At 36.7% G+C, this 59,587-nt stretch overlaps 1 protein-coding gene across 1 annotated transcript; it reads right to left on the bottom strand.

The window, feature by feature from the left end:
- Positions 1-6,059: 6,059 nt before the first annotated feature.
- LOC308702143 (NACHT, LRR and PYD domains-containing protein 3-like) lies at positions 6,060-41,977 on the bottom strand (the record flags this gene model as incomplete). Its single annotated transcript, XM_081384810.1, has 13 exons — positions 41,892-41,977; positions 41,603-41,687; positions 40,995-41,190; positions 39,071-40,901; positions 37,636-37,806; positions 17,481-17,654; positions 17,098-17,268; positions 14,877-15,050; positions 13,359-13,532; positions 12,707-12,880; positions 8,103-8,276; positions 7,419-7,592; positions 6,060-6,222 (listed from the first exon to the last, which is right to left on the bottom strand). Exons 1-13 carry the CDS (start codon positions 41,960-41,962, stop codon positions 6,060-6,062), a joined length of 3,732 nt encoding a protein of 1,243 aa, XP_081240936.1. The 5' UTR covers positions 41,963-41,977.
- Between the last annotated feature and the right edge of the window lie 17,610 nt (positions 41,978-59,587).

Below are 59,587 nucleotides of genomic sequence, written 5' to 3'. Positions count from 1 at the left end.
AAGTCAATGACATTTGGTTACCGACTTTCTTCAAAATATCTTCTGTGTTCAGCAGAAGAAAGACAGTCATACAGGTTTGGAACAACTTGAGGGAGAGTAAATGATCACAGAATTTTCATTTTTGGGTGAACTATCCCTTTAACCTTCTATTGCTTCAGATGGGGTTTTTGGTGACATCACTGTTTCCCATATATGGGCATTCTCTTGCGTCCTTTCCGTCCTCTGCACTTTGGACTTCTATTTATGTGTGTGCGTGCATATGTATCTGGATTGGAAGTGTATTTGTAGGTTCAAAATAACTATTAAAATTCACAAATCATCCTATAAAACACACACACACACACACACACACACACACACACACACAAAAACACAGTTCTCCTCCCACAGACTTGCGAGACACAACTTTATCTAGGCTCTATATATAGCAATTTAAGGATATATCCTGAATATTCCTTTAACCAAGCAAGTCTCTTTGAAAAATAACAAGTGACTTTGCCTAAAGTCACTGTCATGTTTAATTTCCACTGCCAATTCATCAATTTTATTCCTCAGTATAGCCTACATTAGGCAAGGTATTTACAGGGAGTTTTAACGCCTCTTTGTTTGAGCCTTTGCTGACCCCACCTCTCGATCTTTGTTTCATCTTAGATGGGTGCTTGCATTCTTTTGTCGTGGGATACCTAATCAATCCATTACAAGATTATGGTAAATTTACCTGGCTGTAGACGTCAGGGTCGAGACCGTTATGGCCATTTTTAGTATTCGCTCCTGAGCCGGTCATGATTAAGAATGTTGTTAGACAAAAGCCATCCAAACCATAAAACAATAGCTTACCGTTCATAACCCTAGTTACGGCCAGACAACTAAAAGAAGAAGAAGAAGAAGAAGAAGTAACCCTAGTTCTCTGAAATATGAAACGCGTACCTGACTGTGGCGAGGGGGGCGTGGTTTTGCTGAGTCTGTAGCGGGAGAGAGAGGACGGAGCGGAGCGGAGCGTAAGTAGGTCAAGTGCAGATGATGAACACCTGTGTCTGATTTCAGTAATTGGCGTGGAGAGACCGGATATAAGCCGGAGAGTGACAGAGAGAGAGAGAGAGAGAGAGAGAGAGAGAGAGACGAGCTGGGACCTCGTGAGACGCTGATCCTGCAAGAGACGACTAAACGAGGTCCCAGCTCGTCTCTCTCTCTCTCTCTCTGTCACTCTCCGGCTTATATCCGGTCTCTCCACGCCAATTACTGAAATCAGACACAGGTGTTCATCATCTGCACTTGACCTACTTACGCTCCGCTCCGCTCCGTCCTCTCTCTCCCGCTACAGACTCAGCAAAACCACGCCCCCCTCGCCACACTGACCTCTGCAGAAGCATCCAAATGCATCAAGTCTGGCTCGACAGAGTGAATGTCCAATGTCATGGACTTAGAGCCCCCTGTGGCCGTGCATCGGGCCGGCTGCTTGCGTTTGGGGTCAGAGGGATTGGTGTTTGGGGGTTTCTTGGCCACAGCCTCAGCGAAATATATTTTCTCCAGGGCTTAGTAGGAGAGGGGTTACTCTGCTGGGCCGGTGGCTTGCTATGGTATTTATTAGCTCTGTCTGCATTATGGACATGCCGTCCAGTGGCAGGGGAGTTAGGCTTTCTTGGAAAGCAAAGTTTGCTTACCACTTTTAAGCTTTTTCATACCACTTTTCAGTATTGGGGAGACCAGATAGATTAAGCCACAGTGGACGTTCTTCGACCACCGAGAGAGCCATTGAACACCTGCTAGCTTGGACTACTTGACGGGCATTATAGAGAAAAAGGTCATAACAGCGACAATCTCCTTCCAGAGAGCAGGTGAGGGCGTTTCTTTCTCCACTTGTTCCCCCATGTCAACCAGGAGCACGGTAAGCATAAGCAGGGAGATGTACAGCCAAGGCCGAGGCTTTATCAGAGGCCTGGTGGATGGACGTGTAAAAGCAATTCATTTTGCCAGGGAGAACAGGTTAAGGAGGTGTGAGGAGCCCGCCTTAGCATGGGTTAAGGTGCCTTAAAGGAAAAGTTCACTTAAAAATGAAAATTCTGTCATCATTTACTCACCCTCAAGTTGTTTCAAACCTGTATTAATTTCTTTCTTCTGCTGAACACAAAGGAAGATATTTTGAAGAATGTTGGTATACCTAACAGTTGATTAACCCCATTGACTTCCATAGTATTACTATGCAGTTGGCTCAAAAATCTGAGGGGGCACAACAGGTGCTGTCTGAATTGACATGAGCATCTTTTGTTTAATTTAATCCCGAATAATTCCAGTTGATGATTTAGCCTAAGATGTGTCATTAATCAGTATCTAAGAGCCGCATCTTTGAAATATGTGTTATATTTTTAAGCATTCGAACTGTCACATGTTGTGCATGCAAAATTAGGAAATGCGAATGGAAACTGAATTTGCAGTCGTGGTTCAAACGCACTGATCAATTTGCTTGCGTAGACTTCAGTGAAATGTACTCTGGTTTCTCTGAGCTGGTGTGCGAGTCTCATCGACAATAAAAGCAAACTCTTATCAGCCTCATCCAGTGTACATAAAATGTGATTAATACTGTATCATTTCACATGTACGTGCTTCGTGTAAAAGTGTCTGTTATCAGATCTGTTGAAGATGCGGCTTCTGTTTATGTGTGCCAAGACATTTTAAAAATCCCGACCGGATGATTTTATTATGGCCATGTCCAGGATAAAGAGTATTTATGATCACCCAATATAGCATGCAGTTAGGGTGCTATTAAATGACTTAGAGATGGGAAATACGGCCAAAATCTTTTATCATGTTTTAAGTCATTAATTTTTCTGTGTGACTTGCAAAGGGCATTTCTCTCATTTCGTTTGTTCACACCACAAAGTGTCACTGTGGCCTCAAAGCTTCAGCACTGCCACTCTGAGCTCTGTCTGAGGTAAAACATGCCCACCTTACATGATGAGGACAAAGAAATGTAGAAACAAATAAATGAGAACAAAATAAAATTAAGACATAAATACATAAATAAATGATAAATAAATAAATGAAAAAATAAATAAATGCGGAAAAATACAATTATACATAAATAAGGAAATAAATGTATAAATACTATATATTTTTTTAATTATTTATTCTTCATATGTTTTTATATGTAGGCTATTTATTTTGGCAGCTTTGGAATTCCAAAGGAAAAGCAATCCCAAACAGAGCTGTAAAATACTAGTTCTGCTGAAGATATGTGCTAAAATGTGTTGGTTGTTGACCTCTCGTGGTCAGCTTGAGAACTGCAGATGTGACATTTTATTTCTGTCTAAATGAACACTTGAACACAAATCAACACTTCAAACAAAATAATATTATACAATTTTATTTTACAATATGCCAACATTACAATACCATGGAAGCCCTGAACCGCAACGTGAAAAATAAAATAAAAAAATAATACAAGGTGGGGGAAAAAAATAGGCACGGTTTCACAGACAGGGCTTAGATTAAGCCAGGATTTGGCCTTAGTTCAATAAGATTTTTTTAAGTAGCTTTTATAAACTTTAAAAAAAAAAAGATAAATAATTCCTGGTGTGCATCTTGAGACAAATCAATGGCACTGATATAATTTAAGATATGCCAAGGTCTCTAGAAAGAGGTTTGGTAAAGTACAGCATTGTTTATATAGATACTTGGATTTTAATCTAAACAATCGTGATATTTGAATCAGGATAATAAGGCATAATGAAGAAGTTTTGTATGTATATGTTTCTCAGAGTTTTCTGTACAGGTTATGTTTATTAAAAGCTACATGTAATTGGCAAAGTTAATTTGTTTCAGCTCATTGGATGATTGACAGGCAAGTAGGCGGAACTTCACTTCAGTCTGGGATGCATTGAATGCTACTGTTAAACACACCTACTGTAGCTGAACAATACTGTATATACATTTGTATATTATGTTGTCTATACATATAATGTGAATCGTTGTTCTTATTTTTTAATAAAGAAAATAATGACTTTGCCACTTTGGCTTAATGTCTGCCATTCTTTTTTATTTTATATATTTATTTTATATTTTGTTTCCTTGTAAGGCTTTGTTTTTTGAAATAGAGGAATTAGTTTGGCTGTAATGGTCACTTGCAAAATGGTAAGATCAACATGAAAAAGAATCGTGATAAAATCGTGATTTTCCTAAAAAAAACATAATATATTTTTGTATAATTAATGTATAATTTGCTTGTGTTTTGCGGTCCGTTTCGGAGCACACACACACACACACACACAGCACCTTGAAGTTGAAAACAGTGCGTTATTAGTTTCCAGCAATCACAGATTGTGCTGATTCTGAAGTGAAGTTTGGGTTTTAGAGAGGAATGAATGATCACCGCTGTGAAGGGAAGGAAGTTGTGCTAGACAGAACGTGGCTAGTTTTTAAAAGATTTACCTCAAATATCTTCTTTTTATAATCCTTGGAAGCCAAAATCAATAATAAAATTAGGTTAATATCACAGCCCTAAAGTGTGTAACCAGACTAAACTTTTGCTTAGTTCTCTCGGCATTACTATCACTAGTGGGGACTCACTCTCTCTCTCACTCTTTCAAATAGCAAAAAAAAAAACATAACAGACAAATGGTTTAATATTATCCCATATCGCATAGCGTGATTAAGATGAGAGGGAAGTGATCAACACACCAAACCCCCCACCCAAACTAATTATTATAGGCCAACAATTATTCTGGAAGAATCTCATCCCTGAAAATGTCCACAAATGGAAAATGACAGTAAGGCATGAAGAAATCATGTAGCCCCCAATAAATTGAACGTTTAATATCACTTGATGCATCTGAGTGCTGAATTTGGCAATGACAGTTATGATTAGCAATATTTTAATTGCTTCAATATGAATGAGTTTAATTCCAATATCATCATGATTGAAGGCCTTATACTAAAAACTTCTTTATTCTTGCTTCATCTCAGCTCTGACCAAGATCTTCTCAATCCATTTCACCTGTAAATAAAATAAAACTATCAGAGTCCTAAACCCACAATAATCATTCAATATTACTTATGTGTACATGTATATTTCTAATTATTCTGTTTACATTTCTAGTATAGTAATACATAAGAGCTAGTATGATAAACATTTGTCGAAGCAGTGTGGTTTGAAGCAGTTTAAATCTGCTATTAAATACATGCATTTCTGTATAATCACTCTGAATTCATTAGATGTAGGTTTTAAATGTTCTCACCAAATCTCACCAAAATCCTCGATCATTTTAAAGATATAAAACTGATCTTGTCAGTTGAGAACAGAGTTTATATTTGAATATAGAATGCAAATTTTAGATTAAGTTGTACAGACATCAGATCCTCACTCGCTTCTTAGAGTTTATAAAGTAAAGAAACCCTAAAGCAATGTGACGTGATGCTTTTGAAAGTAGAAACACACACAAGAGACAGAGACATTGATCATGTGAGGCTGGACAGCTGATTTTATGTGTTTTACAATCTGTGTACAACTATCAGTCTAATTTTGTTAGTCTATTGATTTTCTACTGATGAGCTATATACTATATTAAATAATTATAACATAAAGCTATTGTTCATTAAAGTTGTATGTTCCTTCGTTTTTTTCTCCAGAAACCACTAAAGTACAAACCCCGCCCCCCGGCTGATTCTAGAGTTTTCATTGGTCATGTCAAGCCCAGTCACCTTTATTTATATAGCGCTTTTTACAATACAGATTTTTACAGAGCAGCTTTAAAGTGATAATAATTATTTTATTTTTTTTGGCTGTACAGCAGCTCTAGAAGAAAGTCATTGTCCAGTTTAAGTATGTTCAGGGTTGATTCATTTCCATTGTAAAAATAATTTATAGGGCCATTTACACGATAGTTTTCAACAGAAAACATTGAATGCATTCTGGCTGTTCATTTACACGACACAGCATGTTGATGGCCTGAGAACGCAAACTTTGAAACAGGTTTCAATAAAACTTAATTATATTTTCCTTGCACAAATACTGAAAGACTGTCAGAGATAAAAGAAAGTATCTTTAACATCACAGTGATGTTTACTCACCTCAGTGTACAGTTTGAGTCTCGTATCACATCTCTGAGCTGCTTTGAGTCTCCTATGCTATTTTCACTCAGATCAAGCACTTTTAAAAACTGCAGTGCTTTTGAGTTTGTCAAAGACTGAGTTAAAGCAGAAACATCTGTAATGCCACAGTTATATAGGCTAGAAAGAGACAAACAGACAGAGATCATCTTACTTTCACCAGATCACAAAACACATGACTAAGGTGAATTATTTTTCACTTTAAACAGTCTTTTCAGGAGAGACAGAGTATAAAGTGTCTTGGTTTAAACTGTTGAAGTGTTTGTTAAAGAGATCATCCACACAATGTTACAGTTGGTTTATAGATATGATGGTCTATGGTTTAAAAAGTTTTGTGGTTTATTTTTCTTACAAACACCTATCGTTTATTTATTTTTATTAACTGAGGTCATATGGATAACCGTTGTGTGGTTTATGAAGCGTCACCTTTGGAGGTCCAGTACACCAGTTCATAGAGACAGATTATTTATCTAAAAATAAACTTGTATACATCTGAGATGGCATTAAGGAATGTAAATGATGAAACTTTCAGTTTTGGGTTGAGTATCTCTTTATCGCTACACTACACTACACTACACTTTTGTCCCTTTATTGGTGAAAAATAAAACTAACTACTGGAGTTACTTTTCTCTGTGTAAGTGTGTATGATGCAAGTAATTTCCAATGATACAAACAGCTCTAAAACACAGTTCAATATTACAGGTTTATAAAAGTGTATTAGGGTAAGCCACAGTTTGGAAGACTGATCTTTTTGCACTCTCAGAATAATAACGTGCTATTTTTAAAATTAATTAAAAGAAAATGGATAGAGTAGCTTTACAAATTTGGATTATTTTAGTCGTTTTCATCTCAGGTGGTACAAAGCACAACCAGGCCCGGATATACGGGGTGTTGAGCACCTATTGATCTTTAAACCAGACAGAGCACTTCAAGTGTGTGTGTGTGTGTGTGTGTGTGTGTGTGTGTGTGTGTGTGTGTGTGTGTGTGTGTGTGTGTGTGTGTGTGTGTGTGTGTGTGTGTGTGTGTGTGTGTGTGTGTCAAAGAACTAATGTGGGTCTCATAAGCATGTGATTCTGAACTACAGGAATATTAATATTAAACACATATCCAAAATGTGGTTTATGTCCATAAGAGAAGTTTGAGAACATATATAGCAGTGTTCTAAGATTTATTACTAGTTAAAAGACATTTAAAATAAAAAACAAATAGAAGCTGCAGAGCTATAAACACTATTACTTGAGTCCTGTTGTCTTAAAATAAAATAAACAGTAAACCGTAATCTCACAGTAACTGCTGTACAGTATAATATTACTTACTCTAGTTTCTCCAGTTTGCATTGTGGGTTCATCAGTAGATCACTGAGGTTTTTCACTCCAGAGTCTCCTAGTTTATTCCCGCTCAGGTTCAGCTCTCTCAGGTGTGATGGGTTTGATTTCAGAGCTGAAGTCAGGATGAGACACTGTTTCTCTGTAATACTGCATCCCCACAGACTGAAGACAGAAAGAGAAAAGACAATGACTCAGATCAATGTGAACCACCAAACTGAAGTTCTACATCAGGCACTAGTTTAATTCCCATACTCTGTTTTCAACTTTCACAATAGTTCTGTGTCCTGGAAGATGTTGTTTATTATCTTTCATTTTTCTTTTATTTCTTTTATGTCTCTTTTCTTTATTCTTTATTCTAGCAGCAGATTTCTTTTCCATTCTTTTCCATTTACACAATCAGTATATTGTATTAAATTCTTCAAATTTAACACAATAGACCTTAGTCAGGTTAGACAACATATTGAATTTTATGTGTATGAAAATGAGGCTGTGAGAAAAAAACATATATAGCAGTGTACTAAGATTTATTACTAGTTAAAAGACATTTAAAATAAAAAACAAACAGAAGCTGCAGAGCTATAAACACTTTTACTTGAGTCCTGTTGTCTTAAAATAAAATAAACAGTGAACTGTAATCTCACAGTAACTGCTGCACAGAATAATGTTACTTACTCTAGTTTCTCCAGTTTGCACTGTGGGTTCATCAGTAGATCACTGAGGTTTTTCACTCCTGAGTCTCCTAGTTCATTCCCGCTCAGGTCCAGCTCTCTCAGGTGTGATGGGTTTGATTTCAGAGCTGAAGTCAGGATGAGACACTGTTTCTCTGTAATACTGCATCCCCACAGACTGAAGACAGAAAGAGAAAAGACAATGACTCAGATCAATGTGAACCACCTAACTGAAGTTCTACATCAGACACTAGTTTAAGTCGCTCAGATTAATGCTGGAATGACAAGAACTATTGTTTTGGTTCCGCACTGCTGGGCACGTGACGAAGGGCGAATACGCTGTTGATTTGGTGAGTGCGTCATATGACAATATCTGGAACAGCCTATTGGAGGATTGGCGGACCCTTGTAAATTGTATTATGAAAATATATAGGGAACGTATTGGATGCTGATAATAATGGACTAAGATATGTACTTTTTCACAGCAGGACAATAAGGAGAAGATTATTGCACAAGTTATAAAAAAAAAAGTTATACAATGATCACAGATTTAGGGGGTGTGAATAAGTGTGAGTATGGGTGTGTGAGTGTTTGTTTTTGTTATATTGTATATAAATTGGGATCTAATAACGATAAAATTATGTGCAGAGATTATATGAGTGGTTCAATGGAAAATCTTAACTGATAGATGGCTAATTTTACTAAATTAAATAGAAAGGGACTAAAATTGGCACATTTAAATATACGTAGTCTTAGAAATAAGGTGACTGACATTACAGATATTCTATTAAAAGGTAATTTACATATATTAGGAATCACAGAGACTCATTTGGACTCCACATTTGAAGACTCCTCACTTCATATCCAAGGATATAGTATTTATGAAAGACAGAAATGCAAGGGGTGGTGGAGTTGCTATCTTTATACAGGACCATATACCGGTAAAAATGAGAACAGACTTAATGTTGTATGAGATTGAAACATTATGGCTTCAAGTCCATATTCCACATTTAAAGCCGTTACTGGTTTGCTGCTGTTACCGTCCTCCTAATGCAAACTCAGCTTATTTAGATAAATTATGTACTATGATAGACAATGTGTGTGATAATCAAAACGAAATCTATATTATGGGAGACTTTAATATAGACTGGAACTCACTACAATGTCCTTCAAGGAATAAGCTTCATTCTATCACTGAGGCATGTGGCTTGATACAAGTTGTGTCCAAGCCAACTAGGATTTGCAGTTCGAGTAATGGATCTAGAACATCGACTTTGATTGACCATATTTTTACAAACTCTGGTGATCTTTGTACTGAAGCAATATCAATCCCAATCGGCTGCAGCGATTATAATAGCAATGGTAAGAAAAACCAGGGCTCCTAAAGGAGGGCACAAAATAATAGTTAAAAGATCATATAAACACTTTACTGAAGATGGTTTTATTGAGGATGTCAGAAATATTTGTTGGAATGATGTCTTGAGGAGTAATAATCCAGATCATGCAGTTGAAACATTTAACAAGAAGTTTTTAGAAGTAAGTGATAAACATGCCCCTCTGAAAAAGAGAACAGTAAGGAACATAAGAGCTGGCTGGATTGATACTGAACCTAAGGACTGTATGGAACAAAGAGATGAGGCTAAGAAAGTGGCAAATATTTCTAATTATGAATCAGATTGGCAGGTATACCGAAAGATAAGGAATTATGTATCCAAATTAAAGAAAAAGAAAAAGAAGTGGCATTATAAAAATCTGATTATAGATGAGAGGCATGACAGCAAGAAATTATGGAGTATCCTAAATAATATGTTGGGAAGGAATGCTAGATCTACTCCATCATTTCTGGAATCTTGTGGTCATTTTATTACAAAGCCAGTGGACATAGCCAATCACTTAAATAACTATTTTTGTTATTAAATTAAAAAACTACGAGGTGATATGGAACAAACAAATAATACAAAAGCAGAAATTTTAATTACAAATAACATTATGGCAGGAAAGACTTGCAGGTTTGAGTTTATGAACGTCACTGTGAACCAGGTTGAAAAGTTACTAAGAGAATGTAAAGAAAAACCATCAGGTGTAGATAATATTGATGCAAGATTATATAACCTTGTTGCAAGGTTAATTGCGGTTCCAGTTGCTCATATCCTAAATTTGAGTTTTGATAAGGGTATTTATCCACTGGCTTGGAAAATGGCTAAAATTGTACCTTTACCAAAAAGCAGCACTGTACCATTCTGCGGTTCTAACAGTAGACCAATCAGTCTGTTGCCTGCTCTGAGCAAAATTTTGGAAAGGATTGTTTTTGAACAAATTCAAGAATATTCTTCTGATAATGACTTAAATACAGATTTCCAACATGCATACAGAGCAGGTCACTCAACTACTACTACTACTATGGCTCAGATGAGAACTGATTGGTTGACAGCAATAGATAACAGAAGGTTTGCCAGCAGCTGTACTGTTAGATTTTAGCTCAGCTTTTGATCTCATTGATCACAACCTTCTGTTAAGAAAGATGCAATGTTATGGGTTTAGTTCAGCAGCATCAATTTGGCTTCAGAATTATTTAATAAACAGGAGACAAACTGTTTTTTTTTAATGGAAGTTTTTCAGGTGAAAAAAACTGTTTGCTGTGGTATACCACAGGGAAGCTGCCTAGGACCACTCCTGTTTTCTATATGAAGAGTTCAGATGCAAAAGCCTCTAAGTGCCATCTGACATTTTCTTCTAAAATGATACATTTTATCAAGCTTGTATATTTAAGTTCAATAATTTCACTTAAATGGCAATGAAAATTACCTATTAATTGTCATTTAAGTGAAATTGCTGAACTTAAATATACAAGCTTGATAAAAATGATCATTCTAGAAGAAAATTTCAGATGACACTTAGAGGCTTTTGCATCTGAACTCTTCATATATATAAATGACTTGCCATTGGCCTTAAGAAAGGCAAAGATCGCAATGTATGCTGATGACTCAACTATTTATTCTTCACAAAGTACAGTGCAAGAATTGGAAATTGTTTTAATGGAGGAATTAAAATCTGTATTTGAGTGGGTCACAAATAATAAGTTAGTTCTAAATATTAGGAAAACAAAAAGTATAATTTTTGGAACCAGATATATGCTGTTGAATGAACCCAAACTGAATATTGTGGTCAAGGATATAAATGTTGCACAAGTACAAGAGACCAAACTACTTGGTATAGAAGTGGACAATAAATTATCATGGTCTAGTCATATAAACGCAGTAGTACGCAGGATGGGTAGAGGTCTCTCGATGGTTAGAAGGTGTTCCAACATGTTGCCTTTTAACATGACTGCAGATGTTATAAAAACTGTTGTACTGTCACAGTTAGATTACTGTTCTGAGATTTGGTCCTGTGCTGCAGCAGCACATATAAAGGCCATACAAACAGTCCAAAACAGAGCAGCTCGGTGTGCACTTCGATGCCCACTAAGAACTAATGTGAACATGATGCATAATGTCTTGCCATGGTTAAAAGTAAAGGAGAGATTATTAGCCTCATTGCTAAATTTGACAAGAAGCATTGTCATTACCAAAATTCCTAATGTACTACAGCAAAAGCTATGCTTCAGCTCTGATGAACACAGCTATGAAACCAGGCATGCCACGGAGGGTAGATTCAAACTACCCAAAGTGAAAACCAACTGTGGAAAAAGTACAGCAATGTATAACTGGTATTACTGTAACTCATTACAGCAAACAGCAAATACCAATTTAAAGTCCTTTTGAAAAAGCATCTTTCGTGTTAGTTGACTGTAAACTTAAGGTTGCAGTCAGTCACAATGATGTCTACTGTCTAATGTCTAAGTCTAATGATGATTTTTTGTTATTGTAAGAGCTATGATATGATAGTACTAACTAATTATGAGTCAAGTAATCTCTCTTTTACTGCTGAAATAATTGTAGAAACCAGGTCCTATGTACTGTATATACTGTGTGTATGTGTGTGTGTGAGTGCATGAGTGTGCGGGTGGGTGGGGGGGGGGTTTGTGGTGTTTAGACATGTCTATGTTTTTAAATATTGTTTAGGTGTGTGGTGTTGGAAAAACTGGTGTAAAATTGTTTGAAGAGAAGCATGTTGGTTTGACTCCAGGAAGAATAGCTATACTCGTTGCAGCTAATGGAGATCAAAATAAATACAAATACAAATAATTCCCATACTCCTTTTTCAACTTTCACAATAGTTCTGTGTGCTGGAAGATGTTGTTTATTCGCTTTCATTTTTCTTCTATTTCTTTTATGTCTCTTTTCTTTATTCTTTATTCTAGCAGCAGATTTCTTTTCCATTCTTTTCCATTTACACAATCAGTACATTGCATTAAATTCTTCAAATTTAACACAATAGACCTTAGTCAGGTTAGACAACATATTGAGTTTTATGTGTATGAAAAAAAAACATATATAGCAGTGTACTAAGATTTATTACTAGTTAAAATACATTTAAAATAAAAAACAAACAGAAGCTGCAGAGCTATAAACACTTGAGACTTTACTTGAGTCCTGTTGTCTTAAAATAAAATAAACAGTAAACTGTAATCACACAGTAACTGCTGCACAGAATAATGTTACTTACTCTAGTTTTTCCAGCTTGCATTGTGGGTTCATCAGTAGATCACTGAGGTTTTTCACTCCAGAGTCTCCTAGTTTATTCCACCTCAGGTCCAGCTTTCTCAGGTGTGATGGGTTTGATTTCAGAGCTGAAGTCAGGATGAGACACTGTTTCTCTGTAATACTGCATCCCCACAGACTGAAGACAGAAAGAGAAAAGACTAACTGAAGCGCTACATCAGGCACTAGTTTAATTTCTAATTTCTCTCTGTTTTTAAGACTGTCACACTAGTTCTGTGTGCTGGAACATGTCGATTCTTCTCTATCATTTTTCAACAATATCTTTTGTCTGTTTTCTTTACTCTTTATCATAGCAGATTTCTGCAGAATTACATTTACACAATCAGTACATTGTATCACATTCTTAAAAATTTACACAATAGACCTTAGTCAGGTTAGACGCCAAATTGAATTTTATGTGTATGAAAATGAGGCTGTGAGAATTTTTTTTATATATACTAAGATTTATTACTTACTAGTTAAAATACATTTAAAATAAAGTGTAACAGAAGGTGCAGACTCAGAGCTATAAACACTATTACTTCAGTCCTGTTGTCTTAAAATAAACTGTAAACTGTAATCTCACAGTAACTGCTGTACAGTATAATGTTACTAACTGTAGTTTCTCCAGCTTCCACTGTGGATTCATCAGTAGATCACTGAGGTTTTTCACTCCAGAGTCTCCTAGTTCATTCCTGTTCAGGTTCAGTTCTCTCAGGTGTGATGGGTTTGATTTCAGAGCTGAAGTCACAGCAGAACAACCTTCATCTGTCAAATCACAGCAGCTTAATCTACATTTGGAGAAATGAGAAAAAGAAAATCTTCATTCTGCAAAGTTATAGCATCTTCAAAACAAACAAAGGACAAATTCCACACTAATTTTTTTGCGCCCTTCAATGGCAGAGGAGACACGATCTGTAGGGACGCTCAAAACGAAAGTGAATAACTAAATCAAATCATAAAGGGCCTTTCCACAAGTCTGTTAGTGATGGATTGCAGAGTTCACATTGCATGATTTTTAAAGTGGTCAGATCACTGTTCTTTCCACACTGCAGGACTATCTGGGGTAACATTCAGTTGCTGCTGTGTTCACCGCACGATGGATCGGTTTGGTTACACGTTGCATGACTTTACAATAGGAAGAATCGCTGACAACTCTGTCTGGTCCGCAAACAACATTTCACAACCAAACACACGAGAAGCGATAAGGAAATAATGCAAGATTACGCGTGACACCGGAGTTCTCATGCACGACTGGAATTGTTATTAAAAATGGTAGCCCGTAAGAAGCTTGGGATCCGATGAAACATCAAATAGACATGGATGCTCCTGTCTAGGCTTGACTAAACTTTCCTCCATTTCTTGGGTCCAAATAGACAGAAGAGGAGACTTTTTCAGAACCGAAGCCATGCTTGCTGATATCCTGGTCTATAACTCCTCCCTGAACTTCCCGCTGCCCTGTATCTTGCTCTTTCATTGGCTGTCGGTCATCGCAGATGTAGTTTTCAGTCAGAACACATTTCTCACAGCACGATGCAGAGTGACGAGGCCTCGTGATTCATTTTAAAGACAGATGACGGGAGAGTTTGAGAAAACATATGATCAGAATAATTCAAGTTGTTTTGTTTTGTTTGTGACATAGGACTATTACACACATTTTCATCTTGAATTTCATATGAAGTTTAAATAAGGTATTAGGTAAAAAAAAGTTTTTAATAGTAGATATGTAAGGTAAATGTGACTTTACCAGTGTCCCGCACGCACGCACGCACGCACGCACACAGCATATTTTAAAAGCTTCATTACAAAATGTATATTTATTTGCAACAATCATATTATTGTAAGAATATTAATGTAAGAAAAGCTAATGGGCTGCTGGACGCCATACTGCGTTGTCATGGTAACATTCCAAGTGAAGATAATGAGGAAATGACATGCACCTTCCAAACAGCTTCATTATGAAACACAAAAGCCCTGATGCCCTTAAAGTCCCATTGCAAGGACTATCAGAATGAGAAGGGCATAAGGATGCTCACTTACAATTGGATTTCACCAAAACTGTGAACTCTGTGTCTTGATTTAAACTGTAGAAGTGATTTTAAGAATTATGATTGATGTATGTGAATGTTACTGACCTCAATATCTCCAGTTTACAGTGTGAATCCTTCAGTACGTCACATAAGTGCTTCACTCCTGTGTTTCTTATTTCATTTCCACTCAGGTCTAGATCTCTCAGGTGTGATGGGTTTGATTTCAGAGCTGAAGTCAGGATGAGACACTGTTCCTCTGTAATACTGCAACTCCACAGCCTGAAGACAGAAAGAGAAAAGAAAGTGACTCAGATCTATGATGGCCCACTCATTTTGTTTATTTTTATTTATTTATTGGTGGTCATGTCCAAGGGCGTAGTTTTGGTTTGAACATTGGGGGGAGTTGAAGTGTCAACTGTTTAGCGGGGTCCCGGGACATGCTCTCTCATGAGATTTATTTATTTATTTGATTGTTTGTATTACGTACGTGTATGTATTTAGAGTGTTGCAATAGGGATATGTGGAATATATTTGTTGTTGTTGTTGTGTGTGTGTTTCAGATGTTCATTGGATCAATCTACAGCCTGTCAGTTTTCCTAAAGGATGATGACGTCCCGGTTCACCCATCCAATCACATTACACCACCTTCCTCAAATTCCCGTATCTCTTCCACGTCCCCAGCTTTTTGCTCACTTTGGCATTTGTCTTTGTTTGGCTCGCTGTTGCTGATTTCTGTGTGTCTATCGTGTGAATTAATCAGTTGTCGTATAGTGGTTGCGAAGTGTTTTTGTTTGTTATACTGTTCATCCTTGTTCAGTCATCATGTGAGGCTGGGAAGGAGGGAGCAGGTTAGTAAGTCGCACGACATACATTGCGTGTATTGAGTGTATACCCTGTGTATATTTGAGTGTATACCCTGTGTATATTTGAGTGTATACCCTGCCTGTCTGTACCTTTAGAAGTATCTCTGTGATTAAACTCTTATATTGGAGCCTTCAGCCTTGTTACAACCCGCAACAGTAGGACATTTTGAATTGTATTAGACACACTAGGTTTAGGAGAGTGCCACACCCTGTAATGTTTGTTATATTGTAGTTAGTGTAGTTTGGTTAGGGTGTCTTGACGCCGAAGACTTTTATTTTCTACATTTTTCGTTTGGTAGTTAGTTTAGTTGCATTAATCTTATAGCTAGTTTGTTCTGTTTTATTTATTTATTTTATTTGGCATTTCTTGAGCTCGCCTTCCCAACTTTGTTTGTTTTTGTTTAGTATTGTTATTTGTCTTGTTGTTCTCCTCATTGTTTGTAAATATTGTTTCACTTTTGGGTTCTGTAAAAATAAATACTTTTGAGTGGAGTTTTTGAGTTGATCTTTTTCCTTTTATTGCCCGGTCCTTCATATTAAGTGTTAAGTGTCATATTTAAATGTTATACTCCCTTACCCCTATCTAAATTAAAAAGGGACGTAACAGTTTTTTTTGTGTGGTATCATCCACACATGCATTGATAACATAACTGCAATAAAGTAATAGCCTAGTTAACAATTATTTGTTTACATAGGATAATAATGTATTTTATTTTATTTAAGCTAAAACTTATCAGTTTGACATAATTTTTACATTTTTACAAACTAACTTTACATTTTATTATATTGAAAATGTTAATTTCCTGTCATCTCTTGGCATATCTGAAAGCCAGGGTTTTCCTAATATCTGTCATTATTAGCAGAAAACACAAATTGTTTAGACAATAATTCAAGAAGGTCCTCTTGATTCTAACTTGTACTTGGCCTAAAAAGTAGTTCTTGTAATTGTTTAAAGGTATAGTGGAGGATTTTTTACTTCCGGGTGGATCCCCTATACTATTGGTCCTCCTAATTGTCAATCATTCTGGTGAATCAATCAAACTTATTCAAAAAGTGGAGAGGGCGGGTCTTATCTAAAATTCGGAAAGATCCTCCACTATACCTTTAACTATAGTATTTATTACAATAAGGACATAATCACAGGTAAGATCATTGATGTCACCAATGTTAACTTTTTTCTTTCTTTTTTATCTAAAGCATTTGCAATAAAAAAATAGCAACCTACACATTCAGAAACTAGACACATACCACAGTTGTAATATAAAACTTAAGTGAAAAATCTATTCGCTTAATAGACCTCCCCCCATCCCCCCCATCCCCTCCACAAACTAAGCCCCTGGTCATGTCTGATAGTAGTTTGTCATTTGGAAATCACTACACATATTGACTGGAGGATTTACCAACTACTGTAACATTACTATTAAAGGTTCTAAAATACTATTTTAACCATGTGAAATACTCACATCAGTGTGTTGAGTTTACAGTGTTTATCCTGCAGTAGAGCAGCGATCTGATTCACTCGTGTGTCTCCTAGTTCATGTCCACTCAGATTCAGCTCTCTCAGGAGTAACGGGTTTTTACCCACAATTCCTCTCACATACTGACAGGCTTCATCTGCAGCAGGACCCAAAAACCTGCAGAAGAGAAGATGAAGCAGGATTCAATTCAATTCTGAACTAAACTTGGTGTAATGACAAAATCCATTTTACATGATATTAGTCTTGAAATCACTCTGATTTATTTGATGTAACAACATATTATGTAGCTTATTGTATTATTGAGATAATATTCCTATAAATAATTTGGTTGCATATAATATAATTTCTATTATTTCATCACGTCTCACCTCAGTGTCTTCAGTTGACAGTTCTTATCCTGTAGTACATCATCGAGCTCCTTCACTCCTGATTGTCCAGGATCATTTCCTGTGAGATCCAGCTCTATCAGGTGTGAAGGGTTTGATCTCAGAGCTGAAGCCAGAGCTTTATAACCTTCTTCTGTGATACTGCAGTCTGAAAGTCTAGAAGAAAAGACAATGTAACATTCAGCTATTAATCAGTTATTCTAGAAAGTACCTGAACAAAATAAATTATATTAAAAAAACTGAATTATATTTTGTTCCTTGTACAACAAATTATAGTCAGTTTCAAAACAAAAAGTGAAAACTGGAAATGCAGTCAAGCAAAAGGTCCCAAAGAAGATATCAACACCACTTTCAAAGTTTCAATTATATCAAATTATATTTCAACTATATTTCACAGGTGTGAAAGTTTTTGATCTGAATGATCCACAATGTACAAGCAACATGTTTTGAAATGACCTAAATGTTCACATATACTGTAAACCCCATTGAAATGTTATGGCAAGACCTGAAATGTCCAGTTCATGCTGGAAAGCCTACATATTTCACTCTAGCCGAAGAAGTTTTGTAAGGAGGAAGGAGGGGGTTAACAACTACAGGAAGGGTTTGGATGGGACAAAGTTGGCAAGGTGAAAGCAGAATCAACAATAAGTAGATATCTTAAAGCACTAAGAAATCTTAAAATTATATGTAATAAAAAATAATCTTAGTGATAAATATCAGATCTCACCCTTCTTTCTCAAGTTAACAGACAGATATAAATCAATATACACAACATCACTAAGCTCATGGCTTTTTCTCTGTTATCTTTAAATGTTCGAGGTATTATGTGTAATGTTAAACCTAAGGCACTTTTTCTAAAAGCAAGTGAAATGAATTGTTTCTTTCTTCAAGAGACTCATTCAACTGATGTAGATGTGAGATTCTGGCAGTCACAATGGGGTGGAGAGGCTTTATTCTCTCTTTATTCTGTAACTTCTCACTCAGCAGAAGTCTTCTTTTGTTTAAACGGATGGACAGCAAAATTGTTGCAAGTTCAGGCGATAACGAGGGTCACTGGATTATCGTGGTTCTTGAATCAAATGGATGTAATTACATCTTGATTAATGTTTATGGTTACACTAACAAGGCTGACAGGCTGCTAATAAATATATATATACAGTGCTATGCATAAGTTTAGACACCCATGCTAAAGTTGACTAAAAAGAGGAATAAAAAATCATCTTTTGGAAATTGAACTTAATGCCTTAATTTAAAAAAATTAGGAAAAATCCAACCTTTAAGGACACCAGTTTTCTTTGTGAATGAATAATGTATCGTAAATAAATAAATGTTCTTCCTTAAAATACAGGGTGCATAAGTTTGGACACCCCTATGTTAAATTCCCATAGAGGCAGGCAGATTTTTATTTTTAAGTATTTTTTTTTATTTTTTGTTTAGGATACTATGCATCCTGATAAAGTTCCCTTGGCCTTTGGAATTAAAATAGCCCCACATCATCACATAGCCTTCACCATACCTAGAGATTGGCATGGGGTACTTTCCATAAGATCATCTCTCAATGCAAATCAAACTAGCTATTAGGCTAACTGAAATAAAACCATGCCAATCTCTAGGTATGGTGAAGGCTATGTGATGATGTGGGGCTATTTTAATTCCAAAGGCCAAGGGAACTTTATCAGGATGCATAGTATCCTGGATCCATGAAGTAACTGGCCTTTAAAAATAAAAATCTGCCTGCCTCTATGGGAATTTAACATAGGGGTGTCCAAACTTATGCACCCTGTATTTTAAGGAAGAACATTTATTTATTTACGATGCATTATTCATTCACAAAGAAAATTGGTGTCCTTAAAGGTTGGATTTTTCCTAATTTTTTTAATTAAGGCATTAAGTTCAGTTTCCAAAAGATGATTTTTTATTCCTCTTTTTAGTCAACTTTAGTATGGGTGTCTAAACTTATGCATAGCACTGTATATATATATATATATATATATATATATATATTTTTTTTTTTTTCAGAATATGGCTACCTAAAGTGATGACTGGAAGAACACATATTTTACAGACACAAATATTATGGGAGGGGATTTTAATGCCGCTCCAGATGAATGTCAGGATTCCCTGATTTCAGTTTCTTGATCTGATGATGTTTGACGTGTAAAGAACCCACATAAAAGCCTATTTGCATGGGGGTCTGTTTCAGGGCTTATTAAATGTTCTAGATTGAATTTTTGGTTGATAACTAATCTTCTTTCTTCCTCATTTGACTGTAACACTTCTCATTCAGTTTTAAAGGGTACCAATTATACCACTTTTTTTTTTTTTACAAAATGTAATATAAATCTTAGATGTCCCCAGAATGTGTTTGTGAAGTTTTAGCTCAAAATACCCCACCGATTATTTATTATAGGATGTTTTAAAAGCCCTTATTTGCCTATCTGCCAACACACATTTATGTTCAAACACCATGTAAAAGAGAATTTTGCATAATCAAAAGTCAAACAGTCAAAAACTTAAATAAATATTAAAATCAATTTATTGTGGTGTTGTGTCTGTCAATCGCCCCTGGCTCAATCAAATGAGGAAATAATATTACCAACTACTGTAACATTACTATTAAAGGTACTAAAAATACTATTTTTAACCATGTGAAATACTCACTTCAGTGTGTTGAGTTTACAGTGTTTATCCTGCAGTAGAGCAGTGATCTGATTCACTCGTGTGTCTCCTAGTTCATGTCCACTCAGATTCAGCTCTCTCAGGAGTAATGGGCTTTTACCCACAATTCCTGTCACATACTGACAGGCTTCATCTGCAGCAGGACCCAAAAACCTGCAGAAGAGAAGATGAAGCAGGATTCAGTTAAATTCTCAACTAAACTTGGTGTAATGACAAAATCCATTTTACATGATATTAGTCTTGGAATCATGCAGTCAACTTTGATGTAACAACATATTATGTAGCTTATTGTATTATTGAAATAATATTTCTATAAATAATTTGGCTGCATATAATGTTTGTTGTATCTTTTCATCACGTCTCACCTCAGTGCCTTCAGTTGACAGTTCTGATCCTGTAGTACATCATCGAGCTCCTTCACTCCTGATTGTCCAGGATCATTTCCTGTGAGATCCAGCTCTATCAGGTGTGAAGGGTTTGATCTCAGAGCTGAAGCCAGAGCTTTATAACCTTCTTCACTGATACTGCAGTCTGAGAGTCTACACACACACACAAAAATTGAAATAAAATGAACATTGGGGATCCAATTTATTAATTAGCTGAATCGCTTATCAGATACACGGTAAACCACATTCGGTCATTAATGTCGAAGTTGATTAATGAATTACAATTAAATAATGGTGACCAGGAGTCTGTGATAGTGTTTTAAACTTCATCCTAAATGTAGAAAGTATAATTATGCCCTTTTTTGTTGTGTTTATTAGTATTGTATTTAGTTAGTGATATCACTGTTGTGAGGTCAAAGACTCGATGAACTGCTGCCATGTCAAATCTGAAACAATCTATGCCAACCACAAACCTCAAAGACACTTGTTTGTTATAATTTGTTAAGTTGACATTGTTTTAATTGTTACACCAGAGGAGAAGTGGCTCCCCCGGTGCAGCCTGGTTTCTTTCAAAGTATTTTTCTGCTGCTACAACCATATTTAATGCTTTTCATTCCTTGCCACTGTGACCTCTGGCTCGATCACTGGGGGATTAATGCAACATGTGGTGACTTTCTAGCAGCTCCTTTTAAACTACTTAGAGGTTGGGACATTTTATGACCAAAATCTTGTCAACAACAGCAATAATACATGTAACAATCCACATGTCACAATCTGTTTAAAATTACAAATGTTATAAACTGATATTAAATCCATCCTGTATTTTCTCTTAAATTACTGCCAATTTGAAAAATGTTAAACTCGCATCAGACTAAGAGAGACACTTATTTTCATCATAAGACAATCGATCATACCTTTGTATGCTTTTGTAATGGTATCCACTGGAGGCAAGTTGTAATTGAGAACCCAAGTGCAGTTTATAATAAATAAAAACAAACATGAAACAAAAACATGGCGTGGCATGAAAACAAAAACCAAGGCATGAACATGAACTTACACATGACAGAACTACAGGAAACAATACTTGACAAAGACACATGGCAAACATGAGGGCTTAAATACACAGACTAAATGACAAGACAAGGGACACCTGTGAACAATGAACAGACGATTAACCAATGAAAAAAACACATGGCAGGATCACATGACAAACAGGGAATCACATGACAGACATGAAGCATGACAAGACACAGGCCCTGTCCCAAATGGCGCACTTCACGTGGACTTTCGGTCTCGTGGACTTATATTGCGCGTGCTCGCTGAGTCTACGAGTCTGTTGGCCGTCCCATTCAGCATTTTAATGCTCTGAAGTGTGCTCAGCAGCGCCCCATTTGTACCCTTGAAGTGGTCTTCCACGAAGCCCGCATAGATGCAGGCTCCACACACTTTAACTACCCAGGAATCCTTGCGAAAGGCCAATCAGACAACGGATGGGAGGAGATTTCGCTCACGGGCAATTGTTGACATGGCCGAGATGAAAATATTACGTTTTTTATGACCTAGATGTACATTTTACCAGTTGTAACTTACAGTTTATACAAACATTATGGTCATCAAGCAGTGGTTGATGTCTCAAACATAATAATAGCACGTTGAATAATATGATCGCATTATGATTCATTAAATAAATAAAACCGAATGTCAGGGCTTTACTGAGTCAAATGTAAACATAGTATGAATATTGAAACCTGTAAATTCATCTGAAACGCATGCACATTTTCATTATGAGTTAAAATTGTAATCTTAGTTCAAATGGAACAGTATTATTATGTACAACTGTATACATCATTTAAATAAGCATGATGTATATATTGTCTAATGCCCAGGTGGCATACACAATATCAAAATATACATGAATATCAGATGATGTCACCAACGTCTCCTCACTGACGTCATTCACTTCTAAAACTTGTCTGCCGCCATCTTGAGTACCTTACTCGGCAAGATTGATATGTCAGTTGCAAAGGAACTAGCTAGCTATGCTTTCACAACACGGTAACATAAATATAACTTAAATATAACCATAGGCGTCGATTTCGGGGGGGACGGGGGGGACGCGTACCCCCCAGATTTCGTCATGAGTCATTTTGTACCCACCACTTTTAACTTCCGTCCATATTAATTTGACTTTTGGTTCGATTTTTTTGACCGTTTTCAGTGGTTGTGAGGAGCAATATGAGAGAGAAATTTGGTAATCATTGTCTGACCCAACAAAAAAAACATTATAATATTCATTTTATTTTATTTTCCGTGTTCGCATTTATGAGGGAAAAAACAACGTGTCAGTTCTCGGTTACGGACGTGAATCATACGGTGACGCATTGCTGCCACATACATATTATTTTTTCACCTCAATTATGTCCAGGGCCGGATTGGGACTCATTTTCAGCCCTGGAGTTTCATGCCTTAGACCGGCCCACTTTAGTTCCCGACTGACTATTAAAATAATGTAATTAAACCCTCAGTATATAAGGCCCAATCTTTCAAGGGCTATCTGGCACTTCCCCCAATATGGAAGCTTGTTTCCGCCACAAAATAAAAATAAATAAATGATAATTGCGACTTTTTATCTCACAATTGCGAGTTTACATCTCGCAACTCTGACTTTATAACACGCAATTGGGAGATATAAAGTCAGAATTGCGTGAAATAAAGTCGCAATTGCGTGTTATAAAGTCAGAATTCTGACTTTTTTTCTCGCAGTTGCGACTTTATATCATGCAATTCTGACTTTATATCTCCCAATTGCGTGTTATAAAGTCAGAGTTGCGTGATATAGGCTAAAGTCACAATTGCGAGAAAAAAAGTCAGAATTCTGACTTTATAACACGCAATTGTGACTTTATTTCACGCAATTCTGACTTTATATCTAGCAATTCTGACTTTATAACACGCAATTGCGACTTTATTTCACGCAATTCTGACTTTATAACACGCAATTGCGACTTTATTTCACGCAATTCTGACTTTGTATCTCGCAATTCTGAGAAATAAAGTCAGAATTGCGAGATGTAAACTCGCAATTGTGAGATAAAAAGTCGCAATTATCATTTTTTTAATTTTTATTTTGTGGCGGAAACAAGCTTCCTTACCCCTACCCCTACCCCTCCAACCAAAAAAGAATCGAGACAACCCTACCCCTTCACGGGAACGCGCAAAACGGAGGGGTAGGGGACAAGGGGTGAATTGGGATTGAGCCTAAGTCTGCAATAGTGCACTGTTCTGTACAGCCTTGTAATTCATCGTATTTTTCAAAAATATCATTTTCTATTCAGTGCAATATCAGTACACAGGGTTTTATAAATACAGAGGTCCCAAAAGTGATCTAGGGGTTCGGGGGCATATTATTTTTCCACTGTCATTGGCAAAGAACATCTGTGTTAAATAGGAATCCATTGTAATAAAGTTATTCTCATTATTATGCAATAGGCTATTGCTCTACCTGCTCTCCTCTCTCATCTCCTTCTTTCGTTCTTCTTCTCTCAGTCTCTTTATCTTTACCTGTAAATCTCCCCTTCCTGAAGATGAGCTTAGATTGATACAGTCTTTGTAAAGTGATTATTTATGTCGGTCGTTTAAAATTTCTATCGTAAAACAGCCGTTTAGTTTAGCCACTTGCACCTTATCTCGTGAAGCGTCGCGTTGGGATTCGCGCGCGGCCGCGGCTCGCGCTTCTGTGAACTTAAATCCCGCTTGCTTTAATCGGTCATCTCAAACATTTTGCCATTGCCGACGAGCGGTGTTTGAGTGCTGAAGCAGCTCAGATGATGAGGTCGGTTATCGTCGCGATATGCGAATCATTGCAGCGGTTAATATTAGGCAATTATTTCACAACGTTCATTATACACTCAGGAAAAATTACCGAGGTCCGGATCTCGGAGACCTCAATGGTCGGTACGGCCCTGACTCGTAGGCTATTTGGCCACTTGAGTTTCTAGAGATATTTTATTATTATGGCCTTTTCAGCGCCGCCTTTGCGCCTGTAGGCTATTATCCATGTTTTGTATCTCTTATTTTTTGTTCGCACATCTCTAACAAAGTGACTTTATTTTTATTTTTTTTTGTGGGGCTGCGATAAAATAATAATAATAAAAAAATAGTGGGGCTGCGCTATGACTGGAGCCATAAGGAAAGCATTCAACCCAGTGCCATGACAACACCGGCCCTCCTGGCCAATAAAACAGACCGGCCCACCGGGAATTTTCCCGATGCTCCCGATTAGCCAATCCGGGCCTGATTATGTCTACTAACGAGATCTTATGTCGTTTTAAAATAACGATGCATTTTAATTGTTTATTAATGATCTAGTCTTTTCTAAATCAGTGTAGGCTGCAGGCCCGGTTCTAGAACCAAATCACTGAGGGTGCTTCTGAATATAGTGAGGGTGCTGTTTACATAATCGTAGGAAATAGCTCAGTCATCAGTCTGAAACATAGTAACTCAAAATTGGGGATGTAGTATACAACAATACTGCTGTAATTGCTGTTAAGTTAAACAATATACGATCTGCCAGTAAATTATAGAATAGCATGTAAACAAGCAGCAATCTTCACTTTGCAAAACATTAACACATAGTCTACCTACACTGTGGTAATACCTTTGTTGTAACCAACTTCAACGTCAATTGAACACTCATTGAAGTCACTGCCTTACACACGTCTCTCTCCATGACGGTGAGAGACACATTTTTACATAACCAGGCAGAAAATGTACCAAGAACATCCAATCTAACTTGAACATAAACACACGTAACTTTACTAACACAAACCCCAACCATATTGCTGTAATAACGCATAAATCAACTCCCAACAAACAATTACCCATAATGCACTAGCGCTGACTGCCGGGTCTGTACAATATGACAACCATGACAACACATCAACACCCAATCAGTCATTCATTGTTAGCGTTATGCATAAACATATTGATAAAGCACTTCTGCAGTAACGTTATTACACCAAGGTATTGCTGCTATATTCTTTATGACAACTCCAATAACAACGACAAGCAGTTCAAAACAATTGACAGCAAAAGACCAAGAAGCTGCGCTAGCTTTACGTTACACAACACACATAACGTTACACAAAATACTTATTGAGCATGCTACAATTATTAATAATAATACTTACAGGTTGTGATTCGGAGGAGAAGCTAATCCAAATATATTCAGTACTGTAACCTTCCTTCAAACGGCTTGCTTGAGCCATTTTCTTATGTCCATGATGATTAAAAATGGATCGACACTCATTTTTACGTTACCTAAAGCCCCGTCTCAGAAAGTCAGCTAACAAAATTTCTGAGCGGGAAGCACGCACGCAAGCAAAGTGGGCAATTAAAGAGACAGCTTCACCTTTTGCGTATCGCGATCACGAAAGGACAACTACTACAATGCATTAAACATGAAAGCATAACGAAATAATTTATTTAATATATATATATATATATATATTTGTTTAATTTTATTAATTAATTTATTTTGTGTAGGCTATCCTATTATAGGCAAGAGTGTGAAATCCGTCTGTGTTTTATTTTCGGCAAAATCTCGTTTATGTGTGCTATTAATAATTTTTCATCTGAGGGTGCTTTCACTTTTATTTGAGGGTGCTTAGCACCCTCAAGCACCCCCGTAGAACCGGGCCTGGTAGGCTGCCTGCATACATATCTCCACATCTCCGCTGTAATGTAGTCTAGATGCGCCTTTCAAACGGACAGGATTACTTTATTAGATGGTAGCTACCGTATTTGCTTTCGATTGGATTTTTTTTCGTTGGTGGACATTTTTTTTAGTAACTTTATAGTTATATTTCTCATGTCTGTGAGGCTTGTCTATACACTGTTTTTCAGTTCATTTTTGAGGCGCGCTCCAATTCACAGAGATAATGAAAGCGTTCCCTGTTCGTTTTCTTTTATTTTACAAAGGCACACCGTTTTCTTGTTGTTGTGAGTTTACACAAATAAAAGTAGTTGCGACTGATGTATTATTATATTCTTTATGACCAGAAATGGAGTATTTTAAGTTGTTTCCACTGTTGATAGGAAAATGCGAGTGATGGCACCGGCGCCTCTATCCATGTCATAGTGCGCGCTCCATACTCCGCACAAACACTCGGATATGCGCTTCATAATAGCAAACATTTATCTAGGTTAACGTTAGAGCGAGCGGCCATGCCAGACTGATAATCCTCTTCATGTTTAACTAATCAAATTCTGTTGCATTTTATTGCGGCAGTTTGAAAAGGGCGGCTGAAACACTTAGCCTATTCAGATAAACGCCCAACGCTGGTGTTTTTCTTTAAACAAATTCGTTTAGGCTTTAAAATAAATATTGTTTATGGGCTAATTAATGCCACAATAATTTATTTATTTTATTTGTTTTGCATTGAATACCATTGAATATTTATCATTGAATGCATTGAATATTTGCTATGCCATCCTCCCATAGAAAGACACGTTAAGAGCCACCTATTTTCCTTATAATAAAGGGTTTCTATGAAAGGAAAACGCTTAATGTATAATTAAATGCATTGCGTTCATATTCTTTATCACTGAAGCTTTTTCTTTATTATAAGGGTGTATTATTCCATTAAAAGGGACTGTTTATAAGGTGACAATCCGTTATACATCTTGAAGATTTTTGTATTGTATTGTATCTTCTGTTATAAACACGAAGATTGACATTTCGTTAATAAAACAAAATAAAAACACAAGGTGTAAAAAATAAACAACTTAGGCTATGTTCTGTTAGATGTGTTTTGACTACTTTTTGTTTAATTATATCTCTAGTTAATGAAGATATAGCCTATTAACAATCATTCATAATCATTACTTTTACGAAGTGGACGAGCGGAGCGGAAAATTCAGAAATGCGCTCTCCACTCACGAGCTCTGATCGGAACAAACCCGAACCTCACTGTCTGCTGAACTTGCGCAGAAACATCAAAATATAGCCAGCTTTTTAAAATGGTTTTTAAAACTAAACACTATTTTAGCACAAATTATGAGCTTATTGGCGATTTTTTTATAATTATTGACAAAATTAGAATATAGTAAAAGTTTTTTTTTTTTTTTTTTTTACTTTTGGGTGGGCCTGTTGAAAAGTGGGGCCGTGCCTGAGCTGCAGGACATCGTCTTCCAAAACATAACCTGCGCGAAAGAGAGAAAAAAATGAATGCGTCATTGTACCCAGCACTTCTGAAAATGCACTTACGAATGCGTCTCTGTCCCCAGCACATTTCAAACCAAACTGACGCCCATGAATATAACATAACATAAATCTGTAACGTTCGTTATTTTGAATAGAAATCATCACTCAAAAAGCATTCATTCACGTCTTCTCCGGTTTATTTGTGTTCAAATACATGCAATACAGTATCCGCCAGGGCTATTAGTCCAATGGTAATCAGTGTTTGGTGTAGGCAATCAGTACAGTGATTGATATGACCAATGAAAACTTTAGAATCAGCTGCAGGGCGGGATTTCCGCTGAAGTGGTTTGGGAAAAAAAATAAAAAAATAATCACGCTTCTGTTCTGCCTGCGGTCCTGCATGACTTCCTCATTCTGACATCCGTGATAACAAAGCTAAAGTAACATCTCTTCACCTGAAACGAGAAGCTAATAAATGCACGGTTTGAAGTATATGTGATTTGTGTGTGATTTTCGTGCGATTGGGGAATTTTCATATGAATAAAGAATGTTTACAGTATGCATGCTAGGTAAGGATAGGCCATAGCTTCATATAAAATGTTAAATATAACATATTTCAAAATGTTTTTTTGACTTGAAACCATTTTAAACCGCGACCGGAATATGATACAAATCCTCGATGGTGTTTTAAAGTGAGTTAAAAGTAAAAGTGTAATATTAATCAATTAAATTGTGTCATGTAGCTTTATGCTACCTGTTGTGCTAATGCACCTGCTGCAGGAGCTATTCTATTCCATACAATAATTTTTTTTAAAGAATTCAAATAATGTTTCAAGAATAGTTATTTTTTTGTTTATTTTCTAACAAGACTTGAGATAATAGGTTTGTCAGTACCATAGACAGTACTCGGTAGGTACTCAAGATGGCGGCCGTCAACTCGAAAAAGAGCGGATGACGTAAGAGGTCACGTGACTGATATTCATGAATAGAACTGTAAAATTAGGCTGTGTATAGCTGACATGGAGATAAGATGTCAGAGCGCAAAAATGTGATTTCTCCTGTCCAACAACAACCAGACCGTTATTTCCGGCGTGACGATCAAGTCTGTCCCAAAAATACCTCTCAATGTGCCCTTGTGGACTCGCGCCAAGGGCCCTATTAGGTCTGCACTACATGACATCACCAAAGTGTGGACTCTGAGGAAGTCCACAAGTCTTGTCAATGGCACAAGTCAAATGTGCCATTTGGGACAGGGCCATAGAAACATGACAAGAAAAAACCCCAAATCATGACAGCTTTTAGATAAATCTTTACTGTTGCTTAGAAAAACAACATCCAATATTTAAATATCTTAATAAAACAGAGGTAACCAAAAAATGTTGATTAGTTAGTTGAGTAGTTCACTTTTAAAATGAAAATTCTGTCATCATATACTCACCCTCATGTTGTTTCAAACCTGTATGAATTTCTTTCTTCTGCTGAACACAAAGGAAGATATTAAGAAGAATGTCAGTAACCAGACAGTTTTTGGGTCCCATTGACTTCCATAGTATATATTTTTTCCTACTATGGAAGTCAATGGGACCCAAAAACTGTCTGGTTACTGACATTCTTCTTAATATCTTCCTTTGTGTTCAGCAGAAGAAAGAAATTCATACAGGTTTGAAACAACATGAGGGTGAGTATATGATGACAGAATTTTCATTTTAAAAGTGAACTACTCCTTTAATTACCTTTGAACGCTGTGTGACCGAGTCACTGTGGCACTGATTTATGTGCTGAATAATACTACACAATAAAGCTAGTCCTGGTTTGTGCAGCTGATGGTGAAATATACTCACTTCAGTATCTTCAGCTTTGATTTCTTCAGTCCCTCACAGATCTCTTTGACTCCTGAGTCCAGCAGACGGCTGTTGTTCAGGTTCATCTCTTTCAGGATGGTGTTTTTGGAGAGAACAGTAGCTAGAATTGCACAGCTTTTCTTTGTCATCTCATAATTATTCAGCCTAAACAGGAAGACCTGATTTGTTGTACTTGTTTTCAGCAAATATTCAACACACATCAGTTCAACAGGTTTTCAGTATGTTCACACATGTGGCTGACATTGTCAAAAATTTGTAGCACTTCAGAAACTGCTGCTGTCACGCACTGACTGGGCAAGAAGATCAGGTGAAGCGAAGTGGATCTAAAACAGCAGTGTAACTTTAAACAATAATCCAATATGTGAGATGGCAATGTAAGAGTGTGCATGAAACACGAAGAAAACTGGATAATATATAGGCTCGTTTGAGATGAGCTGTGCCTCGTCTCACTTGAAATGAAGTCGAGAGTTGGCGGCTGCAGTGAGGGGGATGAGTGAAAAAAGTGAAGGCAAGATGGACAGTTCTCTCTTCTCATAGTAGATCAGAAATCTACAATATCAAACGTGGATATCGTGGGATTCACACTAGTGTTGTCACGATACCCAAATTATTGTTTCGATACCGATACCAAGTCAAGTATTGCGATTTCGATACTTTTTCGATACTTTTCCTGAAAAGGGAGTTAACACTCTCAAATATCATTGCTGTGCTTTATTTTAAAACCGGGACAACATTCTAATCATATAACACACTAATAAATGAACATATGAACAGCAGATATATTAAACATTTGAACAAAATATGAAATATCAAAATATAAAAAATAAATTAGAGCAATGACATTCAATGTATTTTTTTTTTATTAATTTAGCAGCATTATCTCATTTATCATAAGAAACATAAGAGCTTTATCTTGATTCTGAACTTTGAATAAAAATATGAACAGCGATTATATTAAACAATGTATTGGTAACATATGATAAGCCTCATTGGTGATATATTTGACATGTGGGGACGGGGAGAGAGTTGTGGAATATAGCAGCAAAGACAACGTCCGCAGTGTTGACGGCAAAATAGGCTACAGAATAATTCGTTCTGTATTGAGAGGTGCAATATTTGAAAATCGATCATAATATTTTTTTTAATTACATTTATTGTATTTATGTCAAAACTTTCAAACATCAAAATGTCATTTATTAATATGTATTCGTGTCAAAATGACATAGAAACATCTTTTCCTATTCTATTTTGCCTGGGAATGCTTCCAACGCCCAGACGCGTGAAAAATAGGCGTCGGTTCTATTTATAGCATGCACGCGTTTTCCGCGCGTCTCGAGCTGCGCCCAGACGCGTGTGTCACACAGGCAGTTAACATGGGAGCCGAAATAAAAACGGACACGACACGCAGCCAGTGTGTCGCCGGCCTTACAAATCTGGAACGCGGTCATTCTTAGAAGTATGGATACTAATAAATTAAGGAATCGTGATTCGTGACATTTTTAATTTCCGATTTACTTTTGAAGTATCGGTGCACCGTGCAACAGAGCAAGGTAGGAAACGTACTTCAATATGTCACTCCTCGCGTCATCTTTTTCTACGAGTCGTGGACCACTTGTGTTCGCACATGCAGCCATCTCGCTGTAGTGTTTTGTCACATGACACTGACAGCGGCAGGTTCTTTGCTGCGTGCGTCAGGAAAAAAACACAGACGTCCATAGGGAGGCGTTTTTTTTTTTTTTTTTAAGTATCGATACTGATAAATTTAGGTATCGTGATTCGTGACGTTTTTAATTTCCGAGTATCGCGATACTTTTTAAGTATCGGTACACCGTGCAACACTAATTCACACTCATGCACGGTGTTGCTGATAAACTGGATATAACTTTTATGTGAAAATAAATATGATAAACAAGACATCCAAAGTACTTGTTATTAATTTAATTCCATCCAAAAGACATATTTTTGATTTTCTTAAATAAATATGACAATCACATTATCCCATATGATAATCGCTTAAAATATGATATCACAATTTCAAAATTCAAACATTTTAAAAGAGAACAATACATCATGGATGTTTAAACCAATGAGCGTTAAGCTGTGTCGTCAGCAAGTCGTTTCCTATTGTGTTTTTGATCAGTGCAGTCGGTGGAGAGCAACTGTTTACGACTACAGACAAGTCCGCATCGCCATCGCAAGAGTTTTTTGACATACGTCAGCATGGCATCAGACACAGGCCCACACTCAGACACATTTCTCCGGCTTGCATCCGTTCAATGGTTCATCCACCATTGAATGGTTCTGCACAGATTTTTCTCATCTCAAACGAGCCTAATAAATGACGGAAACTGAAAGCATAATATACACTTAAACTAATGATGAAACGAGGAACGGTGTGTGTAATCAATGTGAAAAATAGAAACTATGACAACAGAATTGTAATGTTAAAACAATACATTGATGTTAAATATAAAACAAAAAGTTATAATGCATAAATCATGTTTACTCACTTTATTTTCTCCACTTTGCTATGAGAGTCCATCAAAAGAGCAGAGAGCTTCTCTCCATCCAGATCTCCTAGTTTATCTCCACTCAGATCCAGTTCTGTCAGTAATAATGGACTTTTACCCAGAACTTTAGTGAGATACTCACACGCTTCCAGTGCAGCAGGACTTTTCAAAAATCTAAACAAAGTAGATTATCATTTTATATCACATAATCTTAAAATTGAATGCCTTTTGCAACACTCTTCCTTTTTAATGGGCCAAGTTTATGTACATAGTGTGTGGTTAGTGTCTAAGTGCAAGATTTTGGATTTCTTTTGGAGCACATTTTTAAAATCTAGCAACATTCTTTTAGAAGCTAACATTCACAATAAACTAGAAGGAATTTTTTTGTGTTCATTTTTAAAAATTAACAGACATTACCAATTTATTTATTGAACTGTTGTTAGATGTGAGGTTAAATATATATTTTTTCATTATTTTACACAAAAATACAATGGAAAATTGTAATGTTAAGTGATGTTATTCAACAGTATTTTAAATGTTTATTACAATTGTATAAAACATTTGATTTCATGCACTTTCAAAGGGACAGACAGAGTTTCTAGTAAAAGGAAACACACAGATTTCCTTTGTGCACTTAAAGTATGGTAACTGATTAAACACTTCTGCTATGCTATGTTAAACCAATGTGTTTATGGCTTATGCTTATGTTCCTTCCTAAATTAATTTACATATTGTATGTGATGGAAAGGATATTTTAAAATTGCAGTTTTAATACATATTTAAACATTTTAATCACCTGATGGTCTTTAATTTATAGAGTTCATTCAAAATACTACACTTTATAATTTTAAGACACTTACATCAGTGTTAGTTTACAGTCTGGTTTTTCTGCTACATCAAGGAGCTCCTTCACTCCTGATTGTCCAGGATCATTTCCTGTGAGATCCAGCTCTATCAGGTGTGAAGGGTTTGATCTCAGAGCTGAAGCCAGAGCTTTATAACCTTCTTCTGTGATTCTGCAGTCTGAAAGTCTGTAAAACAAAAATAAGTTTGGACAGAGATTAGTTGTGGGCTTATAAATACATTCTTAAAAACAACTAAGAACAATATGAACTAAACCACATTTACATAGTTTATTCAGTTACATAATTGATTACGATATTTAAAATAATTGACATGTGAAAAGTCAAACTATCCAAATAGTGAAACTGAGCTGAAAAGAATAAATATGAAATTTAAGCCACTGTAGTTTTCATTTTCAGTTAATCTGATAAAAGGGACATTTACAAATGTATATTAACATTCAGAAATGTTGATGAATAAAAATACACACTTGAGTTTCTCCAATCTGCATTGTGTATTTTTCAGCAGAGGACAGATACTCATTATTCCTGAATTTCCTAGTTTATTCCCACTCAGATCCAGCTCTATCAGGTCTGAAGGGTTTGAATTAAACGCTGAAGTCAGAGCAGCACAACCTTCTTCTGTAATACTGTTATTATTCAGCCTGAAGTGAAAGAAAACAAAGACAGGAAGCATTCTTCAGTTTATTTCAGTCTCAATAACAGAGAGATAAATCAATATGATGGTTTATTTAATGGCCCCCCAAAACTTTAAAGAACAGCAATAATAGTATTCAATTAGACTCTGAAACTGATTACTTTGCAGAGTATATAACAATATAAAATACTCACTGAAGTATGTTGAGTTTACAGTGTCTATCCTGCAGTAGAGCAGCGAGCTTCTTCACATTTGAGTCTTCTAGTTTACGTCCACTCAGATTCAGCTCTCTCAGGAGTAATGGGTTTTTACCCACAATTCCAGTCAGATACTGACAGGCTTCATCTGCAGCAGGACCCAAAAACCTGGAGAGAGAAGATGAATTAACTTTGCGTAATGAAAAACAACATTCGATTATGATGGGGAAAAAAAGTGTAAAATGTTTTTTCTTGAATTTATTTTGATCCCACAGACAGTATTAGTTAAATAATATTTCTGTAAACAATTCACTTGCATATATCTTTTCTGTTACTTCATCAAATCTCACCTCAGTGTCTTCAGTTGAAACTCTGGATCCTGTAGTAAATCATCGAGCTCCTTCACTCCTGATTGTCCAGGATCATTTCCTGTGAGATCCAGCTCTATCAGGTGTGAAGGGTTTGATCTCAGTGCTGAAGTCAGAGCTTTATATCCTTCTTCAGTGATACTGCAGTCTGAAAGTCTAAATAATAAAACTGTAATCAATTACTCATTTAATTAAAAAAAATTCATTATCAGCATTACACCATTAAGACATTTATAATGTCCAGCACCTCAAAAAGATTAATATGTTTTTCAATAGTTTATGTTTCTATGCATATTGTGCACCAATGCATTCACTGCTGACTACAGTACCTGCCAAATAGCATGTTTGCCAACATTTTAAACTTTTTTACCGGCCAGCTTTAGGCTTCAATATTATTGATTCATGTTTACATGAACTGAATTCAGACCTGAGTATCTGCAGTGTACACTGTGAATTTCCCAGTAGAGTGGAGACTTGTGTTACTCCAGAGTCTCCTATTTTATTCTCACTCAGATCCAGCTCTCTGAGGTTTGAAGGGTTTGAGTTAAAAGCAGACGCCAGAGCAGCACAACCTTCTTCAGTAATACAGATGTGATTAAACCTGTAGAAACAATGTGAAAAATATAGCTAAAAAAGATATTATATTTTATTTGGCAAGCCTGTAACAACCTAGATCATAGATGGAAAAGACCATTCACAGCAAAAACAGGCCATGCACTAAGGAAATATATGTTTGAGCTTTTTCAGTTATCGAGGTTGAGCCAAAAATCTAGGGCTAGTAAACGAAAGTAGGTTTTTGAAATAATTTCCTATATTTAATGAAAGATTCGATTGACAGCGGTGGTCCTAGAAGCAAATTTCTTTTGAATTTCTCACAGGCCTCTAGGTGCGTGAGTCAAACAGGCCCAGCGAGTTTCGTTTCGATCGCCCACCACGTCCTTTTTCTCGTGACCACAGACTGAGACCGTACATGGGTGTACTGAGTTTGGTGGAATTATCTCATTCCGTTTAAGAGGGAAAGCCAATAAATATTGTCAGTCAGAATCTTTCTGCACTGGTTTGGTTGCAATTGGGCAAAAATCCTCGGACTAGTTTGCAAAAGTAGGTTTTTCCATATAACCCAAAATACAAAAACATTTGGATGAGGTTCCTCTTGAACCAAGGATTTCAATGATATAATACTCTTGTGTCTGTGACTGACAGTTTGGGAGTTATGAACCATTATGTGCTTTGATCGCTGTAGCGGCACCATCAGGCCGATTGGGGTGATCCTTGGTGATGTTGTAGACAATGTGAGTACTTCCATTCCTCAAAGTTTCAAGTCTCTACAACTTACAGTTTGGTCTGCCCAATCACTTTTAGGTGAGAATGCTAATCCTTGTAAATTTTAACAATTACAATAGGGTTTCAGGGCTACGTATTTGAACCTCTAACAAAGAGAACAAAGTGATATCAAAATCTCAGTTATACATACAATTAGTTACACAACTAATAGCTTTGCTACTGCTTTTATATATCAATGTGAGATCTGAATACATATTTTTTATTCAGTATTGTGCCTTTGTATTACACATTTAGATTTACTTACTTCAGCTTTACCAGTCTGCACTCTATATTTGCAAACAGAGACGAGATGATCTTCATTCCTGAGTCTCTGAGTATACTCCGACCTAAATCCAGCTCTTTCAGATTTGAAGGATTTAAATTTAAAGCTGTAGCTAAAGCATTACAATCTTCTTCTGTTATATGGGTGTTATTCAGACTGTATAAAGAGAAAACTAAGGTTCAGTATTACCTAAGTAAATATGTGTTAGATACTACTTTAAGTGACAATTGATAATGGTGATGCAAATACAAAAGAAACATATTTACATTTACATTTATTCATTTAGCTGACGCTTTTATCCAAAGCGACTTACAATTGCTATATATGTCAGAGGTCGCACGCCTCTGGAGCAACTAGGGGTTAAGTGTCTTGCTCAGGGACACATTGGTGTCTCACAGTGGATTCGAACCCGGGTCTCTCACACCAAAGGCATGTGTCTTATCCATTGCGCCACACCACCCACTACATATAGCAATTCATTCAGCACTCTTTTCAAATAATAAATAAAAAACAGGTTTAAAAGCACTTGAACTTGTCATAATAACAACGATACAACTTACATCAGTCTGTTGAGTTTACAGTGTTTATCCTCCAGTACGGGAACAAGTTTCATCAATCCTGAGTGTCCCAGTTGACATTCATTCAGATTCAGCTCTCTCAGGAGTAACAGGTTTTTACCAAGAACATCAGTCAGATTCTGACAGACTTTCTCTGCCTCAGGACTCAAAAACCTACAGAATGAAAATTCAACCAAATTGAATTAAATTCGCAACTAAGCTTGATGTAACATTTGATTCTAATGAAAAAAAGTCTGAAATGATTAATCTTGAATTTACTTTTATTGAAATATTTCAGTGCTACAGTACTTTCATAAAGTAATTTGCTTGCATATCATTCATTTTGTTTTATTTCCTAATGTCACCTTATTGTTAGTTGACAGTTTGGATCCTGTAGTAAATCATTGAGCTTCTTCACTCCTGATTGTCCAGGATCATTTCCTGTGAGATCCAGCTCTATCAGGTGTGAAGGGTTTGATCTCAGAGCTGAAGCCAGAGCTTTATAACCTTCTTCTGTGATACTGCAGTCTGAGAGTCTACAGAAAATAATATAGAGATAATATCACTGAATATAGAGACAAATGAAATTACCAGTGTTAGACATTAACTCACCTGAGTTTCTCCAGTTTAGAGTTCTCTTTCAGTCCATCAGAGAGCAGCTTCACTCCTAAATCATTCAGATTATTATTGCTCAGGTCAAGATACTTCAGACTGCTGGAGGCTGACCTGAGAACTGAAGCCAGAGCTAAACAGCTTTCCTCTGTTACCGCACACTGGATGAGTCTGAAAAAAAAAGTCAATGTATTTGATTCAAACCAGCTTCACCAGTATGAGAAGAATGCTAGCACCTCTTGAGGCCCAGGAAGTGAGTTTTACTGCATATCTCTTAGTACAAGGCCTCAGTTACAGTCTCATAGTTTCATGACTCATGATTAGTTAAGATACAGTTAGCAGGATACTGCAATCTTTCATGATTCTTATTATTCATCATTTTTCATTTGGACCTTGCCACAATCATTTTTCTATGTTATAATTCATGTGGCTTCTTCAATATTGAAAAAGCAGAGCAGATAGATCTACAACCAGCAAATCATGAATTCATTATGGTCATGAAGGCGATGTAAATTTACCATATTTGTTTTTGAAAAAAAGTAGATAGTATAGTAGTGGTAAACTAATTTTTAGTCGTCACAATTTATGTTAATTAACTAATGGTATTGACATCTATTATTTATACACAAACTTTGTATATCTAAATCACACCTTACCTCAGTATCTCCAATTTGCACTTTACACTCTTTAGTCCAGAGGAGAGATGAATTACTCCTGAATCCTGTAGATTATTATTGTTCATATTCAGCTCTTTCAGATTGTTATCTGAGTTGAGAGCTTTAGCCAGACTTGAACAGCTTTTGTCTGTTAAGTCACAATCATTTAACCTACAAGAAATAATTTAGAAATAACGTAAAATTTAATACAAACAATGGATTTGCTATATATAAATATTTTTGAATTACCCATTTAGTAATTTTAGACAAACAATAAATATATTCTAGTGTGGTGGGCTACACTAACAATACAACTAACCTCATTATGCTACATAAAAACAAACACACATGATTGAATAAAATAACTGTAATCTTTAATCAAAAGGAATTTAGTTTGATTTAACTTTCTTAATGAGTCTGCAGAGGTGGAGAATCTGGGAGTTAATGATGATTTGATGAGGGCGACATAAGTATATATTTTGTCACATGACACACACAGAGATCTGGAGGGCAAAACATCCATAGAACTACAGCACAGATCTGTCACCTTTTTACACCTTTTCCTAGCTAAAAATATTTAGATTACCTCTCAGAATAAGAAAATCAAAGATAAATGAACAAACAACAAGATTTGTGAAGCCGCCGCAGCATTTTAATCACTAAAATGGCTGGACATTGTAAAACACTCAACGTAAAAACAAAGCTATATGTTTAACTGCAGTGATATTAAGAGATCAAATTCAGTATACTCCCTAATAATGATGCATACTATATAGATGCAAGCAGAATACAACCTCGACACACTGTATGTCAATATGATTTGCAGAATTTAATTTTAATGACGTTGTGTTTCTTCCTCTACAAAAACAATTGTTGAAAAACAGAATGTCCTAGGTGCTTAAAACTATTTTACACATTTTTTGCTATCTTAATAATCAATAATGGTTATAGTTAACCATAAAAATTGTAAATAAATATGATTAAATAACATTAGTAGTGTAGAACACACTCTTTATAATTGTTGTGAAATTGCTGTTTTATTTTGCACCGGCATTCATAGGGTTAATTCAAAGGTTTTCAAATCCTGGGCGAGGAACTAGAGAGTGAGTTAGGCTGGTGCGCCTGTGATACATTTGTTCTGCGTTACAACTGTCTGTCGTTCTTCAGACATTACAGTATATACTTATATACCATATGATTAATAATTTCTTATGGAGGATTAATTTTTAGACATAAAATCATGTCTTCAACCTGGCTCCTGGAGGCCCAGTGTCCTGCAGAGTTTAGCTCCAACCTTAATTATCACATCTGAACCAGCTAATCAAGATCTCCAGGATTACTTGAAAATCACAAGATGAAGCAGGTTAGATATACACTTTGTAGGGCAGTGGGCCTTCAGCAGCCGGGTTGAAGACCTCTGCTTTAAATTACTTACAGAGCTCTTTTGGAGATTTTCACAACTTCCAACAGTCTGAAGAGACACTCGTCTGATTTCTTGAATTTCTGAAGCTCAAACTCCTCCATCTCCTCCTCTGATGTCAACAACACAAAGGCCAAAGCAGACCACTGGGCAGGTGAAAGATCACCAGATGAGAGACTTCCTTCTCTAAAATGGGTCTGAATCTCTTTCACCAGAGTTTGATCATTCAGTTCATTCAGACAGTAGAACAGATTGATGGATCTTTCCGGAGACAGATTATCTTCAAATTTCTGTTTGATGTACTGAACTATTTCCTTTTTGCTCTGGTCATTGTCTTCTTGCTGTGTCAACAGTCCTCGTAAGAGTCGCCGATTGGACTGGAGAGACAGACCGAGGAGGAAGCGAAGGAAAAGGTCCAGGTGTCCATTGTCACTCTCGAGCGCCTTGTCCACTGCAGTCTTGAGCAAATCAATCATGGCTTTATTGTTGTTTTCCTCTTCAGCAAACTCTTGATTAAACACACTCTTCTTGTTGATGTCTTGAAACAGATGTGCATAAAGGCCTGCAATAAACTCTTGAATGCTCAAGTGAACAAAGCAGTATGTGGTACCAACAGTGATCCCTGTTTCCTCCTTAAAGATCTGGGTACACATGCCAGAATACACTGATGCTTTATAGACATCAATACCACAGTCTTCAAGGTCTGTGTCATAGAAGATCAGGTTGTTTCTTTCCAGCTGATGAAATGCCAGTTTTCCCAATGAAAGGATGACATCTTCATCCCAGGAAACATCTGGTGTGTATTCTCCATCATATTTTTGTCTGCTCTGCTGGATCTGAAAGCGGAGAAAGTGTGTGTACATTTGTGTCAGAGTCTTGGGAGTGTCTTCAGTATTTGATTCCTGCAGTGTTTTAGAGGCTTCATCAGACTGATTGTGTTTTACATCATTATTTCTTTTCTCCTCCAAAATGTTCTGGAGAACAGTGGCTGAAATCCAGCAGAAGACTGGGATGTGGCACATGATAAAGAGACTCTTTGATTGTTTAACATGATCAATGATTTCATTGGCCTGATTCTCATCTGTGAATCTTCTTTTGAAGTACTCCTCCTTTTGCGTGTCATTGAATCCTCTTATCTCTGTCAGTCGGTCGATACAGTCAGGAGGAATCTTACTGGCAGCTGCTGGTCTGGTGGTGATCCAGATGAGAGCAGAAGGAAACAGATTTCCCTTGATGAGGTTTGTCAGAAGAACATCCAGAGAGGCTGGTGATGATACATCACGCCAAGTCTCATTGTCCTTAAAGTTTAGAGGAAGACGACATTCATCCAAACCATCAAGGATGAACAGGACTTTGAATCGATTCCTTCTTGTAAGGCTCAGTCCTTTTGTCTCTGGGAAAAATGTAGATATAAGATCCATCAAACTTTGTGTTTCTTTCTCCTTTAAGTTCATCTCTCTGAATGGAAGAGGAAATATGAAGCTGATATCTTGATTTTCTTTTCCTTCGGCCCAATCCAGAACAAACTTTTGCACAGAGACAGATTTTCCAATGCCAGCAACTCCTTTTGTCAGTACAGTTCTGATCTCCTGGTGTTGTTCAAGTGCTTCAAACAAATTTGTGCATTGAACTGGTATATCTTGTGAATCAGGGCACCTGGAAGCAACTTCAATTTGTCTGACCTCATGTTCAGTATTGACCTGTTCACTACAACCCTGAGTGATATAGAGATCTGTGTAGATGTTATTCAGAAGTGTGGAGTCACCGTGCTTTGCAATTCCTTCAAACACACATTGATACTTCTTCTTTAGGCCACATTTTAGCTGATGAATAAAGATCAGCTCATCTAAACACAGGAACAAATACATCTATTTATAGTTTTAATTTTCTCTTCTACATTTATAAGTGTTAATCTGACAGATGGTCATGAGTCTCTTACCTTCTAGAGTATCGGCAGCTTCATCTTGCTTCATCTCTCTCAGGTAGTGTAGTGTGAGATCAAGAGCTGCTTCTTTAATACTGCATCTGTTCTCATTAAAGTCCTTCACTAAGCATCCTATGTCATCTTTTTGTAATATTTTCTTAAACTTGTCCAACTCATTTTTCAAATAGGTGATTATTTTGCTCTCAAGATTCTACAAACAAAGCAAAAAAAAAAATTAATAAACAACAATAATAATAATAAAACCGTACATGTACATTTGGTATAAACTAATAATAATAATAATAATAATAATAGGCATAATAATAGGCATAATAATAATAATAATAATAATAATAATAAATAAGTACAAGTTAAAAAAATCAGTTAAAATAAAAATACATAAATTATTAGCTGTCATTATTATGCAGTTTTTATTATGCATTATTAAGCTGTCGTTATAAATAAAAATAAACAATTTTCACATTTTCATTCTTATTTTATGAGTTCTTAAAATGAAAAGTAAATGGTCAAAAATAATTAGAAATTAAATAATACATGATAAATAATCCATTTGTTTGTTATAATTATTAAATATTTATGAAAATTTAAGAAAGTTTTCCTACCTGGAAGATCCACAGGAGATTGTCTGTGAAATTCTTGTGTTTCCTGTCAGTCTGGAAATCTGAATCTAATGTTTCATATTGAAGCCTGTTAGCGAATAAAATAAATAAAAAGACTGCATTTCCAGGAGAAATATTACCAAAATGTCCAGTAAATATTTTTAGCAAAGACAAAAAAAAAAAAAAAAAAAATACTCTGGTAAATATTAGAACGATACAGCTTTAAGATAATTATTCATCAATACACTTTCAAACACAGTCTGTGACCAAAAATAAGAAACACATGAAATACCTTTTGGTTGGTGATGGTGTTTCCTCACTGAAGTTTGGTTGGTCACCATGTTTTGAACAGTCACTCTTCATAGACACAGAGCTGGACACATGTGAGCCTGATCTTACACTAATGAAACAAAGAACAGAGAGAGAAAAAAAACACTTTACTACAGGAGATACTTCAGTCTCATTTTAAGAGGACGTTTAATGCTACAAATGGTAATTAAATACAGTATAGTTGTGTATTTGTCCCTCTCGTGACTGGATAGATGGATTTATTCATGTTTGGTTGCATGATCTTTTTTGGTAAATTTATGCCCCCTAGTGGCTGCCTGAGTGTAAGGCCTGTCCAATCGGTCCAATGACAGTTTCCAATAAGAGAGTGAAGGTTTAAAGGGATAGTTCACCCAAAAATGAAAATTCTGTCAGTAATTACTCACCCTCATGTTGTTCCAACCGTGTAAGACCTTCGTTCATCTTCGGAACACAAATTAAGATATTTTTGATGAAATCTGAGCCTTGTCTCACTCCTCCGTAGGCTGCTAGGTGGCCCAAACTTGCTGGCCCAGAAAAGTTATTAAAGAGATCGTTAATATAGTCCAAGTGACTACAGTGGCTCAATCTTAAGTATATCAAGCGACGAGAATACTTTTTGTGCGCAAAAACAAACAAAAATAACGACTTTATTCCACTATTCATTTCCTTCTCTCTGGGCCTCGTAGTGTTTTTGCGCTGCGCGTCTGTGTTATACGTAATCACGCATCACACACATGACCAGCGTCGGCCAATAGTGAGCCTACGTGGTGACGTGTAACACAGACGCGCTGCGCAAAAACACTACGCGAACCAACTAGAGGTCGAGAGAGAAGGAAATGAATAGTAGAATAAAGTCGTTATTTTTGTTTGTTTTTCCGCACAAAAAGTATTCTCGTCGCTTGATATACTTAAGATTGAGCCACTGTAGTCACTTGGACTATATTAATGATCTCTTTAATAACTTTTCTGGGCCAGCAAGTTTGGGCCACCTAGCAGCCTATGGAGGAGTGAGACAAGGCTCAGATTTCATCAAAAATATCTTAATTTGTGTTCCGAAGATGAACGAAGGTCTTACGCGGTTGGAACAACATGAGGGTGAGTAATTACTGACAGAATTTTCATTTTTGGGTGAACTATCCCTTTAATGTGTGTTCCTGTCTTTTCATTGTGGCAAAGTTTTAATTCCAATTTTAATTCCAATTAAACTCATCTGACTCCATTTTATCATGACATCGAATTTAGGTTAGAATGCCAATTGGTTATTGGTCATTTATATAATAGTTTAGCAGTAAATTTGATTATTCTATTTAACGATTTACTTTATATTTTACCCGTTCATTTTAGGAATCTATGTCGCTTTGAGGTCCTCATGCCGATAGTTTAAAGCGGGTCTCACGATCACAAACTCGTCAGTTTTGGTCACTAAACAGAGGTGATTGGCGAATCTCTTTAAGGGATATTTCACCGCTGGAAAGATGAATGTGTATTTAAATTGGGTCATTTATGTAGTAGAAATGGGTAATTATTTTAGAAGTTGACTGAGAAAAGCCACACTCTAAAAAATGCTGGGTTGTTTTAACCCAAATGTGGGTCAAATATGGACAAACCCAGCCATTGGGTTACATTTTTTAATAAAATTTTTAACCCAATGTTTGAGTTTGTCCATATTTGACCCAAAATTTAGTATTTTTAGAGTGCAGAAAATAAATTTTTGGCTCATGTGGATGAAAGACAACAACTCCCAGAATGCACTCGCTTCGCTGCCCTATGAGGCCACTCCCAAGCCATGCCTACTGGCTACAGAGGGCAGTATCGGAAGAAATGATACAACTAGGCTACTGGTTGACTCGAAACTGAAAAGACGCCGTTTTATCGTGAGCCTATCGTGACCCCAGCTCGAGTCTGCCTGGGCTCTTCGGACATGTCCGGCCAGGATTTCGAGATCACCCAAAATGCCCGGGATTCGGCTTTTGCGTTCTACAGTCGCCAGGAAGCACGGTAATTCGAAAATACTTCAGGTTTTCTACTGATACAAAGTTTAATGCTAATCGGTGAAGAATCCCTTAAATAGGTAAAAGATTTAAGAAGTAAACAAACATCACAAAGACAGCACTTCAAGTAATAAAAAAAACATTATTGGGTATGGGGTTAGAATTATTGCATTATTCCAAATAAGCAGATTAATATTCACAAATAAATGTAAAGAGATTCACAAAAATGTATCAAATTCACAAATAAATAGATTAAGATCCACAAATAAATGTAAAGAGATTCACAAAAATTTATCAAATTCAAAAATAAATAGATTAAGATACACAAATAAATGTAAAGAGTTTCACAAAACATTTTAAAAATTCACAAAATAAATAAAATGAGATTTGCAAATAAAAAAATATTTACAAATGTTTTATTATTTTACACACATACAACTCTGCCTGGCCATTATTTTTGAACCGCTTTCTGTGCATTTGTAAATCCCCTCGCACATCTGTGGATTTTGAAACACTTCTAGCGTTGACGTGCAGACAAATCCACAAATAATTGGACTCCACCCACCGTTTACTCAAGCCAATCAGATAACGTCCACATTGAGCTGGCCAATCGTAGCACGTTCTCGCTATAACCAATCACGTTTGGCTTTACACTTGGGGCAGGAACTGATTTCTTGCACCCTTGAAAGGAGCAGAAATAATCTTTGGGTGCTTCGTTCAAATTGAGCTGAACTGTTTGTGTGGTTAAAACACTCTGTTTGATTGATTTAAGTATCATACACATAATAATTGGATTACATTGGTCATGCTCAGTCACGGCTCCAGGATTTGTTTCTTGGGGGTATTAAGGCAGGGCTTAACAGTTCAGAAGTGCATCAATAACGTCAATATCTTGCATTTATTGATTTTTTTCCCATTTATACCTTAAAACTAGGAGTGCAACAGATCGCAGTTGATCTGTGATCCGTGACCAGGCCCCGCACGGTACGGCACGCATGTGATTCGCGGATTAACTGGCAAGTTTAACTATCATAGAGTGTAAGTTTATCATTTGGACGTGTTATGTCCAATTTACGGACACATACACACAAAATGATGTCAAAATACTCATCTCAGCAAGTATTCTCTCGTTTATGTCATAAATGCACAGTTAAGAAAGAAACTGGATGTTTGTCAGTTTATTCGGTCAATGCATTTGGTCTTAAAGTGACAGTCACAGGAGCCTAATATTCCTGCTGTTGTCCGTGTCATTAATGTTAATAAAACAACCAAATACAGCTTTAACAAAGATGAACCTACTCAATTAATTTCTACAGTGAACAAATGCAATTTTACATTTAGGACTAATTATTCATTTCTGTACCTGAATACTACTGTTAGACTTTGTTATTTAGTATTCATCTTTGGCTTGTAATTTATGTATTTGTTCTTTTTTTATTATTGACTGTTCAGTTGTCTTTAATCATTTATTTACATATATTTTTACGTGAGAGAAGGGGTACGTCGGTATATTTCTATTACCCAGAAGTGAAACATTATGTGAATTTAAAGTGGCTGCGTTATAAATAGAAATATGGGTATAGCCTAAATGTATGTGCTGTTGTTGGTTCCCATGACATGCAACATTTTAATGTCTTAATGACAGCAAGAGTTTCTTGGCTATAAATAATGATATGACCCACTTTCCAGTAGCAGTTTTAACATTAAGTGACATGGTATCTGACGCACAGAAGCCAATGGCACATGTCACTATGCGTATTGGCACATCCGGTGGCACATCCGGTCTTCATTGGCATGTGCCAGTGGATAGTGGCATGTGTCACTGACATTATTGGCATGTGCCAGTGGTAGATAGTGGCATGTGTCACTGACATCGCGACATGACACCTGACTGACACCGAGTCGCGGAACATGTCACCGTGTTGCGACACCAGATTAATTGTAGACGTAATTGTGGCACAAAATCCTAAATAAATAGCCTAATTTTGTGATATTTAAAATATCAATTAAACGAATTAAAGTGCATTTATATTTTTTCAAACGTGTTATTTGTGTCATGTCTGTATTTGATTGGTATGTACGTGCCACTGAATGTTTTGTAATACCAGTGCTACTTTATGTTGTTTATCTCGCAAAGTCACAAACTGCCCATTCTAGGAAAAGACACAAAATAAATCTATCAGATTCTCATCTGTTTCAAGTCCTTCCAAAAAGTGTAAAAAAATAAATAATTCAAAATCATTTGTTTGTTAGGCTATGTATCTGAAAAGGAGTATACCGAGCTGCTAGCAATATTCTTTATTTATACAAGTGGCAAAAAGTGCTCAGTGCATTTTAAAAATTCAACAAACGTTCGGTAGAGCAGGACCTTCCTCAGTAGCCTACCTTTAATATTTCAAAAATAATTTTATGGAATTATTCAATAAATAAAATAATTTTTTGTTGTACAAATTAACTATGTGCATATGTTACATAATCTACATTATACTCCGGCAGACAGCTGGAGGTGCCACAACATAAAGAGACATGTCAGTTTTAGTGACACAGGCCAACTGGCATACCAAAACGTGAGATGTGCCAATGGATTGCGTCATATGCCACTTGCATAACAATTTGCTTTATGCTGTCAAAAAATATGATTTATAACATCGCTAAGTTAATGTGTAGCCTACAACATACATAATTCGATACAATTATTTTTAAAATATTAAAGCCACAGATAAGAATCTTGCGCTGGCAAGTGTTACACTCGCTTATTCTGACACCTACTGGCGTGTGTCTGTGCAGCATCACGCAAAAATAAAGGTTTACAGTAACGGACGCGACTGTTAATACGTTATTCGTAGTGACCCATGATAGATTTATTTCGTGTCTTTCCTAGAATGGGCAGTTTGTGACTTTGCGAGATAAACATCATAAAGTAGCACTATTACAAAACATTCAGTGGCACGTACATAACAATCAAATAGGTAGGCTACAGACGTGACATAAATAACACGTTTGAAAAAATATTAATGCACTTTAATTCGTTTAATTGATATTTTAAATATCACAAAATTAGGCTATTTATTTAGGATTTTGTGCCACAATTACGTTTACAATTAATCTGGTGTCGCAACACGGTGACATGTTCCGCGACTCGGTGTCAGTCAGGTGTCATGATGTCAGTGACACATGCCACTATCCACTGGCACATGCCAATGAAGACCGGATGTGCCACCGGATGTGCCAATACGCATAGTGACATGTGCCATTGGCTTCTGTGCGTCAGATGCCATGTCACTTAATGTTAATACCGCCTCTCCCACTTTTTCTGAATTTTACTAGCCCATTTTATTTGTCTCTCATAAGATTATATAATCAATATACATGACAATAGGCTTTTATTACAAAGTTACATCTATCATTGGGATACCAAATTTATGTACTTAACAGACATTCTGCATTATAGAAATGAGTAGAAATAAGTAAATCAAATGTAGTCCTACATAAACGGCCAAAATAAGATTATCTATGATAATGTCTATAACAGTAAATGTATGAGAAAATAATTAAAATTAGCTCCAGAAGTATGGGAGACGAACAAATTCACATTTGTAAACTTATATCGTGGCAGACGGGCAGACGTGCAGACGTTAAAGGGATACTTCACTTTAAAATGAAAATTCTGTCATCATATACTCACCCTTAAGTTGTTTCAAACCTGTATGGATTTATATCTTCTGCTGAACACAAAGGAAGATATTTTGAAGAATGTCAGAAGAAATAAATTCATACAGGTTTGAAACAACTGTCAACTTGATGACAGAATTTTCATTTTAAAGTGAAGTATCCCTTTAAGACGTTCAGACGTTCTCCACACGCATGCCAGACGCACGTTCTCCAGACGTTCCTATTTATGGCCTTCTGATAGGCTCTTTAATATGACTTTGCAGCACACACTCGTCTCAATGAACGTGGCGTCTGCGTCTGCCGAACGTGACGTCTGCGTCTGCAGAACGTCTCGTCTGCGTTTGCCACATCACTCGTTCGTCTGCAGAATGTCTCGTCTGCGTTTGCCACATCACTCGTTCGTCTGCAGAACGTCTCGTCTGCGTCTGCTGCAAGGGGGTTTCCAGCACATTCCACACACTTATTCGTTCTTTATTATTTTTCCCCACTGATCTTCAATTGTATTTTATTAGCAATTAAGTGATTTTACCTTGCTTATGTATAGCTTTTTATTCCAAATAGTAAATATTAATTTACACAAATGATCATGTTAAAATTTGTGTTTGCCATTGTTTCTTGTCAACATATCCACAGCCTACTTATGAAGAAATCATGCACTATTCACCACTAGGAGTCTCTTGACCAACACAAAAGAACGTAGTTGTAAACATTTGGGCTAACTAACATATTTGTAATTTGTAATATGTAATGTTTAATTTTAGAGTTGTAATATTTCGTTTTAGAGTTTCGCCGAAGTTTGATTGACAGGCGATCTGACAGTTAACAGAAATATACTTAAAAACAGTTAGGCCTACACCTCAAAAGAGAAAGGCGAGCACAGTTTATTATTATTAGGCTATTATTATTATTTAGCCTAAATGTCTTTGCTTGTGCATAAAAACATTTAGATTTGTATCAACAGGTACAGAAATATTTTGGCACAATAGTCATAAAAGACGGAAGAGAATTAACATAAGAGCCAGAGTTTCTCTTTCAATTCTCCCATGGTTTTAAACATCACACTTAATCCTTTTTTTGTATTGGTCTTAAGTAATATTCTAATTTTCTGAGATACTGAATTTGGGGTTTTCATTAGTTGTCAGTTATAATCATCAAAATTAAAAGAAATAAACATTTGAAATATATCAGTCTAGTGTAATGAATGAATATAATATACAAGTTTCACTTTTTGAATGGAATTACTGAATTAAACTTTTTCATGATATTCTAATTATATGACCATCTATATATATATATATACAAAACCCAAATCTAGTTGCAGCGCGCGCCGCCATGGGAACAAGGACAACGTCTCTTGCGCGGATCAATTGTGCTTTTAATAGCTCTTTTTACGATCAAACACGTCCCGCAATTTTGTAACGGCAGACACTGCATTTTACAACAATCACCGATTGTGCTGATTCTGACGTAGCCTAAGTTTAGAGAGAAATGACAGCGCACTGTGATGGGAAAGATGATGCGCTAGACGAGTACGCGGCTAGTTTTTAATAGTTTTACCTCACATATCTTCTTTTTATAATCCTTGGAAGCCGAAATCAAAAATAAAATTAGATTAACTACCTAGATCAGATGTATATTTCATGGGCAGACTCTCTCGAAGCACTCGGCAGATATCATGAACATCGTCAGATAGCTTGTGAAATACTCAATAGTCCATTGGATGTGCATCAAACTAACATATTCCAACATATTTCGAAATTGTAACATGCTTATTTGCGAAAATATACTTATAATTCATCTCCCACTTCATTTTAAATCTGCATTGGACCTAACTATGTTTTGAGGGTTGATTTTAAGGCAAGAATAGCACTCCCTCTTGATCCCAGTTCTGGGACACCCGACCCCTACACAAGAATGCGCAAAAACAAGGGCTAGGGCAAAAATCGAGGGGAAGGGGAGGTATTGGGACAGGCCCATAATATCCTATATATAAATAACAGATGCAGACGTCACGTTATAAGACAGACGCAAGTGTCACGTTCATTGAGACGAGTGCATGTTGCAAAGTCATATTAAAGAACCGATCGCAACCGCTGGCACACTGCACTGAGCCGTGTTGAGTAGAGTGTTAAATACGTGTTAGCGAAAAAAACAATGAATAACTTCACTGCTACACGTGAATGACGCGTAACGTCTGACACTACACTTCACTGCCACACGTGATTTACGTGACGTCTGCGTGACGTCTACGCCTCGTCTGCGCCTTAAATTTAATGGAATAAATAGCAGAAAAAAAAAATTAAGACGTTGAGTGAGACGTTGAGTGAGACGTTCATTGAGACGAGTGTGTGCTGCAAAGTTATATTAACCCTCTGGGGACCAAGCTGTTTTTGGGGTCCTTGAGATGTTCTGACATGCTCTGACATTTGTGCTTTTTTCAGTTATTTATAAACATGTTAATGGCAAAGGTGTAAATTCACTCTATATAGCACAAACAGGGCTACCATAATATGCGAGCACCGTGTATGTAGATGTTTGTATTTTTAAGAGAATAATGTTTATGCGTGGTTATTGGAAAAAAATTAAATGAAAGTTGCTGAATTAAGACCACAAAACACATATTAAATATGTGTCCACAAGACTTTTGAGTAATTGATGTTGTCCCTTTGAGTTCTAGCTTCAAAATTATGTGAAAATAGTCTTGCTTTATCGTTCACAAAAAAAAAATACATTGATTTAAATGGTGTAAAACAGGTTTTGCTTGGAAAGCCAATATGCGAGGGGGAGGAGTAGTTTACACCTTAAATTACAAGGTCCCACCCACTCTGCATAATGACTCTGCATAATTAGCCATTCATTCAGGTGTGACACTGACTGAGCCACAATGCAAGGACAAAATATGTAGGCTATTTAGAAGACTTATATTGACCATTTAAGATTTCGCTTACATCTATCTTGTAAATATGTTTTGCTATTTTATTAAAAATGTTACAATTACAACAATAATTACAATTTCAACAATATTTCAAGTGTACTCTTTCTTTGTAAAAAAGAAAAAGAAAAAAGATTATAGGCCTACATTTTATCATATGTATTCATTAGTTTGAATATAGCAAATATATATATATATATATAATATATATAAATATATATTATATAAATAATATAGTTATATATAGTTATATATATATATATATATATATATATATATATAACGTTAGATATGAGCAGAAATTGCTTTGATGTGGCAGTATATTCTACAGTAGCCTAAAAACTGTACCCAAATCTAGTCAACAAGTGACTGACTGTAACGTTGTTTTTATGAAATATTAGGGCATATAAATGCTAATTTGCAGTTTAATACGTTGCTTATACAAATACATTTTATTTCAACATATTCCAGTCGATTTTTACTCATCTCAGTAGGCTATAGCAAAGCAGTTTATTCTTTCACACACAGACGCGCGATTCATATTTAGGCTAAACAGTCTTTACAAATATGTACCCTTCATTCATCTCACAGAAAGGCGAGTCATATTCTAGAAATGCGATTCATCTTTTTGCGGTTTGCATAGGCCTACACTAACGTTATTCCATAACGTTATTCCACACTTGAGAAAAGAAAACAGCCTACCTCACTCCTCAGCGGGATCTGCTCCTCATATCAGGAGATATTGCTCCTCATATCAGAGGAAACTTTTCTCCATAAACTTTTCTCCATAAGGTAGGCTATTATGGTAGGCTCGATTACGACGCGCTTTGTTTACAGCTGATGTGGGGGCGTTTCACAGAATGAAATGGTTCTCAGAATTTGCGTTTGAATAGCACGCGCTCTCCGGGGCGTGGTCAAATTACTTTTGAATGGCTCGTAATGAGCTCGACTGGAGTCGCTCTCTTTTTGTACAGATTACAGAAGCTGAGAATATTTGTTTTTTATATAAATTACTTCATTTAAAAGCTGCGATCTCAAGCTTTATGCCCGTGGGTCTGTTTGCCTGTTTGACTGAATTTTCGCGGAGTTATAGATCATTTTCGAACGCGTTTCAAATGGGAGTTTACTGACAGAGAGAAGGCAGAAATTGCATCATGTTAATATTTCTTTATTTGTCAAAAAGCAAAACACTTTATTTTTATTGTGAGTATACAGAAAAAAAAATAGAAACTGAACAGGATCGATTGATGTATTACACGAAAATGAAAGATCAAAATTAACAGAGCATTTAGTGTTTATTTTCATTGCTAAAAAAAAAAACGAGCAAAACGCGCGGGCGCGTTTTTGGTCCCCAGAGGGTTAAAGAGCCTATCTGAACGCCATATATTTACAGACATAATCCACACGTTAACTTCTAACGTGACGCCGCTGTCACGTCTGTAAAGATCAACAGCTACACGTTATTGATGTGTCTACATGACGTGATATTTGCGTGTACGTCTCCATATAAAACAAATGGAGACGTATACACACGTATACATGTGTGCTATCTGTCGTGCTTGTCAGTCTCGTCGCCGAATGGAACATTTCGAGCGCCATAGATCGGAAAGCCATAGACACACACCGTTATACATTCCTACTGTGCAATCGCCGTGACGTCGCCGCCGGTCTGTCGTCAGCAGTCCCTATCAATTCCATTCAAAAATCTACACGGACTGACGGCAACGGAAGGGTAGACTGCTCCTTCTCCTTCACCAGGGTATATATATACAGTGGAGTAGTGTTGTCACGATACCAAAATTATTGTTTCGATACCGATACCAAGTCAAGTATTGCGATTTCGATACTTTTTCGATACTTTTCCTGAAAAGGGAGAAACACTCTCAAATATCATTGCTGTGCTTTATTTTAAAACCGGGACAACATTTAATCATATAACACACTAATTAATGAACATATGAACAGCAGATATATTAAACATTTGAACAAAATATGAAATATCAAAATATAAAAAATAAATTAGAGCAATGACATTCAAGGTAAAAAATATATACATTTAGCAGCATTATCTCATTTATCATAAGAAACACAAGAGCTTTATCTTGATTCTGAACTTTGAATAAAAATATGAACAGCGATTATATTAAACAATGTTTAATATTGGTATGATAAGCCTTATTGGTGATATATTTGACGTGGGGAGAGAGTTGTGGAAGGCCTATACTTCATGTTAAACATAAATATATATAGCAGCAAAGACAACGTCGGCAGTGTTGACTGCAAAATAGGCTACAGAATAATTCGTTCAGTATTGAGAGGTGCAATATTTGAAAATCGATCATATGTTTTAAATTACATTTTATATTGTATTTGTCAAATCTTTCAAACATCAAAATGTCATTGATTAATATGTATTCGTGTCAAAATGACATAGAAACATCTTTTCCTATTCTATTTTGCCTGGAAACGCTTCCAACACGTGTGCGTGTCGCGTGAAAAATAGATTTCTAGAATGCACGCGTTTTCCGCGCGTCTCGAGCTGCACCCAGACGCGTGTGTCACGCAGGCAGTTAACATCATGGGAGCCGAAATAAAAACGGACACGACACGCAGTGTGTGTCAGGCCTTTACAAATCTGGAACGCGGTCATTCTTAGAAGCGATAGCCTACTAATAAATTAAAGAATCGTGACGTATTTCATTTCCGGTTTTCTTTTGAAGTATCGGTGCACCGTGCAACAGAGCAAGGTAGGCAACTTACTTCCATATGTCACTCCTCCTCGCGTCATCTTTTTCTACGAGTCGTGGACCACTTGTGCTCATAGACAGTATATAAACGATTATGCTCGCACATGCAGCCATCTCTGTAGTGTTTTGTCACATGACACTGACAGCAGCAGGTTCTTTGCTGCGTGCGTCAGGAAAAAAACACAGACGTCCATAGGGAGGCTTTTTTTTTTAAGTATCGATACTGATAAATTTAGGTATCGTGACGTTTTTAATTTCCGAGTATCGCGATACTTTTGAAGTATCGATACATCGTGCAACACTACAGTGGAGAGAACAAGTATTTGATACACAGGTTTTCCCACTTACAAAGCATGTAGAGGTCTGTCATTTTTATCATATGTACACTTAAACTGCGAGTGATGGAATCTAAAACAAAAATCCAGAAAATCACATTGTATGAATTTTAAGTAATTAATTTGCATTTTATTGCGTGACATAAGTATTTGATCACCTACCAACCAGTAAGAATTATGGCTCTCACAGACCTGTTAGTTTTTCTTTAAGAAGACCTCCTGTTTTCCACACATTACCTGTATTAACTGCACCTGTTTGAACTCGTTACCTGTATAAAAGACACCTGTCCACACACTCAATCAAACAGACTCCAACCTCTCCACAATGGCCAAGACCAGAGAGCTGTGTAAGGACATCAGGGATAAAATTGTAGACCTGCACAAGGCTGGGATGGGCTACAGGACAATAGGCAAGCATCTTGGTGAGAAGGCAACAACTGTTGGCGAAATTATTAGAAAATGGAAGAAGTTCAAGATGACGGTCAATCTCCCTTGTTCTGGGGCACCATGCAAGATCTCACCTCGTGGGGCATCAATGATCATGAGGAAGGTGAGGGATCAGCCCAGAACTACACGGCAGGACCTGGTCAATGACCTGAAGAGAGCTGGGACCACAGTCTCAAAGAAAACCATTAGTAACACACTGCGCCGTCATGAATTAAAATCCTGCAGCGCACGCAAGGTCCCCCTGCTCAAGCTAGCACATGTCCAGGCCCATCTGAAGTTTGCCAATGACCATCTGGATGATCCAGAGGAGGAATGGGAGAAGGTCATGTGGTCTGATGAGACAAAAATAGAGCTTTTTGGTCTAAACTCCACTCGCCGTGTTTGGAGGAAGAAGAAGGATGAGTACAACCCCAAGAACATCATCCCAACCATGAAGCATGGAGGTGGAAACATCATTCTTTGGGGATGCTTTGCGGCAAAGGGGACAGGACGACTGCCATATTTTGAGGGGAGGATGGATGGATGGATGGATGGGGCCATGTATCGCGAGATCTTGGCCAACAACCTCCTTCCCTCAGTAAGAGCATTGAAGATGGGTCATGGCTGGGTCTTCCAGCATGACAACAACCCGAAACACACAGCCAGGGCAACTAAGGAGTGGCTCCGTAAGAAGCATCTCAAGGTCCTGGAGTGGCCTAGCCAGTCTCCAGACATGAGCCCAATAGAAAATCTTTGGAGGGAGCTGAAAGTCTGTATTGCCCAGCGACAGCCCCGAAACCTGAAGGAGAAGGTCTGTATGGAGGAGTGGGCCAAAATCCCTGCTGCAGTGTGTGCAAACCTGGTCAAGAACTACAGGAAACTTATGATCTCTGTAATTGCAAACAAAGGTTTCTGTACCAAATATTAAGTTTTGCTTTTCTGATGTATCAAATACTTATGTCATGCAATAAAATGCAGATTAATTACTTAAAATTATTTTAAGTTTTATATTCCGTCACTCACAGTTGAAGAGTACCTATTACAGACTTCTACATGCTTTGTAAGTGGGAAAACCTGCAAAATCGGCAGTGTATCAAATACTTGTTCTGCCCACTGTATATATAGGGTATCCCTATCCACTCGCCAAACTAAACTCAACTGCTAAACTCAAATGTGCTTTCGCACTTTGGCTGGCGCTGAGCCAGAGACGGACGCGCTCAGCTATGTCTTATATCACAACTATTCAGTGTTTTGAACCACATAATGTTTATTTTAGGTTCCAGACATTTAAAATCACATGCGTACTAGCAAAACAATGAATTTGAGTTTGTAAAATACACACTGATATCTATGGAAGCGGAATAATAATCCTTTCCATTATAATTAGATGTCACGTTTTATTCCTATCAGATACACATTGTGTCAGTAGCTTTAAAGTTTACTCTATTCTGCTCCCAGTTCACCGGCCACTCACTTACAAAACACATCCACTTGCACATATTTGACAATCGGAATATCAGATATTTCATGCTATAGCTAATAAATTTGTAAATATTTTGAATAACAAAGTAAAAATGACATAAAAGCAGATCATCATTCATTCAGTGCTGTTGTGATTGCAGTGTGTCACGTGACAAGCAGTGATGCATCACCATGGAAACAATAAAGTGACAGGTTCTAAATAACGGTCACCTTGAAAAACTCACGCTGGGGGGTCAGCCAGAATATTTTAAACTTGCATGTGAAAAGGTTAATCACGTTGTCAGCGTTCACTCAAACATATTTGCTGAAATAAAAAAAATGGACGGTAATAAGCGCCAGCCTATGAGATTGCCGTTTGCACGTTATTTCCGCCCACTACCAGAGAATCCGGCACATCTTCCTCTTGTTCTTAAAAGCTGAATAATTCCAAATGAATGCCGTTATTTTGACCGGAAAATACAACAAAGAATATATTTTACATATAGTGCGTCGATTCTGCGTGGCATGTAAGACTCTCTCTCTCTCTCTCTCTCTCTCTCTCTCTCTCTCTCTCTCTCTCTTTCTCTCTTTGCGTGTGCACGAGAAACACAACTCAGTAAAGCGACGGACGACGGTGCATCATGGGAGTTTACGGTACATCAAATAAGGGAAAACTGTGAGTATAGGTCTCTGCAGGACAGTAATAGGAGTAGCCAGATCAGTGGGCGAGGCAATAAACAGAGAGGTGTTTTCGACAGTGATTTGCCCACATCACAGTGAGGGTAGGGTTTAGGGGTGGGATCCGGTGAAGGGCATAATTTTCATTGCATAATTTATAAACACCCACCAGTTTGAAAACACCCACAATTTAGAAACGCCCACTTTTGTTCCTCAGAGACCCCATAATCATCCATTGAGCTGAATTGAAATAGTACAGATCGCTCTCAAGCACTCAGTGTTCAGCGAGTGAAAATATATCTATGCTAAACTTATGCTTAGCCTCTAACACACACACTGGCGAGTAAAATCTAATAATGGCTAATGATAGAGTGAAACAGCTTACCAGACATCTCACCACAGTGGAGAAATTAGCAAATGCAACACTAAAATGTAAAGCACATGAAATACCTTTTGGTAGATGATGGTGTTTCCTCACTGAAGTCTGGTCCATCACCTTTTGAATGGTCACTCTTCACAGACACAGAGCTGGACACATGTGAGTCTGATCTTTCACTAATGATGCAAGGAACAGAGAGGAAAAAAAATTACTACAGGAGGTTTGATGGCCTTATCTTTCCATGGTGAATATGCCCCGCGGTGTCTGCCTGTGTAATTGTGCTACTGGAACAACACAATCTCATGAAAGTGCGTATCTATAGCACGAATGATAATTCTCGTATAATTTATACGCCAAAACGAGTTTTAGCGTTCAAATGATACGCACTGCAAACCCCTTGGGTAGGATTAGGGGTGAGGAGGGCGTGCATATTACACGCCATAAAGTGCGTATCATATGCACGCGAAAACTGCGTACCATATTTACGCTAAAACTCGTTTTGGCGTATAAATGATACGAGATATTATCATTCGTGCTATAGATACGCACTTTCATGAGATTGGGCTCGTCAAGTTGTCTCACATACACCAAAAGTGGAGAAATTAGCAAACATAATGCTAAAATGTAAAGCACATGAAATACCTTTTGGTAGATGATGGTGTTTCCTCACTGAAGTCTGGTCCATCACCTTTTGAACGGTCACTCTTCATAGACACAGAGCTGGACACATGTGAGCCCAATCTTTCACTAATAACACCAAGAACAGAGAAAAAACCCACTTCACTTTAAGAGGTTAATTTGTCTCATATTCCTGTCTCAATCTCACTAAATATTAAAACTATATGAATTATTATTCTTAACTGTAGAAGGAGAAATTATCAAACATAATGCTATAATACTTTAGACACATTTGTTATATTTTGCTGTGTTTGACATTTGATTAGCTTAAAAAAAGTAATTTTATAATCCTGTCACTCCACAGAGATTCAGTTGAATGGGAACAAGCTTTGTTCTAATTAAACTATTTCTCATTAATGCCTCTAACTTTCCTACAGTTTAACATATAGGTCACTTTTAACCATGCAGGACAGAGACTTAGCATTAATAGCCAATTTTACCCCATTGCAATGGTTGCTAAAACTAAAGACACTAACAGACGAGAAACTGTGTCTGCTTTGCATCATTTGACAAACATAGGTTTTACACCACATCTCCACTGGACACGAGCAGCAGTAAGCAATGAGAATTAAGACTGGTGCAAAAAGCCACAGAGGGCAGAACTTTTTAATAAAGGTTAAAAATAGTCGAATATGGTGCGTCGCTTAAGGTTGGTGAGTATCAGAACCTTGCTTCACATTGAGAGGAAAAATCTTGCAGGGTGAAGAACTAGCATGTCTTACCTCAGTTTCTCTGAGAGACTCATCTTAGAGAGAGAGTCCTTTCCTCGCTCTTCTGACATACTGCAGCTAAACAACCAGTGCTAACAGATCAGCACTGGGATCTTTGTGAAATCAATCAGCTCAACATGACCTGGAGATGACAATGTTACTGAGATGTTACAAACAAATATACTGCCATGTAGTGCAACAAAATGGACCTATGGTACCTAATCATTTCAGATCATTCAATAAGATTAAACTGGCTTCCATTCTATCTAAATATATAAGAAAATTAGGAAACAGATATTATTATCATGCTTAAAACATTGAGGGGGCTTTCTGTATTGCAGTTTAATATCATATACACTCAATATTTATTTCAAAACTGTTTATTATAACTTCAAGTTTACAATCTATTTAATTATTTTCAAAATGGTAAAAATGTTCTTTAAGAAGAACGTAACCTGAATTATGGTCACTCATACATTTATTATATAATTCATTTTTGTGTGAACCGAATACTATATTAAGCAGATATTATATTTAGCAGAGTTTGGTTACAATTTTGTTTGACACGAATTAACATTCACAATATGATGTTGTTTTTCGGATGTCCCGTCCTTCGGATGAGACGTTAAACCGAGGTCCTGACTCTCTGTGGTCATTAAAAATCCCAGGATGTCTTTTGAAAAAGAGTAGGGGTGTAACCCCGGCATCCTGGCCAAATTTGCCCCTTGGCCTCTGTCCATCATGGCCTCCTAATCATCCCCATACACTGATTGGCTTCATCACGGTCTCCTCTCCACCAGTAAGCTGGTGTGTGGTGAGCGTTCTGGCGCAATATGGCTGCCGTCGCATCATCCAAGTGGATGCTGCACATTGGTGGTGGTTGAGGAGATTCCCCCATCTATGTAAAGCGCTTTGAGGTCTCAGAAAAAGCGCTATATAAATGTAACAAATTATAATTATTTTTCTGCCTATCTCTGAAAGTCTGATTAAAAAACATAGGCATACTTTCGATTTCGCACCATCACAAAACACGTAGTAAATGTAAAAGGAAACACCTTCTGAAACTTATTCTTTTTTTAATAATCATGGTGAATAAACGGCATGTTTTAATATCCAAGGCCTTCATCGTGTTTGAAGTAGCAAACACTTCCGGAATAAAAATATGCCAGTTGTAAATTTCACAAACTGTATAAAATGCCCACTTTATTTCCCTTAATACCTGTAATCGAGAAAGTATTAAAACTTACTTGAAGTCTTGTCTAAGAAGAGAATTTAAACTTTGACTTTCTGTTAAGATGGTTGCCTGTCACATCATGGCACGACTCCAAAGTCCAGTCTCAGAGATTTACCGTCTGATTGTAAGCTTTGGTAACGATTAACAGCGTTGGCTTGTCATTCCAACTTCCTACTTTACCAGAGCTCATCTCCTGCGGTATTGGTTTTGGAGGATTGTAGAAATAGTCAGTCAGATCGTTAAAAAAAAAAAAATAATAATAAAAAAAAAAAACCTTCATGCAAACGTTTAGAAATACTGTTGAAATAATATTAGCTCTTCCCTAAATAATACAAAATAATAAAATTAATATCCAAGCATGCTTGCATTGGCGGAACGAGTCACCGAAGCGCCGCCCAAACGAAGCAGTTTAATAAGATATTATATCTCAATTCGC

This window comes from Scardinius erythrophthalmus (genome assembly GCF_964197995.2).
Source record: "Scardinius erythrophthalmus genome assembly, chromosome: 14".
Lineage (NCBI taxonomy): Eukaryota > Metazoa > Chordata > Actinopteri > Cypriniformes > Leuciscidae > Scardinius > Scardinius erythrophthalmus.
This window is presented reverse-complemented; position numbering and strand designations above follow the sequence as displayed.